Below are 72,089 nucleotides of genomic sequence, written 5' to 3'. Positions count from 1 at the left end.
GGAATTAAAGAGTAAAAAGTAAAAGTATTATTGGAATTAAAGAGCAAAAAGTAAAAGTATTATTGGCATTAAAGAGTAAAAAGTAAAAGTATTATTGGAATTAATGAGTAAAAAGTAAAAGTATTAATGGACTTAAAGAGCAAAAAGTAAAAGTATTGGACTTAAAGAGTAAAAAGTAAAAGTATTAATGGACTTAAAGAGTAAAAAGTAAAAGTATCAATAGACTTAAAATATAAAATAAAAATATTAATGCACTTAAACAGAAAAAAGTAAAAGTATTAATGGATTTAGAGTAAAAAGTAAAAGAATGATTGGACTTAAAGAGTAAAAAGTAAAAGTATTGGACTTAAAAATAAAAAGTAAAAGTTTCAATGGACTTAGAGTAAAAAAAGTAAAAAAGTATTTCTCTTTAAATGTAGTGATTTTAATAAAGATTTGTGCAGATTTTTTCTAGCTGTTTTTTATTTGTATATTTTTGTTTTGCTCAATTTATGAACGTTAAAAATAAATAAATAAATAAAAATAAACCCTCAGTCTTTTCAGCAACTCCCAAACTATAATGAAAAATACTTTTACTTTTACTTTTCAATCCAGTTCAAAAAATGTAGTACTAATGTAATACTACTAATAATACTACTCTCAGATGTAGTGAATAAAAGTAATAAAATAAAAGTGTTCTTAAATGATCGAAACAAAACAAACAACAACAAAAAATAATAATAATAAAAGAAGACAATATTTAGTTTTACGTTGTTAATCTCTACGGCGACGGCCCTTGTGATTCTGAAATGTGGTGGTGGTGGTGTGTTTTGGCTCCATAAAAAGCCCTGAGTGACGGCATGTTAGCAGAGAGCACCCATGGGAGACGCGGTGAAGGTCAGAGGAGCCGGGTGCCCGCGGGTGAGCCTGATTTGTTTTCGGTGAAAGGTGAGGCCACTTAGCCGCGGCGCAGATCCGAACCGGCATCGCTTTACCCAACTCACCCCCCTCCCCCTGCAAACGAGAGAGGAGAGGAGGAGGAGAGGAGGAGGAGGAGGAGGGGGCGCAAGGGCATGACCTGGAGAGAGAGAGAGGGAGGGGTGAAGAGAGACAGAGGAGAGAGGAAAAGAGACGGAGAGAGATGGAGCTGTCAGAGAGGGAAAGAAAGGAGAGAGAGAGGGGGAGAGAGAGGAGTGAGGAGGGAGGGAGGAGAGAGGAGGGGGGAGAAGAGAGATGGAGCTGTCAGAGAGAGAAAGAAAGGAGAGAGAGAGAGGAGTGAGGGAGGAGAGAGGAGGGGGAAAAGAGAGAGAGAGATTGAGCTGTCAGAGAGGGAGGGAGAGAGGGGTGAAGAGAGACAGAGGAGAGAGGAGAAGAGAGGGAGAGAGATGGAGCTATCAGAGAGGGAAAGAAAGGAGAGAGAGGAGATGAGAGGAAGAGATGGAGCTGCCAGAGAGGGAAAGAAAGGAGAGAGAGGAGAAGAGAGGGAGAGAGAGAGAAAGGAGAGGGGAGCGGAGTCGCAAGGGACCTGGAGAGAGGGATGGAGGGAGGGGTGAAGAGAACAAAGGATGAGAGAGGGAGGAGAGAAGATAAGAGGGGGGAAGAGAGGGAGGGAGATGAAGCTGTCAGAGAGGGAAAGGAAGGAGAGAGAGAGAGAGAGGGAAGAGAGGAGAAGAGAGGGAGAGAGATGACGCTATCAAAGAGATAGAAAGGAGAAAGATAGAGAGATAGAGGAGAGAGGAAGAGAACGAGACATGGAGCTCTCGAAGAGGGAAAGAAAGGAGAGAGAGAGGAGAAAAGAGAGAGGAGGGGGAGAAGAGAGGGAGAGAGATAGCGCTATCAAAGAGGGAAAGAAAGAAGAAGAGAGAGAGGGGAGAGGAGGGAGGAGAAAAGAGGGAAAGAGATGGAGCTATTGAAGAGGGAAAGAAGAGAGAGAGAGTGAGGGGAGAAGAGAGGAGAGAAGGGAGAGGAGGAAAGGAGGTAGAGAGGAAGGGGTGAGGGGAGGACGAGGGTATAAGAGGGAGAGAGATGGAGCTATCGAAGAGGAAAAGAAGGAAGAAGGAATGAGGGAGAGAGAGAGAGAGAGGGAGGGGACAAAGAAATGAGAGAGGGGGGAGAGGAAAGGAGAGGATGAAAGGGGAAAGGGGGAAAAAGAGGAGAAGAGCATGACCTGGAGACAGGGAGGGAGGGGTGAAGAAAGCAAAGGAGGAGAGAGAGAGGAGAGAGGAAGGGGGAGAAGAGAGGGAGAGAGATGGAGCTATCAGTGAGGGAAGGAGGGACAAGAGAGAGAGAGAAATGGAGGGGAGAGGACAAAAGGGGGAAAAGGGCAAGGCAGGAGAGAGAAAGAGGAGAAAGAGGAGAGATGAAGAGAGGGAAGACAGGAGAAGAGCATAGCCTGATAATGGCTAGGTTATAAGAGGGAGAGGAAGAGAGAGAGAGAGAAAAGAAGGAGAGACAAATAGACAAAGAGAGAGGTAGGGAAGAGAGAAGAAGAAGAGTAGGGCATAACCTGGAGCGAGAGAAAGAGGTATGGAGGGATGTTGTGGGTTAGAGAGAGAAAGGAGAGGAGTGAGGAGAGGGAGGGAGGAGAAAAGAGCAAAGAGAGCGATGAGAGGAGAGCGGGAGAGAAGGGCATGACCTGGAGATAGAGGGAGAGGAGAGAGATGGAGAGAGAGAGGTAAAGAAAGACGAGAGAAGAGAGAGCGAGGGAGGAAAAAGGAGAAAAGGACAATTACATAGAGGGAGAAGTGCTTTCCCATTGACCAGAGGGTTACCGGTTTGAACAGTCCAGCAACACGCAATTAATAAAGAAGTTGGAGAGTCATGTTGCTCATTTAAAGTTGGCAGAGTCTATAATTAGCTTGATTAATTAAGATGGCTCGACTTCACATAATTATGACTTTTTTTCCTCCTGTCACTCATCATCTTTGTCACCTACGATCAATATTCACCCGAAATGACTTTGATTCCAAATATATAAAATTATTTCATATCCGGCAAACAAAAAACACACAGAATATATGTGTTTTAAGTCATACAACACCATTTTTTAAACATATTTTTATAATTTGAGGTCAAATTTCATATAAGCAATATAAACATTTCTGTACATTTTAGTTGCTGATATCTTCCATTTCTACTTGTTTTTAAAGCATTTTAGGTTGGCAAAAGTGGCTCTTGTGATTTGTTAAAGTGCAGATGTGAACTGCCAAACACATAAAGCAGTGGAATAGTGCCCCCTAGTGGTGTCTGGCAGAATTTGAGCTTGATTAAAAATGTCACAACAGGACAAAATACCATGTTTTACAATATATACTTTAATTTCTTATAGCTCATAAATTGGTAAATATTGGCAGTGATGTAACAGCTGGTTATAAAGCGGCACTTTTAAAATGTCTAGACACCGACAGTATTTATTTTTGTATCTTATGTACAATGAAAGTTTTTCTGGTTTGTTTGATATTGCACAAGTGAAATATATAAAATTGTGATGTACAAATGTATGTGTTATTGTCCAAAAGATTAATTTTAATGCGTTCGGAGACTTCTGCTAAAACACTGGTCCTGTCTTTCAAAGGTAGTAACAAAGTGCCTGACGTGGACGATTGTAATATTTTAATCCCTGCACAAACTTACAAATTAAGAACAGAAACTACTAAGGAGGCAGTGGCAATAACTGTAAACATATCTTCTATTTAACTGCTACTTTATTTTCTATCGCAATCAAGTGTGTATCATGTAGCTCCTATTGTTTTAATGGCACACTATGTAACTTTTCTATTGGAAGGTCTGCCACTTGCTTGTCTCCATGGAGATGTTCTTTCTGTGCTGAGAATTTTTCACAGTATGGCATGAAATGAGCATGTAGCGATGTGCAAGGCTAAGTAAGAAAAATGCATAGAAATATTAGCATATAGCATAAAAAACAAACACCTGTAGTTGAATAAATGCAAGTTGAATGCCATACTGAGAAACATTCTAAGCAATGCAGTAACATCTCCATGGAGAGCAGATAGTGGACCTCCATCAGAAAAGTTACGTAGTCTACTTTTTCATTTCGCGAATGTATTTCAAGGATATTTGCAAGTTAATGCTAGATCTACTGTAGCAATTTAACATTTTCTAAACACAATGGCAAATTATGAAGCGTTTGAATTTGGCTGTGTATAATGTTAAAAGGTAACAGCAGGTTAAAATGGAGTTTAACTTACATTATAAACATTATTATACAAAATACATCTCATATTAGACCTCATATTTGAACGGGTAAGTTACAATTTACAATGAGTGCTGTTCAATACTCTGATGAAGTTATACTGAAAATAATGAAAAAAATAAAATCTGCCATCTACTGGTGAAAAAGCACTTACACATGGTAGCTTTAAAGCCCCTCTGTGTAACATTTTTAAACTAAAAAGCATTTATTTGATTCATTGAACAGCTCTGTACCTGATTTTTTGTCTTAAAAACATGAAAAACTGTATAAACAGTTTGCAGTGGTCCAAAGTTATTCCTCTCTTAACCTTATGCAGTTCAAGCATCCTAATTATTCACCATGATGAAGTTAGAAGCAATTTTCACAACTTCTAAAACCATCACTGTAAAGCAAACAACAACTAGCATGCCAGTGCACTTCCTGATTATCACTTAAGAAGATGCAAACAGTACACAGCTGACTTATTTTGACCAAGAGCTGTTTGTACAATATATCTGTACTGGGGCAGGACAGGACACTGTAGACCACATATGTCAAACTCAGGCCAGGGGGCCAAATCTGGCCCGCAGTGTAATTATATTTGGCGTGTGCAAGTAAGTTGGTGCGCAGTTGAGACCAATGCACAGAGTAAATCAGAGTGTAGCAAATTGAGCTTGAATATATATTTCTCTATGCACTTTTTCCACTCCAAGGCATGGACTGTTTAAAATTTTGAAAAAAAGATTTACTTTAAAAATGAACTTCAAAGGCCATAGAGAGATACATAATTTATTTGATTTATTTAAATAAGAAATGAATACTACTGATACTCTTTCATTTCAAATTTCATTTCTCATGTTTTTAACATCAAACTTGAGTTGTGTTTAAGCAAAACTAGTTAAGTTTTTATTGCTTGCATATGGTAATTACAAATTACCATATGAATAAACCAAATGAAATAGCTTAAATGTGGTAATTACTAGTTTAATTTTTTTAGAGTGACTATTTGTCAATCTTTAAAATAACACAAAACAGCTTTAAAGTGCATCACAAATACACTATGGCTCTTAGTGGTAAGTGATCAGGGCACAATGACCAATCACCAACAGCCAGTGTGGGACGTCACCGGCCAAACAAGGTCTGCGTCACATTTTTTAACACTGGGTTACATGTTACCATAGTGATTAACAGTTTAAAACAAAATATTAAACTTTTGAATGAGGAAAAAGTTTTTCAGTAAAAACAAAGACATCAACAACAAATGCAAATTAGAGTTTAGATTTATTCAATTGTTTAAATTTGGTTGTATTTTCAGGTCCACCCCTCTCATTCAGATTTTAGTTTATTTTATCTCCATAATGAAACAACTCTAGTTCAAACTCAATGCATTGTGGGATATGTACTCACACGGCATTGAACAACTAAAGGCATTTCTTAGAAGATAAATGAATAATCCAAATGCGAGGGGTTTTAAATGAAAATTATTCAACTAGCTCGTTGCTATTAGCGACAGGTAAATTTACCGGTCACTAATAGCGCTGGACGGGGGGCTTAATCATCGTGTATGCCAGACATACAAAAGCAGTGGCACAGAAGTCTGTAAAATCTATATGACACAGAGCGTTTCATGTTTATGTTAATCTGAATGTGATTTTTCAACAATTCCATAACCAAGGCATCGAAGCTACTGTCTTTATCCTTCGCGTTTAGTAGCATAGCGTCAGGTGAGCCAAACATCCTTGTTAGTTCCCTCATTACATTTCTGACAATTTTGTGCAGGCTCTTTTCTGTCATCTTAATTTGGCCGTCCGGTATGTCAATTTCCTCCTGTGCCTTTTGGGTTAAACGATTAAGGATGGCATTGAAAGTCTCGTCTCGCGGGCCTTTGAACATTTCAAACATCAAACTAGAGACCAGTATTTGAGAAATGCACTGGCCCAGAGACAAATCGTTTTCCAGTGAGGAATCTTTTTTCACGGGCTTTGGTGGAGTTTTCAAGACAATAGCTGGTACGTCTTTGGAGACAAACGAAGGTACAAGTGCAGCAGGATGAACCATGGATCTCTCAAACAGGTTGTACTTTTGGCCACTGAAAGATGGCACTGATTTTTGAGGTGTCTCTGATTCATGAGAAGATACGGACACGTGGGGAGATGGAGAGGTTTGGGTAGTGCTTGAGACTTGTGTCTGCACTTGTACTGGTGCAGGCACATCTATAAACACTGGTTCCCTTTCCACACACATCTCAAACAAGTCCATATTGAAAATGTCTTCTTCCATATCCTGTTGCATGAAGCTTACCAACTTTTTAAGGTATGTAGCAACCTCTTCTTCAACTATAATATACAAAAGTTGCAGATTGTGGTCTATCGCAGCTCTTTGTCTGTCTGGGATTGGAGACATGTACTCTACTGCACTGTCCATCAAGTTAAAGTGACAGTACATAATATCTGTTAGCCTTTGCGAAAATGCAGCCATATCATCCTTTTTGAGAACCCTCAAGAGCCTACGCTGACTGTCAGCCAATCCATCTGGTTTAGCCAAGTTGAGCTCATGAAATAATGCGTCAACGTCGCGTCTAATGGTCTCGTAATCAATCTCTGGCGTACGGGGGCTGGTCAAAATTCTGCTTTTTGGGGAAGTTCCTGGGGTACTTTCTGAGCTAGTTGACTTGTTGGTAAATATTGAGGAGCTCCTTCCCGGGGTAGTAGACCCTGTTCTGATTGGAGTTGCAGATTTAGGCTCCAGTATTCTCCTATCTAAAGTTTCCTGCAGTTTCCTGAAGTTCTTCCTAGCAAACAGCGAGAAGCAGCAGTGACATGGGCCCGAGCGCTCTGATGCTGCCCGTCTGGAAGCTTCTTCGGTGTCCCCTACTGGACTCGTGGTGTAACTGCGAATAGATGCGCAGGAGCACGTTAGCACATTTAAGCATGCTTTTAAACAGGCTTTGGCTTTGTCGATCATGCTGCGAGCCACGTCTGGACTGGTTAAGGAGGAGTTTACTCTGACACTTCCTTCCTGTTGAAACTCGGACGCGTCAGAGAGGGCGCTATTCACCTTCTGGGTTACTTCATTTTCAATCATTGCAGTCAGCTCCTGAGAGTCATTGCTAAGGTCAACCGTAGATGGGACTTTGGGGATATTTAGAGCCCGTGCAAAAACCAAACCAACTGATTCTTGGAGAACAGTGGTCATGGTTTGAAATGCACGAGTCGACTCCTCTTGGTTCAAACACCTTACCCTGACTTCATTCATCGGGATGACCAATCTCAACACATTTGCTGATAGAGTTTGGACGAGCTGGATGAACATACCCAAAAGAATTTGTTTTGTGTCATTATCACACATGCCATTGGATAACATAGTCCACTGTACAGGGCTTATCCTATTAAAGTGGCCTCTTATTATCGGAAGAAGGTCGTCTGAAGGGACAGGGATCATAATCTTGCTCAAATCGACTGGTCTTGTTCCTTCCATTGTAGTTTAGTGAAAAGTTGTTGGAAAATCAAAAAAAAGCTTTTATAAAGTTTGTGGAAATCCATCCAAATGCTAAGTGTGCTTGTCACAGCTGTCTTCATGATGTCACAAAGTTAAACTGTTGCCATGGCGACAAGACAGTGAGAGAGAAGAGTTCAGAATTTGAGTTCCCGTGACAACACAACATTCTAGAAGGCCTATAGTTTAACATTGAGCTGGATTCTATGGTGTTAAACTAAAGGACTTGACCTTGACCTGGTTTATGGTTAAAATCTTTGGAATTCCTGGTCCTATCCACATGAAACAAAAACTGGCACAAAGTTTAATGCTTCTCTGTCAGAACAAATAAACTAAAGTCAAATTATTTGGCAAGTTTGTTTCAATCCCAAACAACAAATATCGAAAAGATTCAACGTTTGTGGATCATAATAATTTTGTATATTTCTTTCAAAAGCATTAAAATACACATTTCATTATGATTACATTATAAGACAAACAGTTCATCAGTAAAACAGTAAAATATAATAAATGTCCCAATACAGTATGTTTCCCACAGTCCAAACCAATATAAAACATCAATTAAGTGCAGGTTTTTACAGTGAAAACAGAACATTACAGCTTAACCAGACTGATGTGGACACGTTTGTTTATCTAAAATGTTACTTTTCAAATTTCTAGTAACATTATTCAAATGTACAGACAGTTTCAGACTGTCTGGAGCTGATCCCACTGTCTGATGGTTTGAAAAGAAAAGACGACTGAGCAAAGGCCGAGGATCTGGTTTGTTTGGAAGAAAGTTTAAAAAAATTTTCAGTGTAGGAGAAGTTGCATTATTAATAATTTTGAATACATTTCTTAGATTTGAAAACAAAATTAAATTTCTGTAACTGAATATTTTATATTTACAGTATATTACAGTGGTGATAATGAGGTGGGTTTTTTTATCGAGTGCCTGATTGTAGATGGATCTGAGAGGTTTGAGCTGCTTTCATTGGCCTGAAACCAGTAGGACACACAGTAGGTCATGTAAGGGATCATCATGGCATTGAAATATGTGAAAGTGGCCTCCACTGTCAAACTGTTCCTCATGTGTCTTAGGGAAGAGATGTTCAATCAGATTGAGTTGCGTACTTTTTGATATGCTTTTTGAAAGACAAAGTCTGGTCCAAATGAACCTCAAGGTACTTTGTCTCTGTTACAATATTTATTTTTACTTCATTAACAAAGATGCTGGGCATATCTTTAATTCTGTAAGTTTTGGTAAAGAACATACCAACTGTTTTATTAATGTTTAGTGTCAGACATGAAAGTTGGAGCCAATTACCAATTTTGATCCATAGCTGAAGATAATGTGGTGGCCACTTGCTGTGCAATCTTTTTTTTTTTTTTTAAACAAATAATATACTAATTATAGATTATAGATAGCACTTTTGTCTTTTGGACTTTAAAGGAGCTTTATGTAGAAATAAGGAAACTTAATTCAATGTTACAGTTTTGTTTCTTTTTTTGAGCTTCTAACAGAAATATAAAGATTTTGAACAGCTGAAGGTGTTATATATGATGAAAGATTTATTTTTGAAGACTTATTTGAATGATAATGAGGTTTTGTTGTGAAAAGTGTGTTACAAGACTTGTATTAGTTGAATAAATGTGAGAGCGAGAGAGAGAGAGAGAGAGAATTGAAGTTTCTAAAAACAATGAAAAAGTCATTTAAATAGCTGTAAATTAAAAAGGCCTTGTAGATGATATTCAGACATTTAATTTAATTTACATTTTGCTACATTTTGTAGCACTTACGGTGCTTTCTTTTTTTAGTGTTTGGATATGGCAATGACCTTTACTGTTTACCAGAGAGAAAGGGAGAATAGGCCAGATCAGACAGACTCTAGATACGAAGGAACCTGAGAGAATAACAACAGAGGACAATGACAACACTTTGAGTTAAAGTGAAAAATTATTTGTATTAGAAGTAGTATTATGAGTGGATTCAAGTATTGTTTTAGAATGAACAAAAATGCAGTGCACACTCATACCCAAAACAAATAAAATATACCAGGGTATAGTATAGTCTGTTACTGTCTGTTCAATGTTCTTTCAGTGTTCACTGTGTTTGTAACCAGTTGGGTTACAAGCTAGCGGCTCATTCATCTCTCTGGGCTAGGGCGCACCATCCAGTCCTGGAAAGTCATCTTTTCTCCTCTTCACGTCTGCAGTTCTCAATTCCAATCCAACAAAAATTTGACTTAGAGACAAGGCTAGATTAAAGTATCTTAAAATAATGCAATATATTGCTATAGTACTCTTTTCCCACTGTTTACATCCATTTCAAAACAATAAATGTGTTGTACGACAATAAAGTTTGAAATATTCATAATTACAAAATAACCATATGATTAAACCCAATGAAATAGCTTAAATGTGGTAATTATTAGTTTAATTTTTGAGAGTGCATAGTCAATACATCCTTAAAATAACACAAAACAGCTTTAAAGTGCATTGCAAATACACTATGGCTCTTAGTGGTAAGTGATCAGGGCATAACGAACAATCACCAACAGCCAGTGTGGGTCTTTAGGCAAGACCCTTCGTACTCCTACCTACCTCATAGAATGATGATGAGTGCGAACGTGAGATGCCGACTCAGACGTTGCCCGGCCAAACAAGGTCTGTGTCAGGTGTGGGGAATCAGAGCCCCTTGATGAGAAATGGGCTACTGGAATAAGATGGAAAGGGGCAAGATGCGAGAACAAGGCTCTGTTGGAATGCAACTACTCCAGTGACCCGAGTCAGAGGGGTTACATCACATGTGTCAAACTCAAGGCCCGCGGGCCGAATGTGGCCCTGGACAGTGTAAATTACAAAGGTATGATGGTCTTAAAATGTCATTGTATCAGGAGATGCACAATTACATAGTCATATTTTTACATCTAGGAAAATGCACATACAACATTTGTATCTTCAATGAGTAATAAACACAGAAATAGTTAATTAACAAGTTTAAAAAGTAGTTAGATTTATTTTACACCTGGCCCTTTGAGAGCAGCCATTTTGCTGATGTGGCCCTCGGTGAAAGTGTGTTTGACACCCCTGGGTTACATGAACAAGATGTGGGACAAATGGTTACTTCGAAACCCACAGTTCAAGCTTACGGCTAAGCAACTAGTAGCTCAGTGTTCCAACATCTGCAAACAGCAACTGCTATCACAACTTGAGATTGACGAGGTACAACACAAATGCTACGGCATTTGGCTACTTTGGAGCAACCGTGGGGGCGTAGAGAGCCAACTGTCATAACAGCGATGAGCTGAACAGAACAGAATCCAGTCACCATCACAGTGGTCATGATCCACACCTACGGGGAAGTTCATGTCAGGCATCATCACGGCTAAGATAAGCGAGCACATAGATCAATACATGAGCACAGCGCAGAAGGGCATTAGTAAAGATCCCAGGGGAGCCAAACACCAGCTCCTGGTAGACCGAACAGTCTACCACACACATGGATCACTTTTCACAACTCCCAGAGGCCAAAGCAAAACAACAATCAGGACATGCTAACTGCACATGTCCTGATTCTCGAACAATAAAACACTTGATTATTAGATTGGGACAAGACACATTTTGCTCAAATACAGAAAATCAATGATTACCGGCCCTTTAACTTCTCACAATACTGCTCGTCATTAAAATCGGCCTTGCTTTCATGCACACTACTGTACTTAAGCCTATAGTATTTCTAACTCTATAAACCCCACTGAACAAACTACATGTAAATATATTGCTATTTTGTCCCTACATGTACCCTCAGCATATGTCAACCAGTCTAAGTAATGAAGGAGTGAATGGTCGGTCGCTAAATTCTCCTCTCCTGGCAACTCCTCCCAGCCTTCTCCTTTTTTTGTATTCCTTTTTCTCTCCTATCCTTTCATCCTATTCCATCCTCTCACATCTCTCCATTTTTTTGTTTTTCTTCTGCTCGGCCGTCTACTTCCTGTCTAGCTTTCGGATTAGCCTAGCGACAATAACGTCCAAAATGTTAGCAATACTTTTTAGCATTTTAGGAGCCTGCCTTCCTCGAGACCCCAAAAAGTTCAATAGTGGTCGTATACACTATTTGAAAGCCCTATTTGCTTAGCTTTGTCCGGCTCCTAGCTTACATGCGTCACTAAGGCTATTCTTTCTCCATTGACCCTCTATGCAAACATATTAACAGCTAGCTTATCACCGCTTGTACAGGCGAAAAAGGACTCCAAAAGACAGCAAACAGACAAAGACGCTAGCCAAACTCGCCAAATGTCACCCAAGCGTTCCAACTGCGCGATTGGTTGAAGCGTTTCGGCGATCACGATTGGTCTAAACATAATTTTAGTGCAATATAAACCTACAATAAACTGGGTTGAACTTAGAAATCACTTGACAAGCCTTCTACAAGAGGCGCATCCATGAACGAAAATGCGAAACAACAAAATTTGAACTCGGAAATTTGGGGATTTCGAACGAATGCCAAGTTTGGTTAAAGACGACACGGGAGTTTTAAGAGATGTTTTTTTAGATTTTTCTTTTATTGCACTATAATTTTGCGATTTATTTCTAGGCAAAATGCTAACCACAGTGTTTTTTGGTAAAATTGTGAAAGCTGTTGTCATGGTAATAATGGTCTTTGGCGATTTAGTGAAGACAGCGCCAACGGAGAGAGGTAAGAATGAATGGGATTCAACAGATTTCACTTGTAATTTCCATGGTAGATTTGAACTTCAATGTAAAATGCCATTATTTTTGTATATGGGCAACAATAGGAATAGAACAAATGATTAATATCTCATTATTATTAGTACAATTTGTAGCTGAAGCATTAACAAAAGAAAGTTTAAGAGTTTGATGGACGTCTGAGGTGAGATTAAGACTATATTGCTATGGGAATCAGACTTGTGTGATCTTGTTTATACATATTTCGTTGTAGGATTGTGCAGTTAATCACATTTTAATTATGATTTATAATTGTCAGTGATCAGCTTGGGTCTTTTTAATGGACAGGTCTACAGCCAAGTATTGCTGTGACAAAACTGAAACTGCAAACGACTTCGATGCTAAGGATACTCAATACCGATTCTGATACCACAATGATAATAAAAACACTTTATTTAGACAATAGAATGTGATTTTCAACATTGAATCATAGTACTTTCTTGTATATTAGCTTGTGGTCTTATATCTGTGTAATCCCTCAGTCTTTCAGGTAGGTTTTTGATACTTTTGACAACCCTACTTTGAAGGAAGGAAGGAAGTTGGACTAGTTTTTGTCTTCTTAAATATAACGTTTATGTTGGGAAATTAATATTGAAAGCCATATTTATTTGTTGATAATAAGATGAAATGAATAAATACTCTTATTTTAACATCGATACAGCATCAGTTCTGGTTCATCACTCTCAAATCCTGATGTTCTTTGCAGGTATTCTGAGACCAGCTGATCCTCTGTCCTCAGATGGACCCCTAAAGTCCGATCAGTTCCTCAGACTCTGGTTCCAGACCCAGATCAAAGACCAGACCAGAACTCGGACTTCCACGCCTGGACTTAGACCGGACCATAGACTGGGATCAGACCATCTTAGAGACCACCACAGACCCAGTCTACACCATAGACCCAGTTCAGGACCAGTTCTGGACCAAAGACCAGTTCTGAGCAGACGGGAGCAGATCTTGGAGATGATCTCAGCTTTGGAGGAGGTGCACAGAACTATCAACAGCACTCTGAGCTCAAGACTCACGTTTATGACAAAAGGTGAGGGCCAAATACTTTTTTTTTTTTTTTTTACAATTTCAACGTCATATGGTGCCATTTTGAGGACTTTTTCCATTCAAAAATTGAGAATTTAGTTTTAAAGTGTTCATCGCTCTGGCAGCAGTTCTAAGTTTTCATCATTCTGGAACAGATGTGTGTGTACATTTGACAAAACTTTACAAAGACGAGTAGGTCTAGAGCCATACCTGTCTCCACAGTTTTAGTTGGGCATGATTGACAGGCGGATTAACCAATCAGAGAGACGCATGCTCCATTCATGATTAAACAAACATGGCGGCTTACGTACACACACAAAAAGGGGAAAAACATCACAGAGGATTGAGAAGCAGCAGGTTTTTACAGAATCAACCATCGAAGCACCAAACGTTTATTTATAACAGGTAAAAGAAGTCAGATATTTTGTTCTGAATCAAACTAGAAATTGTGAGAGGAGACGAATTTGAGAGACACGTGATTAGACACATTAGCATCTATGATTGGATTGTCCCATGTTAGGACGGAGGTTTGTCACACTCTATGGTCCAATTCCACACTCTTTTGCATTTGAATGGAATGTAGAAGACCTAGCTGGTCAGGCAAATTTAAAGACACAGTATGTAACTTTCTGGAAGCAGCACATGACCTGCATTATTCCCTGGAAACAGAACATTAAAACCATAACTTGGAACATGCCATGTGGAAAAATATAGCCAAAGGAACAGTATTTCAATGGAGCCAACTAGGAGGAGGCCCCTTTCCAGGCCATATACGAGTCAGGTTTGTGGAAATGCAAGCCTGCTCACAGTAAGGATGCAGGTTTTTGTACCAGTATGAACTATTTTTGGCTAAAATGTTAAATACTGTGTCTTTAACAGAACATATTTTTCCAATATACAAACGAACAACAAGTATACACATTACATGCCTGAGTTCTTCTTTTCTCTTTTCTTTTTGTTTTTCAGCAAGTGGCAGACACCCGGGAAAGAAAAACAGATTGGTGAGCACTATTATAATCATATTGTTAAGATACACATTTGAGATAGTCATGTTTTAATGTATTTATTTGAATATTGTTAGCATCCAGTGTCAGACAAAGCAGCCGCAGGACCGAAGGCAACCACAGCGCCCCATGCAGTCTCCAACAGCACAGTGACCCGCCTCGACACTGTGGTCCCGGGACGAAACTTCAAGAAGTCTTTGCCTCCACAGCACAAGAAGCCCAACAAGAGAGGTGCGTTAGGGCATCTGGTGTACACTGTTCGTGCTGTTGTATCTGTATCATGTGTCTGATGTATTTTTGTTTTCCGTTGCAGTGTGTTTCTGGAAATACTGCTCTCAAAATTAAAGACTAAAGGAGTGGCACCGATTTAAAATTCAACCCTTTTTCGCTTTGGCCCTAAAAGTATATATATTTATTTCAATCTAAAAGTCCATATATTTTAATTTTTGAATATTTATTTGGAAATTTGGTAATTTAAAATGTTTATTTGTCACTATTTAAAAAGAAAAAAACAACAAAAAACAAAAATGGATCTTCAAATGGTCAAATATTATCTGCAAAATCCTGGAAAAAAACTTGAATAGTTTGATCCTGATGAGTTGTTCCATATTTATTTATTCAAACCCAAGTTCACATCCCTCCTTCGCTCCCCCCCTCCTGCTCCTCGTGACCCCACGGTGACCCCTGGTTGCTACGGGACGCTGTTGAAGAAGGAACTTGCTAAATTCCAGGCATTTTGTCCGTGTGGGGAAATGGTTCGATTGTCCAAGTAGTAAAAGTTTGGGCTGTTAGCTCGAACTAAGGTTTAATGCAGAGAGAGGAGCAAAAATAATACTTAAGTACAATTATGAAACAGAACTAGTTCATTTTAAACTTTTTCCAGTGGTCCAAAGTTATTCCTTAGTTATCTTATGCATTCAGAGCATCCTAATTATTCACCATGATGAGTTTGCAAGTGCTTTTCAGTGCACATCCTGATTATCCAACAATAAAATGCTTTATAATTAGATTCAGTCAGTACACAGCAGACTTATTTTGACCTCAAGCAATATATCTGTACTGGGACAAGACAAAAAAGGCCCTGTACCGATTTTTTCCCATGTATTTGAGCAGATAAAGTAAAAAAGTAATAGTATAACAAACATCGGATTAAAACTGGAACTAAACGTGGAACTAAACCAGGACTAGACCAGGACTAGACCAGAACGAAACCAAGTATGAGCTCAAACCAGACCAAACAAGTACAACAAACACCTTAATCAGAACCAGGTCAATAAATATGTCTTGGGTCAGAGTAACTTTAAAGCTGCACTATGCAACTTTGCTGATGGGGAGGGTTCACCACCTGCTTGTCTCCATGGAGATGTTATTGCGTTTCCTGAATGCTCTACAGTATTTATTATAAAGATACCTTGAAAAACTTGTCCCCATGCTGATAGATGTGTTAAGAGCGATACTGTGGAACATTCCTGGCAAAGAAATAACATCTCAAGGGGAAAAGTTACGTAGTGGACCTTTAAAGTTTAACTCAATAGTCTTCTGCAGGTCTGAAATTAAGGCAAAAATACATATATTCAAACAAAACAAAACAAAAATTTTGTTCAGAAACGTAAACGTATGAATTGCCTGGAATTTAGCGAGTTCACAGTTCACACCCTCTGAGCGAAATACCAAGGATTAGAGAGTCTCCGTTGCCATGGGAGATGCCAGGATTCCTGCTTAAAATCCGCCCAGCGCCAGACAGGACTTGGGACCTTTTCATTCGCTCGTTAATTAACCCGAACTGACCAATCACAGGCGACGAAGTGTGGACCTACCGCACTGAAGGACTGCTGCTGCTAATACGACGGGCACACGGACATTTGTGTGTGTGACAACTGCTTTATAAATAATGAAAATAAAGTTCTGCTCTAGCATGGTCATGTGACAATAAAGGATGATTTTATTTTTGTACTTTTATTTTTTTATTACTCAAAATTTATGGACAAATTAATTCAATTCGTAACTTGGTTTAATTATGAACATTTTGAATTTTAACTTGTGTATTGTGTAATGTATTAAAGGTGTAAACAGGTGGCTGACCCTACACCAGAAAAGTTACATAGTGTATCTTTAAATTTTGTATTCTAGACTCAATATAACCAATACAGAGCAAATTTATCACATATTTTTTAGATTGTTTGATATTTATTATTGCTACTTCAGCCTCATTATGGGTAAAGGGTTCAAACCAGGACTAAACCAGGTCTAAACCAGAACTAAACCAGGATTTAAACAAGTCTAAATTGATCAGGCCTGAACCAGGTCTGAACCAGGACTACAGATGGAAATTAGCATTTTGCTAAATCTGGTGCAGCCATCTTTTTAATGCATCTGCACACTGTCCTTCAAATAAATAAATAAAATAAATAAAAATAAATAAATAAATAGGTCTGGGACCAGGTTTAAATCAGGTCTGAACCAGGTCTGGGATCAGGTTTAAACCAGGTCTGAACCAGGTCTAAACCAGGATTTAAACAAATCTAAACTGAATAGGCCTGAACCAGGTCTGAACCAGGTTTAAACCCGGTCTAAACCAGAACTAAACCAGAATTTAAACAAGTCTAAATTGAACAGGCCTGAACCAGGTATGAACCAGGTCTGAACCAGGTCTAAACCAGGACTAAACCAGGTCTGAACCAGGTCTAAACCAGGATTTAAACAAGTCTAAATTGAAAAGGTCTGAACCAGGTCTGAACCAGGACTAAACCAGGTCTAAAACAGGTCTGAACTAGATCTGAAGCAGGACTAAACCAGGTCTGAACCAGGACTAAACTAGGACTAAACCAGGTCTGAACCAGGACTAAACTAGGACTAAACCAGGTCCAGACCAGGTCCGAACCAGGTTTGAACCAGGTCTGAACCAGATCTAAAACAGGACTTAAACAAGTCTAAATTAAAAAGGTCTGAACCAGGTCTGAACCAGGTCTGAACCAGGTCTGAACCAGGTTTGAACCAGGTCTAAACCAGGTCTAAACCAGGTCTAAACCAGGTCTAAACCAGATCTAAACCAGGTCTAAACCAGGTCTGAACCAGGACTAAACTAGGACTAAACCAGGTCCAAACCAGGTCCGAACCAGGTTTGAACCAGGTCTGAACCAGATCTAAACCAGGACTTAAACAAGTCTAAATTAAAAAGGTCTGAACCAGGTCTGAACCAGGTCTGAACCAGGTCTGAACCAGGTCTGAACCAGGTTTGAACCAGGTCTAAACCAGGTCTAAACCAGGTCTAAACCAGGTCTAAACCAGGTCTAAACCAGATCTAAACCAGGTCTAAACCAGGTCTGAACCAAACCTGGGGATTCAAACCTCAGTTTCCATGGAGCCTGAATGTCTACATCTACTCCTATATTACTATGTGTCAGATGCCCTCCCATCCTCTTATATCTCTACATGCTTATGAACTTTAATTGCATCTATGAACACCAACATAGCAGTGCATGTGAAAAAAAGACAATAACAAACGACTTCTGGGAAAATCTGCTCAAGGATTTGGGATTTAGAGACAGGAATTTCAAGAATGAGCCGTATTGTTGAGCGACTAAACAGACCCGTGGTATTTCACAGGTATAAATACTCACAAGAACGTTAGACGCAACTCAATCTGGAAATAAACTGAAAATTAAATGGGTAAAATCATTTGTTATTAGTTTATTATAAGGCCAGAAAGTGACACAATTCATTTCATCAATATATAAAACATACACAGGACTTTTAAAGATGCACTATGTAACTTTTCTGGTGGAGGATATGCCACATGTTTTGGCTTTCAGTAGGACACTAAACAGATCCGGCTGTGATTATCTCCATGGAAACAACAAGCACACCATTGAGCCAAGCTAGAGATCAGATCTATGGAGAGGCGAATGCAAGCTATTTTAAATTTAACTAAAAAAATTAAAGATAAGTACAATGTGGCACTGTGACACAATCCAGGCAAGGCGATAATAGCATCTCCATGGAAATAAGCAGTCAGGAAAGTTACATAGTGTACCTTCAACCATAAGACAACAAATATTTATATATAAAAAAAAGAAGAAGAAGAAGCTGGTTTGATTTGTACTTTTACCTGACTTGTGAGATCTTAAGTTTGCTGTTAACACATTTTAAAATTTGAGTTATTAGAAAGGGTTTGGCTGCTACAAAAATTCTTCCTCAAAAATTTGAATTAGTTTTAATTAACCAAGCTGAAAACAACAATGCTAATGCTAATGCTAATGCTAATCTAAATGGGTCCAGCCATTCAAATGATAGTTATTCAGCGATTAGTAAAATGGTACAAAACAGTATAGTGCGTCTTAACCAGCAAGTACACAGACTAGATACGATTTGTTCATGATGAAAACGTTTATTTTTTGTTTTTATTTTTATTTGATCCTCTTGGCCACATCGAGATACGCCCATTGGATTTCGCGTTCGTTGGGGCAGGTTTTGGTGAATTCGTCTCTCTGATAAGCGCTGGTCAGGTAACGCCACACTCCGATCATCTCCGTGGGGATCTCAAAGTTACGGTACTTCTTGGCTACTACCTAAACAAAAACAATTTAACAGTGTGAAATTTAAAATATTGAAAGGTATATGGACTAGCTAAATAATATAGGACTAAACTAAACCTACCAGGGTTTAACGAGGTCTAAGCAATGACTTTACCACTTTTAAAACTGGATTATAGGTGAACTAATCCAGGACTAAACTTGACCTGTAATCCAGGACAAACACGGGTCTATTCTTCATGACAAAATAAAGTCTAAACAACAACTATATCAGGTCTAAACCAGGACTAAACCAGGTCTAAACCAGGTCTAAACCAGGACTAAACCAGATCTAAACCAGGACTAAACCAGGTCAAAACCAGGTCTAAACCAGGTCTAAACCAGGTCTAAACCAGGACTAAACCAGGTCTAAACCAGGTCTAAACCAGGACTAAGCCAGGTCTAAACCAGGTCTAAACCAGGACTAAACCAGGTCTAAACCAGGTCTAAACCAGGTCTAAACCAGGACTAAACCAGGTCTAAACCAGGTCTAAACCAGGACTAAACCAGGACTAAACCAGGTCTAAGCCAGGTCTAAATCAGGTCTAAACCAGGTCTAAACCAGGTCTAAACCAGGTCTAAACCAGGACTAAACCAGGACTAAACCAGGTCTAAACCAGGACTAAACCAGGTCTAAACCAGGTCTAAACCAGGACTACACCAGGTCTAAACCAGGACTAAGCCAGGTCTAAACCAGGTCTAAACCAGGACTAAACCAGGTCTAAACCAGGACTAAACAAGGTCTAAGCCAGAACTAAACTAAGTCTAAACCAGGACTAAACCAGGTCTAAACCAGGTCTAAACCAGGACTAAACAAGATCTAAACCAGGACTAAACCAGGTATAAACCAGGACTAAATTAAATCTAAACCAGGACTAAATCAGGACTAAACCAGTTCTAAACCAGGACTAAACTAAGTCTAAATCAGGACTAAACCAGGTATAAACCAGGACTAAACTAAGTCTAAACCAGGACTAAACTAAGTCTAAACCAGGACTAAACCAAGACTAAACCGGGACTAAACTAAGTCTAAACCAGGTGTAAACCAGGACTAAAACAGGACTAACTCAGAAGTAAATCAAGACTAAACCAGGACTAAACCAGGTCTAAACCAGGACTTAAATGACAAAATCAGGTCTACCCTGTACCAGCCGAGGTTTATATAATATCAGTTCTAAACCGGGAATAAATCAAGACTAGACCAGGACTAAACTAGGTCTCAGTCAGGTCCGACCATAGACTGTATAAAGAAGTGGACTAAGGGAGTGTGTTGTGACCCATAGTGTTCAGCTCCAGTCACGTACAGTGGGTCAATACAAACATTTTAAGACCAAAATGAAAAGCTTGACAACAGCAGTTATGGAGAAAGCGATGATGTTTTTTATTTATTTTTTTATTTGTGTATAGTGAACTGGAGCGAGTTGATGCTCACTTCCTAGGCTAGCAGGTTAGCTATGTCCATTTATATATACAGTCTATACTCACACTGGTCATGATGGAGACTAGGACTATGTGAGGCCTAAAGCAGGACTAAACCAGAACAATGAGCCTACACTACTGGCAAATCCGGAATAACCCAGGACTAGGTCAAGGAATAAACCAGGATTATAATTTTGGTTTAGAGTTAGAGAGTTATATATGACTTTATAGTAATGCAGAACACAACAAGAACCATAGAGCAGTAAAAGATAACATAGAAAATCCCATTGTACCTTGAGTATGTGCAGTTTGGGCAGCAGGTTGCAGTCGGCCAGAGTGAGGTCGTTTCCGTCTAAAAAGCTCCTGGTGGATTCTGGGACGTCACCGGATTCGTCGGCGTTAATCTCATCGGGTAAAGGGCTCCTGAGGTACTCATCCAAACGACGTAAGGATTTTAACAAGGCTTTCTCCAAGGCTGGGACACAAAACAGCAAGAAACACATGATAATTATAGTTTTGTGCAAGTTAAAGTGCATATGACAGGTTTTCATAGTTTTCTAATTCTGACTTGGTTTGGTGGGATTGTACCTGTGCGAAAGACTTATCATAGTTTTACATCATCGGTTTGTGGGAGAAAGTTGACAATTACAGGATATAGAACTATAGAGTTATAAAACCAAATAAAATGATGTCTTTTGTCTTGTGTTATTATGGAAACTTCAATATAGTAAAAGCAACAAGAAATCATCCAGAACTAAATCAAGTCTGAACAAGAGCTGAGCCAGGACTGAGCCAAGATGTAAACTGGGTCTGAAGGGTCAGTCAGGTCTAAAGCAGGTCTGAACCAGGTCTGAACCAGTTCTCAGCCAGATCTTAGTCAGGTCTTAGCCAGGTCTAAACAAGGTCTAAACAAGGTCTAAACCAGGTCTAAACCAGGTCTAAACCAGGTCTAAACCAGGTCTAAACCAGGTCTAAACCAGGTCTAAAACAGGTCTAAAACAGGTCTAAAACAGGTCTAAAACAGGTCTCAGCCAAGTCTTAGCCAGGTCTAAACAAGGTTTAAACCAGGTCTAAACCAGGCCTAAACCAGGTCTAAACCAGGTCTAAACCAGGTCTCAGCCAAGTCTTAGCAAGGTCTAAACAAGGTCTAAATAAGGTCTAAACCAGGTCTAAACCAGGTCTAAAACAGGTCTCAGCCAAGTCGTAGCCAGGTCTAAACCAGGTCTAAACCAGGTCTAAACCAGGTCTCAGCCAAGTCTTAGCCAGGTCTAAACAAGGTCTAAACCAGGTCTAAACCAGGTCTAAAACAGGTCTCAGCCAAGTCTTAGCCAAGTCTAAACGAGGTCTAAACTAGGATTAAACTGAGTCTGACCCAGGTCTAAACCAGGTCTCAGTCAGATCTCAGTCAGATTTCAGTCAGGTCTAAACAAGGTCTAAACCAGGCCTAAACTGGGTCTAAATCAGATTGGGTCACACCTCATTTTGTTAATTTTCCTAGTTTAGTCCTGGTTTACTCCTGGTTTAGTCCTGGTTTAGTCCAGTTTTAGTCCAGTTTTAGTCCAGGTTTAGTCCTGGTTTAGTTCTGAGTTAGCCCTCATTTAGTCCTCATTTAGTCCTGGTTTGGTTTATACCTCTGCAAGAAACAGGATAAGCTTTATAGTTGAAGACTGATTATTTCTGGCTGGTGTTTTGTAAATAAATACAGCTCCTCACCTTCATTGGTGTCTTTTCTTGGGTTTTTGATATAAGCAGAGAATCTGGCAAAGACGTCAATCCCTGCTGTGTTGGACTCTGGATGTTTGGCTGCCAGTTTGGGAAAACTGACAGAAACTGTATTAAATATTGGTTGTAAATGTAACTTTTATTTATATTTTTGTTATTTTACCTTGGTGGGCTGAGTTTTTCTTCCAAAAACTCCTCGATCTTGTTGACGTCGACCTTGACCTCTCCGTTGAAGGTCATGAAGGGAGGGTTGGTGCCTGGAGCCAAGTCCTGCAGATCAGCGGGCTTCCTGAAAACAGCAAAATGTAAGAAACATATTCTATTATCTGTTTGGATGTTGTTGGATGAATTTTAAGACACGTGTATCACAAAATGTTATTATCTCCTAAGTATTTTTTGATGCAGTGGACCCTATTTTTAACATTGTACGTTATAAAAAATGGGATGCCAGTGGAGATATATTTAATGCCATACCGTGGAATATTCCAGGCAAAGCATTAACATCGCCATTGAGACAAGATGGCGACCCTCCAATAATACTAAATACTCAGACTTAAAATTCTAATATTCAAACTTATATATTTTTCACCAGAGTACTTTAAGCACACATTATTAAGAAGTTTAAAGAGAGAGTGTGTGTGTGTGTGTGTGTGCGCGCGCATGCGCGCGCATGTGTACGTGTATGTGTGTGGGCAGATGGACATCCTCGCAGTAAGAATGCATGCTTTTCAAGGTATTTGTGAGCTGTAATAAAAACCTGTAATTGTATAAAGGCATTGTGGAACATTCTGGGTAAAGTCAAAATATCACCATGGAAACAAGCAGGCGTTGTACTCTACACCCAAATGCATATGCAACGTAGAGTTAAATCAAATGTAATCCAGGGTATATGGAGATGACTAAAGAGGAACTAAGTTAGAACTAAACCAGGACTAACAAGGAACTAAATTAGAACTAAACCAGGACTAAAGAGGAACTAAATTAGAAACTAATCCAGGACTAAATTGGGACTAAGATAGAACTAAACCGGGACTAAAGAAGGACTAAGTCAGTACTAAGCCAGGAGACTAAAGAGAGACTAAGTTAGAACTAAACCAGGACTTAATCGGGACTAAGTTTGAACTAAACCAGGACTAAATCGAGACTAAGTTAGAACTAAACCAGGACTTAATCGGGACTAACTTAGAAACTAATCCAGAACTAAATTGGGACTAAGCTAGAACTAAACCAGGACTATAGAAGGACTAAGTTAGAACTAAACCAGGACTAAAGAGGGACTAAGTTAGAACTAAACCAGGACTTAATCGGGACTAAGTTTGAACTAAACCAGGACTAACTCAAGACTAAGTTAGAAACTAATCCAGGACTAAATTGGGACTAAGATAGAACTAAACCAGGACTAAAGAGGAACTAAATTAGAACTAAACCAGGACTAAAGAGGGACAAAGTTAGAACTAAACCAAGAGTGTGGGGTCAATGAATAATGCAGGAAATTGTTAAGCAAAACGTTCTTCTTTTTCTATAAATAGAAGTACCGTTTAAGATCGACTGTAGTGACGTTGAAGATGACTCCCTTTAGCCACAGGATCATGAAGAGTCTCTGAGAAAAAGGGCAGTTCCCGATGGTCTCTCCATCACTGCCAGCCTAAAAACACACAACACACAAAAATATTATTAAATCAGTCTTATTTGACACTGGGTGGAGTAAAAAACAGATATCTAGAATGATTAGTCACATAGAACTGTTTATATAACATGAATTAGTAATCTGATAACCCCAGAAATTAGATTATGATCAGATTTCTGCTGTGTGTGTGTGTGTGTGTGTGTGGGGGGGGTGGGGGGGGGGGGGGGGGGGGGGGTGTGTGTAAACATATTGCCTTGCCACTTACAATGAAGCAACAAAATGCAAAGCTGCCCCAAATTTAAGAGCTTAAACAACATATAGAGCCAGATATGGATTTTCTTACCTTAATAAACAACTCTATTTTTGGTAAATCCAGTTTTTGAACAGCTGATTCGTACCAAGACATAGTTACCGCATATGCCGTGATCCTTTTCAGTAAATAACTTTGTCTTAAATGTCTTAAATATGCAGAAAAATGGTCCTAAAATGTGTATCAAAGCAGATTCCTCGCTGTGTGCTAAGCCTGTCCTCTTGGGTTGGAGTTGGTATGTTCGCTGTCGACTCCAGACAATGGGGTTTTTGTCATAAGTTTGAATTTGAAATGCAGTGGAAAAATGGTTTTATAATCAACAAGGACAGACTGAGAGAAAGATGGAAATCTGAATGAGATAAGACAACTTTGACGTAAACATAGTGTAAACCGATTAATCTGATCTGAAGTGTGTTACAATAAAGGATTTTTCTCCCTAAAACTAACCAGGACTAAAGCAAGTCTAAATTAGAATTGATTCAGGACTAAGTCTGGAGGGCTAAGCCAGGACTAAACCATTACTAAACCAGGACTGAACCAGGACTAGACGAGGGCTAAACTGGGAGAGAACTAGGACTAAACCAGGACTAAACTAGCACTGGACCAGTACTAAACCAATACTAAATCAGGATTCAACCAACAATGAGTCAGAACTAAACCTGGACTAAACCAGGACTGAACCAGCTAGGACTAAACTAGGTCTAAATCTGGACTAAACCAGGATTCAACCACAACTAAACCTGGATCTAACCATGACTGACCAGAACTGAACCAGGACTAAACAAAGATGTCAAGACTTAACCAAAACTGTTAATAAACCAGCAGACAGGACTGAACTAAACCGGGACTGAATGAGAATTAAACCAGGAGTAAACCAGGATTAAACCAGGACTAAACCAGGACTGAACCCGGACTAAAAGCACAGACAGTGAGTTCTCTTTGTCTCCTGTGAGTGGGCGTGTGTGGCATTTCTAAGATTCATATCAGTGTGAATGTGAATACAGATATTTGATTACATCACGCCCAATAGTCCCACATGACACTTCTACAGACCACATCTCAACCACAGTCTACTCTATGTCTGCAAACTGGGGGAATTTAAAGGTCTACTGTGTCGCTTTTTGAGTAGAGTGTCCGCCACATACTTGTCTCCATGGAGATGTTTTTGCTTTGCCTGGAATGACCCACAGTAATGCATTAAACATATCTATATCTGCGTACACAAGAAGGTGACACCATCGGGTCAAGGTACAAGGAGCAGACAGAGAACCCTCCTCACAGTGAGGTATGTGTGAGCTGTAATAAAAACCTGCAACTGAATAAAGGCATTGTGGAACATTCTGGGTGAAGTCAAAATATCACTATGGAAACAAGAAGGTGCCGTACTTTTGATCAAAACAGATGCAACATAGAGTTAAACCAAATGTAATCCAGGGCATATGAAGATAACTAAAGCAGGACTAAAGAGGAACTAAGTTAGAACTAAACCAGGTCTAAAGACAGACTAAATTAGAACTAAACCAGGACTAAAGAGGAACTAAGTTAGAACTAAACCAGGACTGAAGAGGAACTAAGTTAGAACTAAACCAGGTCTAAAGACAGACTAAGCTAGAACTAAACCAGGACTAAAGAGGAACTAAGTTAGAACTAAACCAGGACTGAAGAGGAACTAAGTTAGAACTAAACCAGGTCTAAAGACAGACTAAGTTAGAACTAAACCAGGACTAAAGAGGAACTAAGTTAGAACTAAACCAGGACTAAAGAGGAACTAAGTTAGAACTAAACCAGGACTAAAGAGGAACTGAGTTAGAACTAAACCAGGTCTAAAGACAGACTAAGTTAGAACTAAACCAGGACTAAAGAGGAACTAAGTTAGAACTAAACCAGGTCTAAAGAGGAACTAAGTTAGAACTAAACCAGGACTAAAGAGGAACTAAGTTAGAACTAAACCAGGACTAAAGAGGAACTAAGTTAGAACTAAACCAGGTCTAAAGACGGACTAAGTTAGAACTAAACCAGGTCTAAAGAGGGACTAAATTAGAACTAAACCAGCTCTAAAGACAGACTAAGTTAGAACTAAACCAGGACTAAAGAGGAACTAAGTTAGAACTAAACCAGGTCTAAAGACGGACTAAGTTAGAACTAAACCAGGACTAAAGAGGAACTAAGTTAGAACTAAACCAGGACTAAAGAGGAACTAAGTTAGAACTAAACCAGGTCTAAAGACGGACTAAGTTAGAACTAAACCAGGACTAAAGAGGAACTAAGTTAGAACTAAACCAGGACTAAAGAGGAACTAAGTTAGAACTAAACCAGGACTAAAGAGGAACTGAGTTAGAACTAAACCAGGTCTAAAGACAGACTAAGTTAGAACTAAACCAGGACTAAAGAGGAACTAAGTTAGAACTAAACCAGGTCTAAAGAGGAACTAAGTTAGAACTAAACCAGGACTAAAGAGGAACTAAGTTAGAACTAAACCAGGACTAAAGAGGAACTAAGTTAGAACTAAACCAGGTCTAAAGACGGACTAAGTTAGAACTAAACCAGGTCTAAAGAGGGACTAAATTAGAACTAAACCAGCTCTAAAGACAGACTAAGTTAGAACTAAACCAGGACTAAAGAGGAACTAAGTTAGAACTAAACCAGGTCTAAAGATGGACTAAGTTAGAACTAAACAAGGTCTAAAGACGGACTAAGTTAGAACTAAACCAGGACTAAAGAGGAACTAAGTTAGAACTAAACCAAGACTAAAGAGGAACTAAGTTAGAACTAAACCAGGTCTAAAGACGGACAAAGTTAGAACTAAACCAGGACTAAAGAGGGACTAAGTTAGAACTAAACCAGGTCTAAAGACGGACTAAGTTAGAACTAAACCAGGACTAAAGAGGAACTAAGTTAGAACTAAACCAGGACTAAAGAGGAACTAAGTTAGAACTAAACCAGGACTAAAGAGGAACTGAGTTAGAACTAAACCAGGTCTAAAGACAGACTAAGTTAGAACTAAACCAGGACTAAAGAGGAACTAAGTTAGAACTAAACCAGGACTAAAGAGGAACTAAGTTAGAACTAAACCAGGTCTAAAGACGGACTAAGTTAGAACTAAACCAGGACTAAAGAGGAACTAAGTTAGAACTAAACCAGGTCTAAAGAGGAACTAAGTTAGAACTAAACCAGGACTAAAGAGGAACTAAGTTAGAACTAAACCAGGACTAAAGAGGAACTAAGTTAGAACTAAACCAGGTCTAAAGACGGACTAAGTTACAACTAAACCAGGTCTAAAGAGGGACTAAATTAGAACTAAACCAGGTCTAAAGACAGACTAAGTTAGAACTAAACCAGGACTAAAGAGGAACTAAGTTAGAACTAAACCAGGTCTAAAGACGGACTAAGTTAGAACTAAACCAGGTCTAAAGACGGACTAAGTTAGAACTAAACCGGGACTAAAGAGGAACTAAGTTAGAACTAAACCAAGACTAAAGAGGAACTAAGTTAGAACTAAACCAGGTCTAAAGACGGACAAAGTTAGAACTAAACCAGGACTAAAGAGGGACTAAGTTAGAACTAAACCAGGTCTAAAGACGGACTAAGTTAGAACTAAACCAGGACTAAAGAGGAACTAAGTTAGAACTAAACCAGGACTAAAGAGGAACTAAGTTAGAACTAAACCAGGACTAAAGAGGAACTAAGCTAGAACTAAACCAGGTCTAAAGACAGACTAAGTTAGAACTAAACCAGGACTAAAGAGGAACTAAGTTAGAACTAAACCAGGACTAAAGAGGAACTAAGTTAGAACTAAACCAGGTCTAAAGACGGACTAAGTTAGAACTAAACCAGGACTAAAGAGGAACTAAGTTAGAACTAAACCAGGTCTAAAGAGGAACTAAGTTAGAACTAAACCAGGACTAAAGAGGAACTAAGTTAGAACTAAACCAGGACTAAAGAGGAACTAAGTTAGAACTAAACCAGGTCTAAAGACGGACTAAGTTAGAACTATACCAGGTCTAAAGAGGGACTAAGTTAGAACTAAACCAGGTCTAAAGACGGACTAAGTTAGAACTAAACCAGGACTAAAGAGGAACTAAGTTAGAACTAAACCAGGTCTAAAGACGGACAAAGTTAGAACTAAACCAGGTCTAAAAACGGACTAAGTTAGAGCTAAACCAGGTCTAAAGACGGACTAAGTTAGAGCTAAACCAGGTCTAAAGACGGACTAAGTTAGAGCTAAACCAGGACTAAATAGAAACTAAATTAGAACTAAACCAGGACTAAAGAGGGACTAAGTTAGACCTAAACCAGGACTAAAGAGGGACTAAATTAGGACTAAATTAAAGTGACCTATATAAAGTGTAGTGACATAATGCATTTGAATGAGGTTTCTCCATAGAGATTATAAACAGTGTTAATCAGATTAGGGGTTAATTCAGTCAGATTAACCGCACTATGCTTTCACTCTGTTTACTGGCCTGTGAGATCGCTTTGTCAGAGGAAGTTACAATTCAAATGTCAGGGTTTACTATCTGTATCACGCCACAGCTGCCCTGGGACAGACTGATTAAAATGTGGCAGTCAAACTTTGCCAATGGCCTCTGTAAATACCAATCATGCACGAGAGAAGTCTACACTGACCTTTTATTCTTTAAGGTAGTTAATTAATTCAAATATGTGTTATTTCATGTTTTATTTCTGTATTTAGCAAATGCATAACATAAGTAAACTGTTTAAAATAAAAGAGTTCTGTTTTTCATGTTTTTAAGACAGTAAAAATCAGGAACACAACGTTTTAACCCTTAAACACAGTGAGAAATGTTTTGTTTATGTAACTTTTCCGTGCCCTCCTCAGTCTAATCTCTTAATAAAGATTTCATTGTGCACTACTGCTACACATTATTAGCACATTTTTGTTCCAGTTAAACTCCTTTTGTCGACTTGATCCCTTTTGTTAAAGAATTATCTCGACGTTAACCACATATTCCGGTATTAAAGTTAGCCATACCTGCTGAGAAGTTATAATAATGCAGTGAGTGGCCAATTTGTGCCATCACTAATCACTCAAACACCTCATTTGTAGGTAAGGTGGGGGAAGTGTCTTGCTTAAAAACACAACAGCAGTTTGTACTAATGGGAGCTGGAATTAAACTTTTAACCTTCCTTTTTTAGCCCAATACAATCAAAGCCACTGCTGTGTCTGAAATATTCCATAGTATACTGTTAAATGTGTCCATCTCCATAGAAATAACCAGGTAACGGCAACAAATTATAAGTCATGACCTGAAGAACGCCTGTGTTCAAGTATTAATGGAAAAAATACAAAATAGATTTAAAGTTTTATGTCATTCTCAGCAAAGCGATAATATCTCCATGGAGACAGCCCATCAGGAACGTTACAAAGTGAACCTTTAAGTGCGTAATTTCCAATGTATAATAACACAGGGTTATATGGATAGTACAGTTTGGGCAGTTCATTGACTCCTGTATTTTCCAGACAACCAGCTCAGATAAGAATCCCTTAATGGAAACAGGAGGATGTGCAGGTCTGAAACAGGACTAAACCAGGACTAAACCAGGACTAAACCAGGACTAAACCAGGACTAAACCAGGACTAAACCAGGACTAAACCAGGACTAAACCAAAACTAAACCAGGACTAAACCAGGACTGAACTAGGGCTAAACCAGGGCTAAACCAGGACTAAACCAGGACTAAACCAGGACTGAACAAGGGCTAAACCAGGACTAAACCAGGACTAAACCAAAACTAAACCAGGACTAAACCAGGACTGAACCAGGACTGAACTAGGGCTAAACCAGGACTAAACCAGGACTAAACTAGGACTAAACCAGGACTGAACAAGGGCTAAACCAGGACTAAACCAGGACTAAACCAGGACTAAACCAGGACTGAACTAGGGCTAAACCAGGGCTAAACCAGGACTAAACCAGGACTAAACCAGGACTAAACCAGGACTGAACTAGGGCTAAACCAGGACTAAACCAGGACTAAACCAGGACTAAACCAGGACTGAACTAGGGCTAAACCAGGGCTAAACCAGGACTAAACCAGGACTAAACCAGGACTGAACTAGGGCTAAACCAGGACTAAACCAGGACTAAACCAGGACTAAACCAGGACTGAACTAGGGCTAAACCAGGGCTAAACCAGAACTAAACCAGGACTGAACCAGGACTGAACCAGGACTAAACCAGGACTGAACTAGGACTAAACCAAGGCTAAACCAGGACAAAACCAGAACTAAACCAGGACTGAACCAGGACTAAACCAGGACTGAACCAGGACTGAACCAGGACTAAACCAGGACTGAACTAGGACTAAACCAAGGCTAAACCAGGACAAAACCAGAACTAAACCAGGACTGAACCAGGACTAAACCAGGACTGAACCAGGACTGAACCAGGACTGAACCAGGACTACACCAGGACTAAACCAGGGCTAAACCAGGACTAAACCGGGACTGAACCAGGACTAAACCAGGGCTAAACCAGGACTAAACTAGGACTAAACCAGGACTACACCAGGACTACACCAAGACTAAACCAGGATTGAACCAGGACTGAACCAGGATTGAACCAGGACTAAACCAGGACTGAACCAGGACTGAACCAGGACTGAAACTGAACTGAACCACTACTACCTGCTACAGATTAGAATCCCTCAGTGTAAACAGGAGGACATGCAGGTCTTAAACAGGACTACACCAGGACTAAACCAGGACTATACCAGGACTAAACCAGGACTGAACCGAGACTACATGAGGACTGAACCAGGACACACCAGGATTCAACTCTGACTGAAACAGAACTGAACCAGGACTACCAGCTCCAGATTAGAAGTCCTCAGTGTAATTGGATTAAGGTGCACTCTCTACACACAGGTCATGAGCACACAACACACAACAACATTTCCGCAGTCGCTACTATGGAAAGTTTAGTTACCCTGGCAACCATCTATCTATAAAATTCCAAAGTGGCAAGTGGGATTGAATGTGTTATTAATAGTTATTAGAGTTTGGCCTGGTATTTGGGTGAGTGATCGCTGGGAATATCAGGTGCCAGTGACAAAAACTGTTGTAACTATTTCAACTGAGCCATGTTACAAGTCAAATCTGTGGAGAGGCGAGCCCACTCACAGTAAGAATGCATTTTTTTCAAGGTATTTTTTTAAGCAATAGAATCACTTGTAAATGAATAAACACAAGACAGATGCGTTAAGCTATACTATGGAACATTCCAGGCAAAACAACAACATCTCCATGGAAATACTGGAGGGGGACCCTGCACCAGAAATGTTACATAGTGCAGCTTTGTCATATTGGCCTACCTTGACATATAGAGAGATGGTATAGTCTTGGTCGTTAGATACTGAACCATCAGTTTTCATCGGTAACAACGGAGTGTCCACTTTTCTGGTGTGAGAGATGAGTTTGATTTCCTCTTTCCTGTCATCCCCAAACCATTCTTTCTGCGGCAGGTACGATCGGCCATCTTCAAACAAAACCACTCTCTTCTTCTTAACGTTTGGGTCACGTTTTCTCTGCAAGGATTCGTCCTTTATCACAGATTTCAACTCTTGGATCCAGGCGTCTTGTCTTGGTGGACATTTTTCCTCTGTTTTGTCCCATAGCTCCTTCTTAACAGGTTTTAACTCTTTTTTCCAATCTTTTGTTTCAATACTTTCCTCTTCACTTGATGGAACGACTTTAATCCATTCATCATCTTTTCTCCTCGCTGACAGCTTCTTTGCCTCTCCTCTTATCAGTTGAGGTTCGGTTGTCAAACCACCATTTTCCATCGCTTGTTTCAATTCTTTGACTTTTCCTTCCAAAATTTCAACTTCTTTCGAGTTTTTAACCTCTTCATCAACTTTATTTTGTCCTCCATTTTGATTTTCTTCCATCTCTTCAAAAACATCATCCAGAACAGTTACGGGTTCACTTTCTATGTCTTGTGAAGCATTTTGGACCGAGGTTGCGTCCATTGGGTCATCTAGTTGCTCTTTTTCAGGTATTTCAACAACTGATTTAGCATATTCGCTCGCAGTTTGTTCAGTTTCTTCACCAGTTTCTTGCTTGCAAACTTCGTCAATCTTTTTGCATGCATTCAAGCCTTCATTTTCTTGTGTCATATCGTCTTCCATTGTTTTTTCTTCCTCTAAACTTGCTTGTTCATTTGAATTACATGTTCGCTCTTGACCTTCTTCCCCCATTAACTTAATATCCCCACCTGTTTCATCTGTCACTGTTGCTTCTGTCAACTCTGGAGCTTTTCGTTCATCCTTGCTTAGATTTAACCCTACCAAGATGGTGTCCTCAACTACCCCTTGACAGGTGGACAAGTCAATTTCTTCATCTTTCCTGGTAACTTCAGCTTCCTGTATTGTCAAATGATCATCCCCTTCGTGTTTTTTATCTAAATGTTGGTTATCTTGAATGACTTCCTCGATGTTTTCAACAATTTCATCTGGCAAGTCTTGCAAGCAAGGTTGACCCATATTTTTTACCCCTACCAAGATGGCGTCCTTAACTACCCCTTGAAGACTTTCCACATTTGAGTCTAACAAGTCAATTTCTTCATCTTTTTTTACAACTTCCTGTATTGTCACATCACCATCTTCTTGATATTTTGCATCTAAGTCTTTGTTATCTTGAATGTCCTCCTCAGCGTTTTCAACACCTTCTACTGGTAACAGGTCTTGGCAAGGTTGACGCAAATCATCTCGCTCAGTTTCACAAATTTCACCAGTTTTTTCTTCGTTCACGTCTTCAGTCTCATCAAAATTTTCCAATTCCTTGATTTTGCTGTCATTTGCTTCACTGTTTGCGGTAGTTTCATCTGTGATACTTTCCAATGGCAAATTGTCTTGGCGAATTTCACAAAAATTTTCTTGCTTCTCAACTATTTCTTCAACAAAATCTAACTTTGAATTATCAGTTTCTTCAATTTGACCAGTCTCCAAATCAATTTCTTCAGTTTGACCCCTCTCCGAATCATCAATTTCTTCAGTTTGACCACTCTCTGATTGTAAACTTTCTTGACAAATTTCAGTTTTGTTTTGTGTTGCTACTACTTCTTCTACAGTCTCTATATCTTCACTCTCATTGGACGCCATATTGTCCTCTTTCTCGACAATATCACTTTCAGACAATGGCATGCTTGCATTTGGTTCCAATACAGGATTTTCTGAAATTTGCAACTCATCATCGTTTGTCGAAATAACTGGTTCCTCCTCTGACACCTTCTGCTCATCAAAAACTTCTGGTACAACCTCCAAATCTTGACTAATTTGCTCAGTCTCTGCTTCGTTTTTGCTAGTGTCTTCTATCACCTTGGATGGCGAGTTTTCATTGCAAGTAAAACCCACAATTTCTTGGTCTCCCTTTGCAACTTCTTCAACCGATTGCTCCTTAACAGTTTCCATAGCAACACTACCATCATTTTGTACGATATCTTGCCCAATTTTTTCCATTGTTTCCTCGCAAAACACTTCTGCAATTTCATTTTGAATTTCACACTTTTCTTCAAATTCTGGTTCATAACTTTCAATATTTTTTTCTATTGGGTCTACAGTAGCCATTTTGTTTTCAACCACTGCTTCTACTGTTAGCGTAGCATCGTTAGCTTCTCCATGGCTCTCTTGAAAGTCCTTAGTTTCGTTTGCCAAATTATCATAATGTTCGGACGTAAAATCTATTTCTGATTTGGCATTTTCTGGTTCAGTTTCTTCAACGACTACATTTCCAACTATAGCTTCCCCATCTTTATTTAGTAACTTGTCAACTGATTCTACTATTAGCGTAGCATCGTTAACATCCCCGTTGCCTCGTTGAGAATCGTTAACTTCTTTTGCGAAGTTATCATTATCTTGAAGTCCCACAATCTCCTCTTCAGACTTAAAATCTATTTCTGATTCGATATATTCCTGTTTCATTTCTTCCACGACTACATTCGGAACCATCGCGTCCCTTTCTCCATTTGCGAACTTGTCAAAAACTTTAAATTCTTGCATTTCAATGCCATTTTGTTCATCGGCGAGTCCTGTTCCTGGTTCGTTTGACATGAAAACATCTTCTTCGACTTCCTCGCCCAGTTCAACGTCCAAATCGTCTTCGCCTTCTTGTTGTATTTGTTGTTTTGTCTCCAACTCAGTACAAAAACTCACGGTAGGATCTTTGGAAATAGTTGGGACTAGTTCGGCCATTTTGAAAAGAAGCTATTTTGAAGAGTTTTCCAGTTTATGTCGAAGACTTGATTGGAAGTAGTTTAACAGGTAACTGTAGTAAATTTTGAAGATTCCTTGTTGATCTTTAGACGCAGTTAAGTTGGGAATTAAATCCAAAATTAGAATCCAAAAGTTGAAAGTTCAGAAGTTGTCCAGTCCAGTTTTTGGATGGTCAAAAAACGAAAATGTATCCAAGAAAAATATACTTTCTGTCTAAACAAAATGCTTTAAAAATCCCAAAGAAGCCACTGGTTTCAATTTTGTTTTCAGATTTAAATCAATATAACGTAGTTTACAATTGGAGAAGTTGTAGGTAAAAGTTTCTCCTTCGCTGCCACTTGCACTGCGCTACTTGTTGAATAACCTACAAGCCCAGTCAGACATCAGTAACCTGAAGTTCACTCTCCCTCTCTCTCTTTCTCCTTCTCCCTATCTCTCCACCTATTCCTCGCTTTCTCAATCTAACGCTCTCTTTCTTTCTCTATCCCTGCATCTCTCTCCTCCCTTATCCCTTGCGTCCCTCCCCCTGCTTTTCCTTTACCTCTCTCTTCTCAGTCCTCTCCTCTCTCTCTCCTCCTCTTCTCTCTCACCCAATACCTCCCTCCCTCTTCGGTCTCCTTTCTATTCCATCCCTGCATTTTCCTTCTTTCTTTTTTCTTCCCCTCTCTTCCTCTTTCCCCTTTCCTTTCTCTTTCCATTTTCATTCTCTTTCCCCCCTCTCTCCCCTCTTCCTCCTCGCTTGTTTCTCTCACCTCCTGGCCTCCACTCCTTCTCTCTCTGTCTCTCTCCCTCCCTCCCTCTCTCTCTATCTCTCTCTCTCCTTCCCTCCTTCTCCCTCTCTCTCTCTCTCTCTCTCTCTCTTTCTCAGGATTAAAAACAGGCTGATTAGCACATGACCAGTTTAAGCCTCTGCCACCCCGGGACTGGCACCAAAGAACTCCAATAATCTAAAGACTAAAACTGTTCACGCTTTAGTCAGAAAATCTAAAATAAATCAAGAATCGAAAGTTGTTTACAATGTTACAAAATAATATGGAAGAGTATATTTATAATAATAATAGAATAGACTAGAAATATTTAAAAAAGAAACATATTTGAACAACTCAGCAGCGTACATTTTCGCCCCAAAATGACTACGCAGCACCACCAAATCCTGTGTGTATCACTGATTAAGAAAATAAAATTGGAGAATGAAGTAAGTACGTCACAGTGGGCGTGTGCTGGTGGAGGTGAAAACGGAGATTGATCTGTAAAATGGTGGTTTGAAAATAAGCGATTAAAGATTGCTCAAACATGCACAAATCACTCCTTATACAAATTCAGGTGAGTAAATAGTGAGGGGAAACTACTATAACATGTCAGAGCTCTGAAAAGTTGACTTTGCAGAACGGGTCTGCTTTAATAATCATCGGCAAATGACAATAAGAATAAATTAATGTATATGATGGATAGCGTATCGTGATTTCATACAGTGTTGATGGCAGTAGGATTGACAGTAGTGAAAACAGGGGTCAAAAAGTCTATTAAAAGACATGAACCGACGCCTCTTAAGTCAATTATAGCCAGACATGCAAACAGCAGGAGTGTGGTTAGGGCAGTGTAAAGAAGCAACATATTCTGTTATAAATGTTCTATCATTCAGCACAGAATAAAAAAGTACGAATGTTTTGTGTATAGGTTTTAGTTTTCTATTTTTTTTAGGCTGTAGTCATTGGAATTACTAGTATATTTACACATTATTCAGGTTATTCTGTGTTTTGTTTGTTAAGTCAGGTTATCTTAATCCTAAAAAATAGCTATTATGGTCACCTAAAACGATTATTTTAGCCTTTTTAGAAAATACATTTTGTAAACAATCACATTTCTACCACAAGATGGCGACAAACCCATGTTACTGAACCTGCGAGTCTTTGGTGTTTGTGGGCGATGGGTTTTTATAATCTTTGAAATGACTCAGAGCTCAACGAGTATGCGGACTGCGACCTAAAACAACGTCACTCAGCTGTAGAACACTTTAACTAAGCACAAATGTGTCTATTTATAAGTGTTAAACTATGCAGACTAACGTACCTGGGGTTTGGTGGTACGAATGAGCCTAGGCCATAAACAGTGTGATACCAGCATCAGATTACTGAAGTGTTAATCTATGTTTGTTGTATCTGTCCATATTCAAATAAACAATAAAATAAAGTAGAAATTCGTATTGCTCTCTCTACAACTGGATTCTAGCCCCTCTTTGCTTTTTTATTTTTATTTTTATTTTTAATTTAGTCGTAAATAATTCTCAGTTTAAATTATAATGACCATATTTTCACCACATGATGGCAACAAACCCATGTTACGTTAGGCTACATGACTTCTATAATATTTGCATAAACTAACATTTATTTAATTATATTTTGACATTATTTTGGGCAAGATATGTTGATTACTACACATAAATCAGATATCATTTTCTCCTTTTTCCTTAGTATCGACAACACTTTTGTTTATATTATTCATTATTAAATCTGAAATAATTTTCATTTAAAACTGTAATAACCAACTTTGACCTCACGATGGCGACAGAGCAGAGTGACTTCACGCGGAGCCAATGAAGAAGCAGCGTGCCATTGACGTCACCTCCTCCTTTATCCTTTACGACAAATCTTCCTAAGATTTAGGACAAAAAATAACACAATTTAACACCTTTTCTCCTTGTAATCATGCATCGTTTTTTAGTATAGACTTTAATCTATACACTGGTGTTAAAACGTCAACCGTTCATTCTTTTGTCGGCTTTATTCAACGGCTTTTGTGTTAGCATTCAGTTTAAAGCAACGGGTAAGCTAATATATAAAGGACAGCTGGCTTCTACAGATTGGCAGAAGAGACGAGCATTTTACATTTTATTTGAACAAAACAGCATGAAATAACGCCTCAGATCGCCAAGGTAAGCACCTGAAATGATAATAAAGATGTTATTATTTGTTTATTACGGTTTGTCCGAAATGTCAAGGTGTTTTTATGTGTTATGAGATGTTTTTTTGTCATATATTGGCCATATGCCTGGTCTTGATGATTTTAAACAAGCCATTTAATCCTTGCTTTGGTTTTTATCATGATTTCCTCTTTATATGATTATTTGTTTTAACAATAATATGTCTTTGATTTATTTTTACACTCACATTTAATTAAATGTAATCCTATGTTTAATATTTTGCAAGATAACAATCCAACTAATCCAACTCTTGCAGTCCATTCATTTAATTAGTGACTGCTTACTATTACCCAGTGGTGGAAGAAGGGCTCAGTTTTGGTACTTAAGTAAAAGTAGAGATACTGGAGAGAAAAAACAACAACAACTATACAAATCTGTTTTATATGTCTATATTTGTTTAGTAAAATTGAAAATCTCAAACAATAATAAAAAATATTTCTACTTCTGTTCAAAAATGTAGTAGAGTAGAAAGTACAGATGCCTGCTCTCAAATGTAGTGAAGTAGTAGTAAAGTAGTAGTAAAGTAAAAAGTAACCACTTAAAAATGTACTCAAATAAAGTATAGATATATAAAATTTGTATACAGCGCTTTACTACTTTTACTTTATTACATTTCACCACGGCTATTACCAATTAGTCCATATCTGTTTTAGGGAGGGAGTGACTTGAACAAAAGTGAAACTTGTTATTATGTTGTCTTTGACGAATATAGCATTTTCAAAACAGGAAAAGGTTACATGGTGATCTAAATATGTTATGTGTTAGCAGTTAATACCCCATAGAAGTAAAATATTGCCTCTTTCATAACCGTATCTTCCCATCAAACTCTCTGTGAAACCATAGAAAAAAATTGGCACCAATATGGCACCAGACCAGGACTAAACCACTAAATCTGTCTCTCTTTTGTTTCAGACAAGTTTTATTTCTACATTTATTCACCATGATGCAACAGGAGAACGGCACAGATGAGGAGGCTACAGTCGATGTTCAGTTCACAGAGTTACCCAACGCTCTCATCGCCTGTAAAGTCCCAGAAGGTCTTTATGAAGAAGGAACTCTGAGGGTAAGAGCCGTTTTTATAACAGTTCATTTTAGTGTCATTTATTCACTTTTAACCAATATGCTAATCTGCTAATATTAACAAAATCTCTTTAGGAGCAGTATTCATGTACAAATAGTGTAACATTGTACTAATAAGGAGTAATAAGAAGTTTATTAATATGAATGTGTTGGTAAATTTCTAATTAGCAGCAAATAACCACTTACATGTTTGTAAATTAGCAGCTAGTAAATAAGTGCACCCTAAATTTTAAACTATTATCTTAATTTCAATGTGGTGTAACAAAACAAAACAAATGGTGTATGGGCGATTCTATAATTAGGGCTACATTTCACTTCAATAAAAAGTGAAAGTGAAGTGTTTTTTTAAAGTAAAGTAATTGCATATTTTCAAATTATTCATGTTTTTAAAGTGTTTAAATAACTATTTTGTCAACTGGGTAACGGACAATTGACTCTTCATTTTGATATGTTCTCAAAGCACCACACTTATGATACTGCATTTGTTTGAACGGTTTTGGTTGTAGTGTTTTTGGTGAAAGATTTAAAACCGGGAATTCTGAACAGTTTATTGATCCATAAGGTGGATTACTCACCATGACTGATACTTATATTCATGCATAACTTTAAAAATAAGACATTGTTGGTTATATTAGGGTGAAGGGTCTAATTTGAGTGATGCGCTCTGTCGTTTTTTATGCAGTACAACCAAATATTTAAGGAATTATCTCCCAAAAAAGAACCAGAATATTGGAGAACATATCGACATGCCACTGTCTATTATAATGATTATTATTCAGATGTTTGTTGATATCTATAGTCTAGTGTTAACACTTTGGATAAAGCAAGAAAATTTTATATATCTCTCTACAAAAACCTAAAAACAATCACAAATAAATCTCACCAATGTCAAGTGGGTAATGCTGATGTTATAATGGAGTCTATGGAAATCGTTAACCAGTTGACATTTTGTAACATTTTAGGATGTTTTGCTTATTATAAAGCTCAGAGTATCCCCGCGTTACCTTGAACTGTTGTTGCCTTTAAGCTCATTCCATTCCTGTTAACAAATCTAAAATCTGATGCAATTCTACACAAATATGTGCGTTGTCCAGTTGACGTCTGCAAAGTTTTGAGGGTGGGTACGCAATAAAGCAGAATGATTCCTGAGCAGTGGTTTTTCATAGATCGCTCCAGAGGCTGAGGTTTCATTATGGTGTTGAGTTTGTGACTTTAGAGTGAATCACTGCAGTTTTATGAAGGATTATCTGCTGCTCTGAATCGTCACTACGTAAAAACCAGCCCCTGCAGCCTATCATTAATCAATGCAGGTACCGCCTCTTCCACTGCAGTATACTGTCTATAATGAGAAAAAACTTGTATGTGTCCTCTGTCTACAGGTTAGATAGGACTGGTAACCTAGGATCAGTTGTGATTGTACCTTTTTTTATTTTTTTATGTAGGAACGCAGACTAGGCAACCTTTAAAAACACTGTAAGCCATCATTGTTGTGACATCTTTCCCCCACCAGAGGTCCCTCCTGTGCTGCTGTTTGCTGCTTACTCACTCTGCGCTGATTCCTCCTTAGTCACTCTTATTGAAGGAGCTAAAAATAGCACTGGATTTGTTTAAGTTTGGACGTCACACATCGCGATGCATCACAAGAATGTCCAATAATATCCAATGAGCAGTTTATCTCCCACTCCTACTTCAGAAAAGCTCCAACATCATGTCACTATTTAAAGAATGCTGCACTGATTAAACTTGATGTATTTAAATTATATTGTCATAAAAGTCTATCTGAAATCTTTGACCGATACGTTGCATTCACATGACATTATGACTTACAAAAGTGCCTATTCATGCTTTGCAGATGATGTCTTCAATATTCTCTGGGGGTGTGAAGCTCAGCTCAGTGGCCCCAAACACCTCATAGTATTGAACTTGTATTGTTTCAAAGCTGTTCTGTAGTTTCTTTAAACTATAAACGCAGTTACAAAACGCATCAAATCTGTTTGTGTTTAAAGGAAATGAGTTATATTTTTCAGGCGGGTATCGGCAGACACTTAAAGCCAAAAATATCGACATCGGTATCAGAACAAAAAAAAAAAAAAGCTGGATCTGTGCATCCCTTCGTCAGTTCATATTTCAGTATCATCTCAAAAGTTAATGCTCCTGGAATTGTCTACAAGGTGCACAGAATACTACTGTAGTTTGGAATGTTTTGGATTTTCTCCCAATTTTTTGAAGCACGATATATCACTACAGAGAAATATAACGATAAACGATAATATTGAAACTGCTTTATGCCACTGACACAATAACAAATAATAATAAAGCAGGATAATCCCTGGAACGATGTTTAAAATATGCAGTATAATTTTAAAGGCCTGAGCTGCAATAAATAAATCGTAAAATGAAGCAATACTTAGCCATAGAAGATACTTATTCAACCCTCTACTACTCAACTTTTATCGTATTACAACTAAAATAAAAAGAATGTCCATATTATTGCGAAGAATGAGTACACAATAGACTGTATAAAGAAGTGGACTAAGTGAGTGCCACGTCACCCTTAGCGTTCGGCTTCAGTCAAATGAAACTCATCGAGGCTTTTATTTATATATACAGTCTATGGTGTACACACGCTAAAATACTGATCTAAAAATATATCGTTCCAGTTACCATATATTGAACGATATTATTTAGAAGCGTCAGGTCATCCGGTCCTAACTCGCGCACCACACTCATATTTTTTTTAATAAAACACAAGTACATAATATCACATGTATTTTTCACTTTCTCTTAATGGTCCCTGTGCAGTGTTTAGTTTGGGAAATGGAAAAACAGCGGTGACTCATTCAAAGTGACAGAGTGATACTGAGAAACGAGAGTGTATTTATTCTCTAAACTGTGTCCGTTCTTAGTCACCACAACCCCAAAAATGACAGGAAATATCTACTTCCTACCAATGAATTTGACCCAGACCATAATAAAGATATTTAAGATGATAAGCGATCCAATCATCACAGGGCTGAGCGATTTGGGAAAAAAAATATAACATTTTTCAGACAGATTAGATTTGCGATTTGTGTTTTAATAATAGGATTCTGTTCAAAGTTCACATTTGAAACACATCCAGAAGAAAAAGATTGAAATATGAACTGACAAACTTATACAAGAATCACATTTCAGAACATGATTGTACAGATCTGAACTACAGGGTCAGCAGGTTTGTGCAGAATAAGACGAGATACTTTGTTTTTGTGGAGGAAATTATAGCACTTCAAAAACTGCTGTCTTCGTCATTAGCGTTTCGATTGCGATGAATCACATACTCGATGTAACTTACTTCCTTTGTCATTTGGTTTCGTAATCTGGTTTTCCATATATTAGATTTCTGAACCGGATTCTGTCTGTGTCCAATAACTAAACCTGCTTATTAATGGTGCATTATGTAACATTTCTAGTGGTTTGCTACCTGCTTGTCTCTATGGAGATGCTATTACTTTGCTTTGAATATTCCACAGTATCTTACATTTATTCAGTTACAGGTTATTTTAGTGTTCATAAATACATTAAAAACATGCATTCTTACTATGAGTGTGGTCGCCTCTCCATAGATCAGACGTGTAACTTTGCCTGGTGACGTCATCTGCTTGCGATAGACTATAAAGTTTAATGCCATACTGTGGAACATTCTAGCCAGGTCACCTCTCCACAGATCTCTTCTCTGACTTGACCTAGTGGCATTACCTGCTTGTCCCCAAGGAGTTTAATGTCAGACTGTGGAACATACCAGGCAAGCTATCACATCTCCATGACAACAAGCAGCTGCAAGTATGAAGTTTATTTTGACTTATGTTGTGTTGTCGATATCAACAATTGTTAAAGTTGCATTATGTAAGATTTCTGGGAGCGCGTCTGGACGTCTCCATGGAGATGTTGTTGCTTGCCTGGAATGTTCCACAGTCTGACATTAAACTCCTTGGGGACAAGCAGGTAATGCCACTAGGTCAAGTGAGAGATGAGATCTACGGAGAGGTGACCGTGCTCACAGTTGTAATACATATTTTCAGTGTATTTTTGAGCAACAAAGAAAATGTAATTGAATGAATGTAAGATAGATAGTTTAATGCCATACTGTGGAACATTCCAAAGCAATAACATCTTCAAGGAAAGTAGCAGGTGTTACATAGTGCACCTTTAAAAGACACTTATCTGCATGATTAAACCTTATTATATTTTCCATGCATTCCTCTATGTAATTGTTGTTTACCGGTTTTGCAATAGCTTCAGTTGAGTCACTACTTTTTGCCTTGTAGTTAAATGTATTCAAATCGCTGACTCGTAGTACTTGTGGTGTTGCAGTAGTGGTTGCAGTAGTGGTAGTAATAGTTGGGTGTGGTTCTGGTTTCTGGGCTGGTGATGGAAAAAACTCCCTCAGTGGAAAAAGGCCATGTAATGTTTGACTACAGTATGGAAAGTATTTGTTTGTGCAGGACTGCAGGTCAAGTGTACTTTGAGACGGGAGTATGTAGACAGGGAATCTGATACAGTAGGACTGTCGTAGTAGTAGTAGTAGTAGTAGTGGTGGTGGTATGCATAATGCTGGACAGGAGGACTGCAGATGGAAAGTAGCAGTAGATAGTCTGGTACAAATCATTTTTTCTTTTGTTAGATTAATGAATTTGTACATGGTCCTTGACAAATAAAGAAGAAAGAACGAGTGTAGAAAGAGAATCAAAAGTAGCAGTAGTAGTAGGAGCAGGTCTAAATCTGGTGCACTATTGCATTATTTCCAAATCCACACTGGGTACATTTATGGCTAGATCAGATAACCAGAATATTCAAATAATAATTCGATCTGAGAAATGTGAGCTTCAAAAACACCTGGTGACATGTGTCAGTTAATCCAGGGATTTTTAAAGGAACTGTTAGTACTTTGTCCATATATTACTTTTTCAATCTTGAATATTTTCTTGCATTTTTATCTTTACCACATTAGTTTGACCTTTTTGCATATTTTTTTTCTTGTCCAAAGTTTCCCAGGTGTGAACAATCAGACACAAATCAGATTACTCACAGCATGACATTTCAGTAATCTGATAACTCCAGAAATCAGATTATGATCACATTTCTGCCGTGAGGTAAACATGGCCGGTGACGTTATTATTTTTTCCAAACACTGCACCATCGGAATCTTTTGAACAGAACTGAACTTTGTCCTCTTTATAAATGCAAAAACAACAACAACTACTACAATTACTGCTGCTACTACAACTTGACATTTAGGCCTTTTACTTTACACAAAACAAAATTAATGTCTTTTGTCTATTTGGTAAATGAAGTACTATTGAATAACATGTATTTTTAACGTGGTCAGTAATATTTGGTGACGTCCTTTCGTGTTTACAGTGTCTACAAAAAGTCTAGATTATTATTATATAAGTCTATTTTGCAACAAATCAAATATCACATTTTCAATTCAAATGTCGGATAAAGTTTTATTATGAGATTAACAACATTACCCGAGGTCATTTCCACTGTTCTTATGGGTACTGTCCATACTAGTGTTGTCATAATAATAAAATTGCAAATTCGATTTTGATTCCAAGAAATTGACTTGATTTTGATCCTACAAAAAACACTCTTTATTTAGACAATAGAGTGTGTCCATGAGTGTATACTAGAGTATGTGGTGTTATAGCTCAAAATCATTCTAAAGATATTCAGGAAAGGTTCATTTCTGTCCTGTGAATGTGGCTTTTGTAGTATTGATACATTTTAACATGTTTTAGGCCAAAATTATATGTGTTTAATTTCATATTGTTTTAAAATTTGAAAAAAATAAATGTAGTGTATATAGTGTACGGTAGTTTTCCTAGCATCAAATAGCAGGGTTTCAAATGTCATCACAAGTTTATATTCTATACTATATTCCTATAGTATTTAAAGCAGCACTGTGTAACTTTCTGGAGGTTATGCGTCACTTGCCTTGATTAAACCATACTTCGAAACATTCTCCATAGAGATAGATATATTTTATGTTAGAGAGACAAGTAGGCATGGGACGATACTGAAATTTTGCGTGACAATTATCAAGGCCAAAATAATTGCGATTAACGATTATATCTCGGTAATGATTAAAGTTGTTATGGATATGAATAATTTAACAGAGATTATGGGTTCTGGGCCCCCTAAAACCCTGGGGCTCCACACAACAGACCCCTTTGTCCCCCCTGTTGACTCCCCTCTGGATAAGTCTTTTTTTTCTGGTGATAAAAGACGATTATCTTTGTTAGCGATTATCATGATTATAAAAAATGTCCCACGAACAATTATTGTCAACCCTTTTTATCACGATAAATGATATTATTGTTTATTGTCCAATCTCTAGAGACGAGCAGAGGGCGGGGAGTAAGAGTCAGGTTTGTGGAGATGCAAGCCCGCTCAAGTGTAACATTGCGTGATTTTCGGTGTTTTTTCAATGCAATAAAACATGCTATTATTTCATTATGTTTTTGGTTAAAAGGTTACACGGTGGAGCTTTAACAGAGAGGCGGAATGCATATAGTTAATTGGCAGGTGTTGCAGTGCCGTTGGTAAATTATAGCGAGTTCAAGGGCCTGTTATCAAGTGTAACATTTCAGTTTACGTAGTTCGGTGCTTTCTATGGTCTAAAAGGTCACGCCCCGTTTTCGCACCATTGTTCGGCTGTCTTCCAGTTCCCTTATTTTTGTTCTCATAAACTTCCCCAAAACATTGTCACATGAGAGGCTGCTGTTTGAACAAAGCAGGGAGCGCTGCTGCTGACGTCGACGGAAAACTCAAAACAACAGAAGAAGAGAAGGTCAAAGGGCGCGTGGTACAGATAGTGCAGTGTTGTTCTTTCCACCACTCGAGGCAAACTCATAAGAGGTTATTAAGTTTGTGTGAACGGAGGTAACTTCAGGGAATATATGGGATGAGTTACACATTTTTGGGTTAATGTAGGACAATTTCAGCCATGCATTTAATCAAATCAAATCGAGCTCTGGTAGTTTACAATAGACAGTGAGCACAGAGACATCTACATCCAATCCTTTTTTTAGTAAAAGCATGTGGTTTGGAGCAGACGGAAGAGTTTGGAGGAATAGTACTTTTGAATATTTGTTTGTGTTAAATGACAGTGATTGAATGAAAAGTCTGACTTGTTTATGTTAATTAATTGACTACTACTACTACTGCTACTACTGCTACTACTACTACTACTACTACTACTGCTACTACTACTACATTCATTAGGCTACTAGTACTACTAGTCCCTAATATTGGGCTTTCAGAATCAGCAGAGCTTATATTGCCATTGTGATAAAAGAATATTCTACTACTATCGGCTGCTACTACTACTACTACACTACTACTACCACCACCACCACTAGTTAGTAGTAATGGCCTAGTATATCCATCTAGTTGTATATTATTGCTGCTGCTACTTCACAATAAACTAAATATTTCACAGAAAGGAGCAGCCATTTTCCATTAAAAAAATAGTTGTTGGAATTGTTTTTCTAGGATAAAGATGGAAAAATGGATGATCCCACACAATGCTGTCAGCTTTTCCAGATGAGTCGCTCAAACAGGTTCAAACCCAATGGAAAAAATGAATCGGCTTTGATCATCGCTGAGTCAGGACGGACAACAATACTCTCCCAAATATGTAGACCGTTTTAGACATGAGAACCAGGTCGAATGTTTTGGAAAGTAGTAGATAGTAGGTAGTAAGTAGTAGTAGTACTGGAATGTTGTTGTCTAGTTGTAGTAGTTGTTGTAGTAGGTGTTGTTGTTGTAGTAGTGCCGGAATGTAGCAGCAGTAGCAGTAGTTGTAATAGTACTGGAATTTAGTAGTTGTAGTATTTGTTTTACCTTGAATGTTCCACAGTATATCATTAAAGTTACCTAACTGGATTGCATTAGATTGCAGGTGTTTGCATTGCTCATAAATACCTTGGAAAAACACGGACTCTGACTCTAAGTGGGGTCTCCTATCCACAGATCTGACCTGCAACTTGGCTTAGCGGTGTCACCTGTTTGTCACCATGGAGACATCTAAGTTTAATGCCATACAGTGGAACATTCTAGACAAAGAATTAATATCATCTCCAGTTATTTAGCATGTATTTAATCACAGGTGTTTATATTGCATAAGAAGGACCTTGAAAAATAGCGGGGTTGCCTCTCCGCTGATCTGACCGGTAACTTGGTAACTTGGCCTCTTGACCCCACGTCCTCGTCTCCATAGAGATATGCAAGTTTAAAGTCATAATGCAGAACATTATAACCAAACCGATAACATATTTAAGGAGACACACAAGACAAGCCGGTGATTGATCCCACCTCAGAAAAGTTACATGGTGTATCTTTATGTAAGAGATTATCAAATTTTTTTTAAAGTTTTTGTACAAAGAGTAAATAGTAGTAAATGCTAAACCTGCAGAATGAAACCCATAGTGACATAGTATCTGTCTGGGCTTAAAGTGAAAGTGATACGACTTTAAACAGAGAAGACAACACTATACCTCACCTGAGCCTTACCTGTGCCTCACCTGTGCCTCACCTGTGGGTATATGAGCTAATGGAAAAACAAGCTAACAGCATCACGCTAACCTGTCTAAGCTATAGGCTGTGTGGTGCATGCGGTCTGCTTATAATTAGCACATTTAGCGCGCTACGTTAGCTAAAACAAACAGCTTAGCACTAATATTTTCCACTCAGAGCGCTTCATTTTTTCCATTGCACTTGACTATCTTGACATGAGGAGACTATAATTATCACAACTAATGTTAAAACAACAAAAATGGGTTTTGTCAAGTTACAGGTTAGATTTGTGGAGAGGTGAGCCCGCACACAATAGTTATTCATGTTTTTTGGGCTATTTTTGAGCAATAACACCAGTAATGAAATAAATCAAAGATAGATGAGTTTAATGTCATACTGTGGAACATTCCAGGCAAAGAAATAACATCTCCATGGAGACAGGTAATTTAGACCCTCCACAGGAAAAGTTACATCGCACACCTTTAAGTTCTGTTATGACTAAAACTAAATGCCAGCAAAACGAATGTGTCATTTTATCTAACGATGTTAATTAAATATTGGGGCAGATATATTTTAAAATCTAAAATGAAATGAATTGTGTTCTACGTGGACTCTTCAAATACATTTTTTAAAATTAATTAATTATTTTATTTTTATGTATTTATTTACACTTTTTTTAACATGTAAATTCAAATTACAAGGGCTACTACATTGTTTTATCATTACTGCTACTACTGCTACTAGGCTACTGATATTCCCAAAATTAGTACTTCTACTCCTATTGCTACTTCTAATACTGCTACTGCTGTGACTACTGCAAATTGTACTACTATAACTATTCTGCTACTACCACCACTTCTACTGACTGGTCAAACTATTAATAAAATCCTACAAATGACTTATAGATCTCAGAATGTGGTTTTTCCATTGTTAAATTAGTACAACGTTATTTTTACTACATGAAACTGTGACAAGCGCTTGAAGTAAAGGTCAATGTTACCACGGCGATGTAACTTCCCTGTTTAAGAGCAGGACAATAAAACTCCTTTGTCCAGTGGAAAGAATGTGACCATAAACATACCAAAGACACAACATGCAGTCTTATCATTTTACATGGAAGACACAGGGAGACTAAAACAGGTCTAGACCAGGACTAAACCAGGACTAAAGCAGGATTAAACGAGGACTAAACTAGGACTAAACCAGGACTAAACCAGGACTCTGGGACTAAAGCAGGTCTAAACTATGTCAGGATTATACCAGGGACTGAACCTGGACTGAACCTGGACTGAACCTGGACTGAACCTGGACTGAACCTGGACTGAACCTGGACTGAACCTGGACTCTGACACTAAAGAAGGTCTACACTATAAACCAGGATTACACAAGGGACTAAATCCAGGACTAAACCAGGTCTGAACCAGGATTAATTTAAACTATAAAACAGCTTCAAGTTATAGATTGGGTCTAAACATGGACTAACTAAAGCATGTCCAAATCATGTAACTGAGCCAGGACTAAACAAGGTCTCATTAGGGCCTGGTTTCAGGACAAATCCAAGGTCTAAACCAGGACTTGACCATTTGTCCAATGGAAACTATTCAACTGTCCTGACCCCACATACCAACGACAGAACATATTTATAATTTTTACATTTAAAACATGGAAAAAATGTCCCAGAATGTGCTTTATGGATAATATGTAGCGATGGTGCGTTTGTGTGCGCTAGGAAAACTGAACTCTGTGGAAAGTATGCGGTTTGATAACAGCCTTTTATGAGGTATTAATAGCAGAGAGCTCAGAGCGGTGGAAAAACAAGCACCTGTGCAATATGCTCCAGGCTGGGGACAAGAGATGAGGGTAAACCAGGACTAGACTGGGACTAGATCAGGTCTAAACCAGGACTGACCCAGGACTAGATCAGAACTGAACCAGGACTAGACCGGGAACTCAACCAGGACTAGATTAGGGACTGAACTAGGACTGATACAGGGCTAGACCAGGAGTGAACCAGGACTTAATGAGGACTAGACCAGGACTGAACCAGGACTAGACCAGAGACAGCAGGACTACAACTGAACTGGGACTAGATCAGGTAGGTCTAAACCAGGACTAAACCAGGGCTGAACCTGGGCTGAACAAGGATAGAATCAGGACTTCAGGACTAAACCAGGTACTAAACGAGGGGTTAAACCAGGACTATACCAGGATTATTCCAGGACTATACCAGGACTGAAACCAGGACTAAAGCTGGATCAGGTGCTAAACCAGGACTAAACCTGAAATAAATTAGCGACTAAACTAAAGTAGGTCTGAATAGTCCTGGCAGTTAGCAGTTTGAGAACTGAAACTAGACCATATCTGGACTAAACTAGACTTTTGTGGGTTGGGGGAGAAGAAGTGACATAGCAGAAACAACACACAACAGGGCCAGATAGAAGTGTGACAAAACCAGGACAAATCAGGACGAATCTGGGACAACACCAGGACTTCATAACTAATTAAATGCATAAATAGTTTGAGTCATTTTAATTGTCATCCTGATTGTCTTGTGCTTGTCAAATGTTCTTGTGAATTGAGATGTTTAATACATTTTGGGGTTTAGCAGTCCATTACCAACTGAACTCCCTAATAGGGCCTGGTTTAGTTCAGAATTTAGCCATAACAATTCAACAATTTTTCCAGGTTTGATGTAGTTAAGTTTTGGTTTTTGTTTTGTAAAATGTAAAAAAGCATCATTACATATTCAGTCAATCAGTTTGCAGCTTTGAATGTACTCTGCAAATCACAATATCTGCAGTTATTCAGATAAATATTTTGTGATTAACGACATGTCCCTGAATCGTTAGTTTAGACCTCTGCAAACATGTTCTGAAATGCCTGGGATTCTTGGATTAGTTCAGCGGTTCAGATTTCAGTCTTTTCCCTCTACCTTTGGCTGGTTTAAAATGTACCCTGTGAACTGTCAAACGCAATCACAAAATGTGTCAAGAAATCCAGCGAGTTTGACATCGTTTCATATTTGTTCAGTGTTTCCAGAGCCAGTTTTTGTCTTTCATGAACCTATATTTTGTCCATTGGAGCATATTCACATCTTTACTAATTTTAGACCACGTTTTCCACATCTCCTCAAGTCTTCACACTACAGCAATGCACCATTCCTCTCTCTCTCCTTATCTCTCCCTCCTTATCTCTCCCCCCGTTTCCCCTCCCCCTCTATCTCATTCTTTATTTCTCTCACCCTTTGTCTCTCCCTTTCTCTCCTCTCTCCCTTGCGCTCCTCTTTCCCTCTCTCCTTTCTCCCCCTTCTCTCCTTTCCTCTTCCTCCCTCCTTCCCTCTCTCGCTGTCTCCTTGGCTTTCCTCTTCCCCCTTCTCCCTCCCATTTCTCCCCTTCTCCCTCTTTCTCTCAATTGCTCTCCCCCATTATCCCCTCCTTTTCTGCCATCTCTTTTTCTCTCTCCTCTCGCCTTTGCTCTAATTTCTTCTTTTATCCCCCTCTGTCTATCCCCCCTCTCTCTATTTCGATCGCTCCCTTGTTCTCCTTTCTCCTCTCTCCTCATCCCTCTCTCTTTCTCTCTCTCTCCCTTTCTCTCACCCATGCTTTATCTTTCTCCTCTTGCCTTTGTCTCTCCCTCTTTGTCAAACCTCCCTCCTCTCTCTCTCTCTTGCTCTCCTCTTCTCTCTTCCCCTCACTCTCTCTTCCTTCTCTTTGTCTCACCCTTGCTCCCCCCCTCGTTTGCTCTCCTTTCACCTCCTCTCTTTCTCTCTCTCCCTCCCTCATTCCTTCTCTCCTTCCCCTCCCCCCTTCTCGCTCTCTATCTCTTGCTCTCCTCTTCTTTTTCTCTCTCTCTTCCTTGCTCTCCTCTTTTCTCTCTCCCTCCTCTTTCCCTTGCTCTCCTCTTCCTTCTCTCTCTCTTTCCCCCTCTCCCTCCTATCTCTCTCCCCCTTGCTCTCCTTTATGTCTCTCTCTCTCCCTCCTCTATCCCTTTCCCTTGCTTTCCTCTTCCCCTCTGGCTCTTTCTGTTTCTCTCCCTCTCTCCTTCCTCGCGCTTCCTTCCTCATTCCTCCCCCCCCTTCTCTGTGTCCCTTGCTCTCCTCTTCTCCCTCCTCATTCCCTCTCCCTCGCTCTTCTCTTCCCCTCTCTCTTCTCTCCTCTCCCTCCCTCCTTTCCCCCTCTCTCTTCTCTCCTCTCCCTCCCTCCTCCCCCCCCTCTCTCCTCTCCTCTCCCTCGCTCTTCCCTTCCCCTCTCTCACTCCTCTCCTCTCCCTCGCTCCTTCCCCTCCCTCCCTGCTCCTGATTGGTTGCTCCTGTATGAATGGAGAGAACAGCAGACAGGATACAGACAGGGGCAGGTCTTGTGCGTCATTGCTGCCTCTCGCACATTTAAAACCACACTGCGCCGCAAAGAAGAAGGAGAGAAAGAAGGAGAGAAAGAAGGAGCGAGGGAGACATCCGAAGACGCATTTTCTTGTCTTGTTCCAGAAAATTCCTCTGGATTTCTCCAATATTTTACCTTACAAGAACAATAAAGCATTTTGGATTGATTAACCTGAAAAACGGACCAAGTCTCACCTTCAAATCTGGGTCAGCAAGAATCAAGTTTGTTTTTTCAAGAAATTCTGGAAAATTCATTCATATTTTTGACTGCTGCAAACTACATTTTGTACAAGATTTGAAGAAGCTACTGCAAAAAACTTGGACTACATTGCCATAGTTGAAATTCATTTTAACCTTGGATTTTAGGTTGGTAATATTACTGATTGTGGCTTTATTTCTTCACAATATCATTTTGCAAACACTGTATGCTGTTTGTCCTTTGATTAACGTTCTCTATGCAAATCAGGTATCTACGCTAATTAGCCAAAATTTTTTTATCGCAGTTTAGAGTTTTTGTGCAATAATTTTGACAAACTACCTTTTGTTAACTTCATTATCGTCCTGGAAACCTTGAAATCTGCTGAGAAATTGCATGTTTTTGAATTGCTATAGAAACTGCATTTATTTTTGAATCACTTAAGGCAAAAAAAATTCTGGAAAATCTTGAAGAAAACTACTTGAATCTTAAAAAGGACTAAATACTTCAAGAAATGCACAATTTATGAACCAGTATTTTGAATTTTGAATAGCGTTTTTTTTGACCCACTTTCTATTCATCCTGGGGAAGACTACGCTGTTCCACTCTCCCCGCCTCCCCCCTTCCTCAAATCCACCATCGTCTTCATCGCTTTCTTCCTCATTGAAACCCAATTCTTCATCCCTCTCTCTGAAGTGGAGGAGGTTTAGGCTGCCCGCACCGCTAGCCATGCACATCAAGAGCTCCAAGTGTAACCGGTTCTGCCTGGTCGCCTCGGTAACCAACCAGGAAGTGTTCAACCACCCGGACTCACAGGTGAGGGCTAGACAGGTGGACAGATGAATCATTATTACAAGATCATATTGGATTGAAATAGCTGTTCAGGAAAATAAAGCTGAAAAATACAACATTGATATTAAAGCTTCATTGCGTAACTTTTTTGATTGAGGGTCTGCCATTTGCGTGTTTTTGTTTCTTTTGTCTTGAATGTTCCAAAATATAACATGTTGCATTTATTCAGTTACGTGTGTTTTAATTGGTCAACCATACCTTAAAAACATCCATTCTTTCTCCGATTGGGGCCACCTCTCCGCAGATCTGACCTGCAACTTGGCCCTGGTCTCCGTGGAGATAGCTACGTTTAATTCCATACTAAGAAGCATTTCAGTCAAAGCAATGCAAATACAAATCATAGCACTACTTTTGACTAACATCGTAAACATTATTATAAAAGTATAGGCAAACTTACTTTAATTTTTTGGCGACATCTAGTGGCCAAACTGGGGATTGCAATAAACCAGCTGCTCATCCCCTCATGAACAGCTGGTTTATGTTTGAATCTATACTTTTTTGCCTATTTATTCAATGACAGTACACTTGTTTTATAAGGTACAGTATTTTTGGGCCGATATTTCAGCAGTATTTATATATTCAGCTTTTAGTAAAGATTAGTAAATCCCACAAATGTATGGTAAGTTATATTAAAATGATAAGAAAACGTACTGAGGTGGTAAATTTTCAATATTTGACCGTCCATAAACTGCATTGTTGTCATTTGACGCTATTGTCTTGTAGTGTCACAGTAAACTTTCGTGTATATTTGAGCAAAATCTGTCTTGCTCCATCACAGATCTATTGTGTGAGCTTATAAACTCACTGCGGTGAATAATTAGGATGGTCTGAATGCATAAGGTGAGTGAGGGATAACTAAAAATCAGATACAGCGCCTTTACGTCTTTGCGACATAACTGATATTTTCATGTCCCTGATTGGCCTCGTTCTTTTGTATCAGGAAATTGCAGTTTGGTGTCTCTATAATAACTCCACTACACAGTCATTGCCCCCATTGTGAGTCCAGGGCTCGCTGATTTTGTTGCGCTAAACGTTTACTCAAATAACGACCCTCACAAAGAACAGAGGAGTCACTGGCACCAAGTCCGATTGCTTGTTGTATAGAGCTAGAATACGCCTGGGAATTCACTGGGCAACAATAGACTTTGTTAGTGCTGTCACCATGCTAAAATGTCAAACTCAATACTTTTGATACTAAGGAATAGACTCGATACTTGATACTCAGTACCTTTTATATTGTGTAATCCTCAGGGTCCATGTAAGTTCATAGTGGTCCATGGGCGTATACTAGTCTATGTGTCTTATACTTGTTCTCATGCAGCTCAAGATCATTCTAAAACTATTCAGGAAAGACTCATTTCTATCCCGTAAATGTGGCTTTTTTTAGTATCAATACCTGCTCAAATAAGTATCTAGTTTCGATACTAGTTTAAGTATCGAATAGTGTCTAAGATGAAAAGGTATGGAATAAAATCATTATTACTATAAATGTCATGTTTCGGGTACAAGTTAAAAATTGTAAGTGGAAAGTTGAACTGAAGTATTTGGGGATAGAAGTACTGGTTTTAACATTGTAGGAGTAGTAGTGGTACTGCTACCATTACTATTACAATATAAACTGCCATTTCTGCTACTACTACTACTACTATTACTGCTACTACTACTGCTACTACTTCTGCTACTGCTACTACTCCTACTACAGCCACAAATATTATAAATACTACACACTGTAGGTTTGGTGGCGACATCTAATGGCCAGAGGGGATACTGATACTACTACTACTACTACTACTACTACTACTACTACTACTACTACTACTACTACTACTACTACTACTACTACTACTACTACTACTACTACTATTGCTACTGCTTTCTTTCTACTACTGCCACCTACACTGCAAACTACTACTACTTCTACAACTCTACTATTACTGCTACCATAGGGTCTAATACTACTACTACTTCTATTCTGTTCGTAGTTTAGTTTTGGTTAAAAAAGTTGCTATCCTACTATCATGTTCTTTCTGCTACTACCACTTATACTGCATATACACCATATATATATACTACTACCACTACTTCTAGATTGTGGTTTAGCCTTGGTCCATCAGTCGCTACCCAGAACTGCAATAGTGGGATACTAATACGACCACTACCACTACTACTACTACTACTACTACCACTATTACAAGTACTTATATTACTTCATATTTTTCAATAATATAAAAACTACCTACCACTAACCCATTTTAATTTACATCGTCTTATCTCGTCACACGTTTAAATTGACTTGTATAGAGTCCGTTGCCGTGTACTTCCTGCTCCGGCTGTAATTAGCTTCATAAAGAAATTGTGCGTTAAAATGGAGGTCGTGCTGTGTGATGTCAGTAGTGGGACAGATATAGCATCATTTAATTCAAGCTATTTATACCAGTTTTCCTCCTCTGCCGCCTCTGCCTCTCCGCCATCAGTATTTTTAGACAAAAGCCAGATTAAATGAACAAGAGAAGAGGAAATTGCGATTTTGTATGCAGGGTACAATACCATCTATGTAAGAGTAATTGTTTATTCAAATGAGTGTTTTGGCCCCGGTCCCCGAGAGCTGCTCAGGTCTAAACTGTCTGATTTCGGGCGGATAGACCAGAATGTGGGTTTGTAGGTCATAGTTTTTGTCAGTACCGCGGGGAAAGTACTTCAGCTTTGGTTGAGTCCTGTATCAGTGGTGCTGGTGCTGTTACAGGCGAAATAAACTTAAAATTAATGTTATATGTGTCGAGCCAGGAGCCTGATCGTGACTGTAGTATCTGATTTATGTGTATAATTACTTGGTTATAAAGTTGTTTGAGTTGGAACATTGACTTTGGAAAAACTAGCATTGATGTTGCCAGTTCTGTTGTAACAAACACTCAGGCAGATGACGGAATGATTGATACTTTTACGTAGTTACAGAGCAATAAAATAGAATCTACTGCTACTGAGCAACAAACTCCATTGTGCATAAAGCTGACGACTGTACGCTGTAACACACTTTTTTCATACATCCTGTGCAGCTCATTCACACCTCGGGCTCCTTCAAAGAACCACTCTACTGTCGCTGCTAATTATTGTCTTGCTGCCAACCCCTAAAATTTAAAATGTGAACTCTGAACAGAATCCTGTCATTAAAACATCATAATAAAAATGGTTTATCTGATGACTTTTATTACTCTTCTAAGTATATTCTGTCTCCTTGTGTGCTGCAGGCCAGTTTCGAGTCGTTGTTCCGATCGTTCGACCCGGAGGTGCAGTTCCAGTATTTCAAATCCTTTCGCAGAGTTCGGATCAGTTTCAGCGACGCCCTGGCTGCAGCAGAGGCTCGGCTCAGGCTTCACAAGAGCGACTTCAACGGCAAAGAGATGAGGCTCTACTTCGCACAGGTACAAACACAAACGATGCAATTAATATTATCATTTTAGTTATTGGCATGTCAAATGATGATAGATATATATACTTAATTAGAGAGGTAGCATAGTATTTTTTAAGGCTGTTCATTTATCAACTTGTTTTGTTATTGAAATAGAAAAATAAGAGACCTACTTTAAAGGTGCACACTGAAACTTTTCTGATGGTATGTTCCACAGTATGGCATCAAACTTTTTTTTTTATTCCTTGGAAACACTCTCCCATTCACACACACACTCATACACCAGTGTACACAGACACAAGGGGCGAGGTGGGTTGAGTGTCTTGCCCAAGGACACAACAACAGCATTCATCTGTGGAAACTGGAATTGCACCACCAACCGCCATATTGAGAGCGGGATTCCAACTGCCAACCTTCAAGTGACCACACCAGGCCATATCTGAGAAAAGGCTCAAAGGCTTGAAGAAAGAATGCGTGTTTTTTTTTTTTTTGAGCAATAAAAACACAAGGAATTAAATAAATCCAAGATACATAGTTTAATGCCATACAGGGGGACATTTCATAAACGGAAATCTCCATGAGGTCAAATAGGCAAACCAGAGTGAAGCGTTTGTTATTTGTGGTTTAAACATTGTCCCATCTTTTTCGTCTCTTCAGTCGGTCCACATTGGGAGTCCGCGCCTGGAGCCTCCTAAACCAGACAAGCAGTTCCTGATCTCTCCCCCGGCCTCTCCTCCTGTCGGCTGGGAACAGTCTCACGACGCTACACCTGTCATCAACTACGACCTGCTTTGTGCCATCTCCAAACTAGGACCAGGTAAAACCAATACTATGCTACCTTTTTAGGGCTGGAAGATTCAATAGCACATTACGAGGGTGACTTTTCTGGTGATACACTGTGGCAAAAATATTGGGTTTTATTCTGTGTAAAAGCTGCTAACTAGATAATATGCTAGTTCACATTTCAGCCTTATGTGTTGAAAATAATTAATTGCCTTGCTCAATGGCACAACAGTATTTTCTTTGCTTGTAGTGGGGCTTGAACTGACAACATATTAATAAATTATTTAATATTGAAAATTACACACTATTCTCTAAGTAAAGAGTGTTTTTTATTATCAACGTAGCATCGGATCATTGTCGAGTATCGAGTCTATTCCTTAGTATCAAAAACGAGTTTGAAATTTCAGTATCACGACAAAGTTTGAGAGCTGGTTTAACCCCCTTCGCCTCCGTTTTGTTTTTCAGGTGAGAAATACGAGCTGCACACGGCCACGCCCACCACCCCGAGCGTCGTCGTGCACGTGTGTGACGACGGCCATGACGACAGCTCCGCCCCCGATGACTCTGACCATGACGACAGGCCACACCCACCTCCACGCCCCAAAATCGTCCAAACGCGACGCCCCGATTTCACCAACCAGTGACCGAAAAGTCTGTTCTCATCAAAATTCAAAATGATGAGATTTAGTCAGCTTCATCCTGATTGTTGGAGAATTGTAAAGCTTGGATTTGATTGGTCGAGAGCGGCACATGCTCCGAAAGAATACAGGAAGTGGTGAAGGGGGGACTTTAAAATGGCCGCTCAAAAAACAGGTGAAGCTTAAGTGCATCCCGAAAGTTTGTTAGTTTGATGAAAGAAAAATACGTAGTGTCCAATTCTGCTTTTTATGGACATTTCAAAAACATGATTTGTCATAAAATGTTAATTTGCAGTTTTGGAAAAAGAGAGATTTGCATTTCTTCTGTGTAAAAGTTGGGATATTTAAAGTTATTGAGAGGTATAGGTAAAAACAATAGTGGAGTATCAGGAAATAGGTCACGCTTTTCCAAATATTGCTCCTCTTTTGTTAAAAATACTTTGATTATAGCTTGATTTTTGCGTTTATTTATGATTTTCTTTATAATAATACTTAATGTACATTGCCATTGCATTGTCAATTTACAATGTATTTCTTTGAGTGCTGTTTCTTGTACTGTTTTAACATATTAATTTAATGCATAACTCACTCCTTTTTACTTATAAATCTGAGTTTTGTAACTTGTATTTTTTATTTCAGTAAACTTGGTATTCAACTTTGGAAAAATAAAAAAATATATATGATTAAATAATTACAAGTAACATTACTTTTTCTTTATTTAAAAAAAACTAATTTCTGTGATAATTGTGGCTGAAATTTAATCTAAAAAAGTTAATTACCTAATACAGTGCAAATATATGATACAGTTCATCAGATTTTAATTTCATAATTTTGATTTTTGGTATTTAACAGTTTCTATATTTTTGTTCACAATTATAACTGTGTATTTAGGGCAATCAGCTGTTTTATTTTCAAACTAGAAAATTGCACAAATATTGCACATTACATTGTTATAACCATCTTGTCCAGGTCTAACTGTAATTCATAACTTTTAAAATCACAAAAATGAAAAAGTTGTGGTAAAAAAAAAAATATTGTACAGAAAAAATGCCATTTAGGAATTTCAATTTTGTTTGTACTGGACAAAAACTGTTATCCCATGTGTTTAGAGTGCAATGGAACGTTACGGTATGTTTTAGAGAGATTTTAAGATGGCAGATTTGTCAATAATTGTCCTTTTTTTTCATACAATCACATGTAAAATTGTGAATTATCTTGTTGTGACCGCCAATGCTGTATTTCCAAGGACTGTTTGATATCTGGTTACATTAAAATGCATTTAATAGGTTTATTTCATGCTTTTTATAATGGCAGTAGTTGTTTTTGAATGTAGACAAATGATACTGTGGATTATGCTAAAAATAATACAAACGTTGGTTGTTTGGTTGAACTAAAATACTTGAAGTGTTGTTTCACAAAATGGCTGTTACAAAATGTACTGGGAATGGTTTAACATGCTCACACAAATATTAAAATGTATTCATAGATTTTTGGTTCTCTTGTTTCATTTATTTGTCTTTAATAAACAAATTGCGTTGTTCTACAAACTGAAACAAACTAAACCATTTGGGATTTTTAACTTTCTGTTGTTAGTATCAGATTCACATTATACTTTTTCTTGTTTCTTGTTTATTATTATGATTTGAACATCTGTTTGTTGCACTGCTTCTGATATGATTTCGTTTTTAATTTTTGTGGTGTATGATCTTTAAAAATACCAGATTTTGTGTATTAGTTAATGTTTTGTCCTTCCAATTACATTAACATCAAATTATACGTCAGATTACGTCCTTACGTTTGCTCCTACTGGTACAAATACTTTTAAACTCTTAATTGTAAAATTTTTATATATATATATAATTTTACTTTTACTCCTACTTTCCCTGTATAATGACTAGTCCCCATAGTACAAAAAAAATGAATATATAAAAAAATAAATAAATAAAAAATAAATAAAAAAATTGAAGGAAGGAAGGCGAAGAAAACGTCTTTACGTCACAGAAATTCTAGATTTTGATTGGTCACTGTCTTTTAAGTCCCGCCCACAGCGTGTTAGCAATATAAAAGTCGGTTCCCGTAGCGGCTATCAGAAATCTACCACAAAACCAACAAAATGATCAACTGGAAGGTAAGATTAATATAGTTATGCATTTGTTACGTTATAATCTACGTATTTAAATCGTATTATGATCTTGACAACTTTATTGAAGCGCTATGAAATTTGTTTTTAAAGCTTTTTAGCATTGGAATGGCTAACTGGCTAACTAGCTCATGTTGTGGTGCAGTGACTTCAGAAATGAAATAACTTCTCTATAAAAGACCACTATATCTGTAATCTGATTATATAATTTGAAAGGCAAATGTTATAGGCAATCCTAGTTTTTTTTGTTTTTTTTTTATAAATCTACCAATGTAAGTAGTATTTTATTTTATTCGAAACAACTATATTAGTATGTATTAAGTATTCAGCTATTTAAAATCTTCATGCAAAATGATTAATACATAAATTTAAAATAGGCTGAACGAAGACAACACTAACACTAACTAAAGGACTAAATCAGGTCTTAACCAGGCATAAAGCATGATGATGAACCAGTATTAAATCAATGTAATCTGTGTCCGAACTAAATCAAACTAGGGTCTAATTCTGCAGCTAAAACAAATACCGAAACTGCACTAAACCAGGCCTTAATCCAGGAATAAAACATATTATAAGAAGTCTGAAAAACGGGTCTAAAACAGGTCTAAAAAACAGGTCTAAACCAGGTCTAAATTGGAGAATTCCATATCTTGCATGCATCAAACTAGGGTCTAATTCTGACCCTTTAACCAGCAATAAAACATTTAATAACAGGTCTAAAAACAGGTCTAAATCATATTTCTCACACGTAACCCTTTGGTCTCTGGTAGTTTCTAGAAAGTACCGAAATGGACGCTGCAGCTGTCTGTCCTGTCGCCTCCAGATGAGACTAAATTAGAACTGGAAAAAAAACAAACAGCTGAAGTAACTGTGCCACTGAGGAGACAGAGCACGAGGGAGGGAGCGACGGAGGGAGAGAGGGAAAGGGAGAGAAGCAGCAGTATGCTTCTTTTATTTATTGTGGATGTGTTTATTGCACTAACAAACTTAGAAAAACATTTGTCCTTACTGTGAGCAGACTTGCATCTACACAAAACTATTTGACCTCTTACTTTTTGCTATGGTTCTTTGTTCCTTTACTCCACAATATGTCATTCTGCATAAAACTTGTCTATCTCAATGGAGAATTTTCCAAAGTACTTAAACTTAATTTCCATGTAATCCCGCAGGTGACACCAGAAAGCTACATATTGTACCTTTTTTAAGCAACCAATTAATCAGTTGCCATAAAGGAATTTAACAGAATCTGTATCTCTTGTCCTGTTAATGCTTATTACATGTTTATTATTTATTAACAAATGGGAAGCAAAATATTTTCTTTGATGCTACTCTTCTGTGTATTATTGTACCTTTTCCTTAACTCCGCTGTCTCTCTCTTCTTTCCTACGTCTCTCTGCTCAGGCCTTGGATAACTTGCCAATGCTCTTGTACATTTTGGCGTTGAAGACTTTACTTTTGTGTTTGGCGTTCGCCGGCGCCAAAATCTACCAGAGTAAAAAGGCTGAAGCGATTCTAAAGAAACAACAAGAGGAGAGGCGCAGACTGGCCCAGAGGGCACAGGAACTCATAGACAACAAGAAGGACGACTAGTGTGAGTACTGTTACTTTTATTACTGTTACTACTACAGCTTATAAACAACAGGAAGGACAAGTGTGAGTATTGTTTCTACTAATACTAATACGATTACTACTAAAACTTATTAACAGCAAGAATGTGAGCACCACTTTTACTGCTTCTGCTACTACAGCTCATACGCAATGAGAAGGCCAACTAGTGTAAGTGTATTACTAATACTTCTGTTAACTACTACCTCTTGAGCTCATTAACTAGGACAGCTAGCTCCAAGTGCACTACTAGTACACCTCTACTACAAATACTGCTGTTGCTAAAATTATTAAAGCCCATGGACAGCAAGAACAACTAATAAGTAACTAGTACCAATAATGTTATGACCAATAATTGCTTATGTAACGACTACTACTCATAGACCGTAAGATGGATGACTGACTGAGTATATAAGTGTACAGTAAATACAACTAGTACAACAGTAGCCATGCACTCACTGGCGCATACTGTTGCTGTGTTCTTGGGCAAGACACTTCACCCTCCAAGACTATCTAAAAGCAGGTGATCAGATTGGCAGCCATACTTTTGTCAGTCTTTGTTCGTACTTGAACGCAACCAGATTTTTGCTGTGAAAAACATTTAGTAATATTCGCCTTGTCATTACAGGAACCACAGATACAGTTGAAAAGACTGGGGAGTTCTGACGCCAGTTTTGGACCTGGGACTTTTTTAAAATCAGAGACATTTTGCTGCTTTGAAGAACTATGGACTTGAACCACTGAACAAACATGTATTTATAAAAAAGTCTTCTGTAAATGTTGAACCACATTTTGCCTTTTGTAAACTATTTAATGTAATAAAATCATGTCTACACTTTAGCTTTAAGTCATTACTAGCTCGTACAGTAATAGTAGACAAGTAGATTTCTAAACTACAGGATTAGGAGCGTTTCACAGAATAAGACTCCATAGAGACGCAGACATTTATTACCCATAATTCCTTAATAATTCACAATATTAGTGATTTAAAATGGTTTATTCTTTAGGTGAAGTTGGACAGAAGGCACAAGTACAGCATCAGAGGGTCAAAGCTGTAGCAAAAATAGAACTCCGTACAGAATTATACATCTATGAAGCAAAATAATTATATCAAAAGCTTTTTAACTAAGAAATTAGACATTTTAGAGCGAAACATTGGCCAAAAATATTAACTTCTGTCAAAAAACGAGTATAGGAAACAGGCATTTTTGAAAATTTACAAGTTTAAAAGTCCCTTATGATAGAAATACTTGAACAATATGGTTTTAAAATTTTTGGTCAAGAGTTGGAACACAAAAAAAACTTCTAAACACGTCACATGAAAATTTAGGCAAAACAAATTTAAATGGAAATTTGAGTGTAAAAAATTTTAAATACAACAAAGTACTTGAAAGATTTCTGACAATTTACCATTTTTGACTTGAACAAATAATGAAAGTAAGAGCTATGAAAACTGAGACAATTCACTTAAATATTACAATATAAACATTTGAGTCATCTGTAAATTTGGAAACCATTTTGGGAAATTAAAAAATGCATTTGACCTTCATAAATTAAAATGAACAAAAATTTGGTATTTCATAGTAATTTCAGTTAATAATTAAATTGCATGTATTGTCAAGCAGCTAACTGCACTCAAATTTGTACAAAGGAGTTACAAACCAAAAAGTTAAATTTTGTATTTAGACCTCAGTAATTTCCTTGTATAAAATGCTACTTTTAAACATTATCTGAGATTGTATTTTGCATCAGAACTATTTAAAAATACTGTTTTGTACTGGCAAGAAAAGGCAATTTAACCCAAAATGTGTTCACGACTGAATCCAGCAAAAATGTACATAAAAATTAGGGAAAATATTTTTGCAGTTGTGTAAATTTAGAACAACTTGTTAACATGTGAATAATAATAAAAAAGGGGTTTAGTTAAAAGAGTCTGTTATGCTCTGGTATGGAAAGGACTCCGGGTAAGGAAGTTCCATGATGCATTGCTCCGTGACGTCGGGAAGGTAGGGTCCCTCTTCCTCAAAAGGGGGCAGCACCAAGCCCTCCTCGTCGGGAACAGGAAGCGGTGCGTCCGGATCCGGTTTGATCTGGTTCTGACGCGGGTTTTCTGGGAATGCCATTGAGAAGAGGGCATCCGGGTTACACACAAACTTATACACGTACCGCTCTCCAGCCACCTGTAAGAATAAACAGCATTCAGAAGAAAATTCAATACCAGATCCTAAACAGACAGGACTGGTTTGACTGAAGAAGTGTCTTGGACGAGACAAAAAAATGCCTTAAAACTTTTTTAAGCATTCACCTTTTGCATGATTCCTTTCTCGTAGTAGTACCGCAGAGATCGGCTCAGTTTGTCGTAGTTCATGGCCGGACGATTCTTCTGAACTCCCCACAAACGAGCCACCTAAAACCATGAAAATATTTAAAGATTTAAAGATGCCTTTGTTTGCTCTATCGTTACAATCTAAACCTGTGGATCATTATGTTATAAATTGCACATTTTAAATTGCAATATTCATCTAAAACAACTTAAAAGAAACAAGCCCGCTGACTTCTGCGTTAGAAAACTGCGGTGCCCAGTGGGAGCTGACGTTTACAGCAACGGCATCACAACAAAGAGCCGTGGAGCTGTCAGCCCCTGCTCTGGAGAGCTGCAGATCATGTTAGTGAGCAGCAGATTTTTCTTCATTTGTACCAAAATGACTACGCCACACAATATATTCAGATAAAATATTACAATTGGAATTGTTTTTGACATTTGGATGTAATTGTGATTGGTTTGTCAGTTAGATTTTTGGCTTCAGTATATATTTTGTGTGTAAATCTAAGAGAAAACTGCAGAAATACTTTTGATGGAGCAATAACAGATCATTCTGGTGGAGGTCTTTGTGCTGCAGACTTTGAAAATATCTAAGTTATTTTCTGGTCCATTACCTCTTCTGGGTCGATGAGTTTAAACTCCATGTTGCGCCCGGTCCACACGATGAGGTGGGAGTTGTTTGGGTTTTCCAGCAGAGTCAGGAGGAACTGCCAAAGCTGCAGAGAGCCGCGGCGCTGATACGGCAAACCCTCAGACTTCAGCTTACCTGGAAAGAGGGAGACATTTTGGTTTTTAAATGACAGTAACCTATAGCAGAACATTCAAGACGAGCAAAACTGTTACATTAAAATGCTGCGTTATGTAACTTTTTTGATCTGCTTGGAGATGTTGCTTTGCTTAGAACGTTTTACAGTATGACAATTAACTTATCCATCTTGCAAGTTTTTTTCTATCCATGCTTTTCAGAATGATGAAAAATTTGGACAGTTGCCATAGCGATTAAAAATTATATAGCTTTTAAATTGCCTGTAACTTGTCCTTGGTAGTCACTTGCTTCTCTCAATGGCGATAGACTTGTTTAATGCCACACTGACTAATATTCCTGCCAAAGTAATAACATCTCCATGGACACAAGCAGGTGGCGGACACGACAAGAAAAGTTACATAGTGCACCTTTACTCATATCAAAGCCTTACATAAGTTTTATAGAAACATTGATATAATCGTTCACTCACCGTCAAGTCTGTCGGGAACAACGCACGTGTCGTCGTAGTACATCTGTGGCTCTCTGTGTGGGAATCCTGTTTAGATGCATTAAATGAAAATAAAAGTATGTTTATACATCAAAATCAAAAATAACTAAACTAAATATACATTAAAAAACAAAAAAAAAACTTACCGTGCTGGTTATTCCGGTACAAATGAGTTGGTTTATCAAATGAAGATTGGCAGCTTTGGACATCTGGAAGACAGCGATAAACCAGGTCAAGAGAGTAATTTGTATTTGAATTATATTTGAATTAAAAAAAGGGGTTGAATATTTTTAATTACTGGGCCTATCCACATGAAACTGTCTTCTCTGTTAGAAAACAATGCATCAGTTCAATTGTTTTCCATCAAAAAGTCTGTTAAGCCAAACCCGGAAAGAACAACCCAACTGTGTAGACTTTATTGTTCCACTAGAAAAATGTGTCCTGTGCATTTGACCCATTCTTCAGTGGCATTGGGTTAAACCTTCAGGAGCAGTGGACCCATCTCCAGATTTTGAGTTTGAGTCTTGGTCAGGACTAATTTAGCAGGGAGATTTCACCCATTGTGTGCGTTTTGAGTTGATGGAGGAAACCGGAGAGACCAGACGAAACCCACTATAGTAATAATGAAGTTAAAGACTCTGGGATTTCGTCTGGACACTTCCTTAAAAAATAATAACGTGTCTAGTTCAGAGTTGGTTGAAAGCAATAAAAACTAGCACGTGAACACACTTTTGACCTGTTTTCTGACCTGTATCGAAGCCGTGGTCTCTGGGCTCCTGTTTGATGGAGACGAGGGGGTATGATCCCTGCTGAGGTGGGGCGGGGCCGGGTACAGGTACAGGAGTGGGATACATGGGGTCCACCAGCTCCTGTTTAAACAGAGGGGCCCCGGGCTGAACCAGGGGCTCCGAGTGGTGCCTCTGATACAGTGGCCGAGAGGAGCCAGAGGAGCCAGAAGAGCCAGAGGGAAGGAACTGTAGGCTGGGGTCTGACATCTGCCTCTGGAACCTACAGAAACAAATATATAAGTACACAAATACTGAAAATGTGTTGTTTAAATCCAAACATAAAAACAAGAAGCTGGTAAAAACCTCTACCAACTACAAAATAAATAATACATTAAAAAAGATCTTGTTAAAGTTGAATAAATAACAGAAACAGTCTTATTCTCAACTTGACTGACCGTTGCTGTGCGCTGTAGGCTCCACTGGGGGGCGCTGGTCCGTGGGGCAGTACAAAAGGCTGGTTCTGGCTCTGTGGGAGGCTGTGGTGAGGAGGAGGTGGAGGAGGAGGGGGGAGTGTCTGAGGGCAGTGGCGGACAGGCTGGGCGGCCAATGGGTGAGCCTGTCTCTGCAGAGGGGGCGGGGCTTTGAGTCCGGCTGGTTTGGCATCACAAGAGGCACTGCAATGATATTAAAGTTTAGTGAATTATAAACGATATAAGCACTGCTGGCAAAATTGTAATTGAGTAGGAGTAAAAACTACACATGAGAAATACAACTCCGAGTACTAGTTACTTTTAAGAAGTCTTTCAGGTCACACTTTTAAACAAAACTTGATTAAAAAGTGAAAAAGAGTAAAACTACATTCAGTCGTTTTACACCACAATTTGCTTATTCTCTCTGCTCTGAGCAATCAGTTATAATGCAGCACTGTATCACCTGCTCTAACTTTTTTGTTGAAGGGTCTGCAACCTGCTCATCTCTATGGAAACGCTATTGCTTTGCCTGGAATGTTCCACAGTATGGTATTAAACCTCTCTCTGTCCAGCCATCTCATTTAATTAGGTGTTTTTTATTGCTATAGAAAAATAAAAACATTGTAGGTAAAGTTATAATAATCTCCATGGAGACAAGCAGGTGGCAGGGTGGACTCCTCACCAGAAAAAGTTACACGGTGCACCTTTAATATAGATAACAGTGACACATAATTTAAATGACAGATTAAAACAGCTTTAATGTGTTTGTGTAAAAAATCCATCAACATTTGAATAAAAGTTGGCCTGTCCTCAACTCAGAAATGATAGGATCTGTTCTATTTACACCAAATATATTAAATTACACACTTAAATTAACAAATAACACAATTTAATTAGGGTAAAATACAGAAGTGTGAGCTCAGCGTTTGAATAAAAATAAGCCTGTGCGTTACTCAGAACTGATTGGATCTGAATTTAAGCGATTTTAAAGCCGAAAAGTAGAAAGCGTCCGAATGTTTCCATAATTATCTTGCACAGTCGTTTCCTTCTGCTTTAAGATGTGCAGATTGGTGGTTGTGCAGAGTAAACAGGCCGTTGCACAAGTGGAGACACGTCGAATGAGTCATCGCTTCATAAAAACAAAAACTGCAGCGAAGGAGAAGGAGGAGCGACAGGCCAAACCACAAAGCCATTTAAGATAAAATCACGAGCGCTAAAGACACACTACTGTCAAATTAAACTCATAAATCTATCACTGTGGAGGATATGGTCTTTGTAATGGGAAGTATAAACAGCCAAGAGTTCATTTTACAGTGAGCCAAGTCTGCAATGGTGGAAAATGGTGAAAGATACAAGTCTGTCGTGTCACTTATAAACACAAATAAAAGTGTTCTGTATTATGCAAACAGACAAAATCATTCTTAGATTTGCAAGTATGGATGCTTAAAATGAGTCTTGTCCTTAAAATCTGCATAATTATTCAGAAATGAGTCCCTTTCTAAAGATGGCAGACTTTTTTTTAGACTAATCTTCTGTTATTCTTGCCAGTAAAGCTACACCGTGTAACTTTATAAATGGGAAATGGTCATATTTTTGTATACATCTCCACCTTCGAGCACTCGCCCGCTCACACATTCACACACCAGCGTACACACACACTGGGGGCGAGGGGGGGGTAAGTGTCTTGCCCGAGGACACAATGACAGCATTCATCTGTGGGAGCTGGAATCAAACCACCGCACCGACCTTCAGATCAGAGGATAAGACAAACACCACCAACTGAGCTACCGTCGTCCCTTAGAGCTATTATTTCCATGGAAACAAGCAGGTACATGCCCTCCTCCAGGCTAAATAAGAATCAGGTTTGCGGAGATGCGAGCTCATAGTAACAACTTGGAAACCTGTTTTTGAAGTTTGTCCGAGCAATAAAATGTCTCTATTTTTGGCTAAACGTTATACTGTGGAGCTTTAACGTTGTGAGTACAGTTGTATGATTAAAATGACAAGTTTGAATAATTGGTTCTTAAACAGTGAATCTCCAATAGAGTTATATAAGCCCCCGCCCTCCATCTGAACTTACATCATCACCATAATTTTAGCCCAGGACACGACATGTACCAACCGATACCACAACCCAAGTGCCCCGTCAAAAGATATTTTAGCCTTAAAACTAACACATTTCACCACCTCTGCTCATTAAACACTTGTATAGAGCCAGTGTGGTACCTGTAGGGGTAAAGGCACATATCACGATGGGGCGTCCTGCAGGGAGACTGTGAGCTCGGGCTGGGCTCTTTCTTCACCCTCTGCACCACAGGACCGGACACTGACACTGAAGGAAAACAAAAACAGGATGGAATTCAAATACAACAACAGATATTAAAGTGTAAAGGCAATAACGCTTATCATTTCACTTCCTGGTTGGACGCAGACAGCAGATGTGACATATGTAGAGGTAGTTCCACAACTGTTACCTAGCAACCGTAATGTTAACAAAGGCCAATAATAATTAGTGACAGTATCTTTATCTTGTTAAATGGTGGTTTAATCTGTCAGAAATGCTCTCCTATGTCACCAACACTGAATTTGTGTTGTAAAATAGAATCCCTCTACCGATTTTTTATTTTTTAGACCAGTTTTCGTGTTTGTTGTGTTCTTGGGCAAGACACTTCGCACACTTCCAACGTATAAATGTTGTGTGTGAATGGGTAATAGTGAATGGAAGGGCTGACGGTACAGATTGGCTGGCTACTTTTATTGCTGTCATTTTTTTTTTTTCCATTTTTAGGAGTTCTCAAAAATCGAACACAGCTAAGAAAACATATTCAAACTTCAAAGATGTAACTTTTTGTGGTTTCCTTACATCTACCCAACCACAGAGAGATAAAATGCTCTTCTTTTTAGTTCAAGCTGCAATATTCATCAGTTTTAATGCTATGGTTTTGCAATGACACATCTTTGTATGTTATGAAACCTATTAAAATGCCACTGAGCAAAATTAAACAAACTCATAATGTCCCTATCCTCTCTGCAAAGCACTCACTGCTTTTACGTCATTGCATCTCTAAAATTTCCATGTAGCGCACATTGTTCAAACATTAAGCCAACGCCAGTGTCCATAAGAGCCATAAATGTCCCGTTTTACTGAGTGTCCCTGAACACAACACGATGACAATGTTTTAAATCCACAAAAGTCTGCAGTGGGTTTATGGTCGTTGCTTCCTGTAATAACAGCTGGCATGTTTCCAGTGATGGTTCAATTTAGATCATAGTTTTATAATTTTATAATAAGGCCGTACGTATTGTGCAGTGTCGTCAGTCTTCATCCACTCCAGACTCAGTGATGTAAGACACTTCTGCACGTACAGTCAGGGGAACCATGTGGCTTTTTTTAATTGTCCTGCACAGCCATTTAAAGCCCCAGTACGCAACTTTTTAACCAAAATGACTAAAACAGAAGGATGTTTTTGTTTGTTTTCAATGCACCTGACTTATTTGGCCTGAAGGAGGACCTACGCCTGCTCGTTTCCATAGATATGTTGTTTCTTTGGATCTAATATTCCACAGTATGGCAAAATAACATATCTACCTTCAAAGAGTATGTTCCATAGTACACACAATACTTCTATAGTACAGTAGAAGTACTATTTTAACTTCCTCTTTCCATGGAATCATGCAGGTGACGTGCCATCTTCAGAAAGTCACATAGTGTAGCTTTAAATTTTGACTAGTAGTGTAAATTCTTCATGTTTGTCCCACCGCATGTATAACCCTTTACTATAATTTGAGGTGATCACACTCACACACCACATTCATACTTAAACAAGGCAGGTGAAGTGTCTTGCCCAAGGACATGACCACAGTATGAGCTTCAGTCGTAAAATGTGCTCACCATTATTTGGCTGAAAATCAGGGACAAACTGCTCATCGTCCGGGGACTGGGCTGCAGAGAAAAAGGACCAGAAAACAACGTGATTGGATAGAACCTAATATAAAAAACATTAGAATAAAACCTCTTAATTTCTCAAAACCTCACCTTCAGCAATCCAGATCTCCTGAAGCTGGAAGAGATCTTGGAAAAGGTCTGAAACACAATATTTACACAGTTACATAAATACTGACTGCATTTTACCTTCATTTTGAACCATTAGTCCAAAATATTACACAACATTGAGCAAGCTCTTAAGTAATTACCTTCTGTGTCTTGAGCCAGTTCTGTCTCCATAAATTTCCTTTTTCGGCTGTTCAAACGTCCATCTTCTTCAGCGGGACATCTCTGCAGCAACAAGTCTTACATTAATAATCTATCACTTTAACAGCGCTCTTGTGGTGCGTGCCTGTACACTTTTTCCCTCTAAATAAATATACGGATAATATATTAGATACAATACTGAAAATTTTGATGGTTTGGTTATCGGCTTCCAAGATTGTTCAGTCGATATCCCATTTTGGTTTCTAAATTGGTGTACTAAGACAATTTACTAGCCAATATTTGCCCAAAAAGCTGTTCTGTAGTTACACATTTGGACCATTTTTACCTTATACTGTTCGGTATCGCATCAGAAAAACCCAGATCGGTGCATCTCTAGTTCAGAACACATTACTACTGGGCCACATTTTACAGTAGGTGTTCAGTTTTCTGTAACTAAATGTATTTTCAAAGTATTCTACCCATCACTGGAAACGCTGCAAAGATTAGTTTTGACTAAATCAAACTCACCCTCTCAGGAACCCCATATGGAACCTGCTGGTCATAAAAGCCATCCATGTTTAAGAAATCTCCACTCTGAAATACAGGAAATACTTAATTAAACACAACATTAAGTAAAAAAATGTGTATTAATTTTGAAGACATACATTGACATTTGTTTGAAAAGAACAGCTATTAAAACCTCCTGTAATGAGCAAATAGTATAGTGTTAAAATATAGCTGTGCTTCCATGCCGTAATGGGCAAAAAACCCACACACATCAACCACAAAAACAATTACACAACTTTGTTTCAACTTAAGAGTATTTTAATATACAAGTTAAACGGTCAGATTTACTATACCCAATTCATCTCACATATTTTTATTTTTATTCAAATGGTGTTTTATTTTATGTTGGAAAAATGGAATTTCAGTAGTTCCAGTAGTTTGTCAAATTTCCTATGTCAAATATTATCCTTCCATTTACTCCATGACTGAATTAATAATTAACAGAATGTACTGTTCTGGTCTGTCTCTACATTCCCCTGAAACATAGGCTACGTCGCCGTGTGTTCTGTAGTTACGTCCCTGCGCGCGCCTCTCTGGCAGATTTGTGAATGGAGCTCGCGGTGACGCACGCACCCGCGAGCCCTCCTTGTTTTTCCTCAATGGACTGAAATCCGATCCTCTCCAAAGGGGTTCAAAAGCGCAGAGAGGAGGGGGGCCGCCATGCCACGGCTCAAAACCTTCTGTTAATAGTTTAGTTCTTACAAAACGCAACTAGTAACGTTAAAGCGCTGTAAAAATGCTAAAGGTTGTGGGAAAATTGTCTCGTTGCTTCCAAAATTCACACAGAAAATGGCGTGAGCGCTGCATGCCCCCTCCAGAGCTTTCCATACCTGGTGCTATCCAAAATCGTCGCGCTTGACCATTTAAACTTGCATTTTTCTAGCCCTTAACAGACGTTTAAGACAATTCCTACCTCGAGTGAAGTTTGTAAAGCGCAAATGTTGTAATCCGATCGTATTTGTCCCGACTACATCGCCTGCATCTCCGCGTACAAAACTCCACTCTCTGTTTTTCTCAATGAAGCGTCTCCCGAGGTGCTAAATCCAAACCGACCTCTGTTCTCGGCTCTGATTGGTTGAACCGCCTGTCTTTTTAAAACATCAGCCAATCACGTTGCAGAACACAGAGCCGCCCCTCCTCCGTGTTCTTTATGAATGGCTGCGTTTCATTCATGAATTCACAGCTCTCTTAAAGCGCCATGCAACCTTTTCCACGTTTGTACTTTTTTTGTACCGATACATAGGGCTACACTAAGGTAGGTCAAAAGTATAAAAAACAGATATTAATCGATATTAAAACTAGTATGGAAACTAGATACTTGAGCAGGTATTGATGTTAAAAAGGCACATTCACAGCACAGAAATGAACCTTTCCAGAATAGTTTTAGAATGATTTTGAGCTGTATCAGAACAAGTATAACACACCTAGACTAGTATACGCCCATGGACCACTATGGAAGCTACCTGGACGACTGAGGGATTACACAGATATAAAACCACATGGGAATATAAAAGAAAGAACTGCCATTTATGCTGAAGATTACATTCCATTGTTTTGTTAGCTTTATCAAGGCTATTCCTTGAGTTTAATATTTTAGCATCGTGATAACATTGTCTTACACACACACA

General features: G+C 38.5%; 4 protein-coding genes across 6 annotated transcripts; 2 read left to right on the top strand and 2 right to left on the bottom strand.

The window, feature by feature from the left end:
* Positions 1-18,685: 18,685 nt before the first annotated feature.
* Positions 18,686-32,074, bottom strand: LOC129456971 (chloride intracellular channel protein 4). Of its 2 annotated transcripts, none has more exons than XM_055228186.1 (6): positions 31,414-32,074; positions 23,678-23,787; positions 22,306-22,431; positions 22,134-22,240; positions 20,714-20,895; positions 18,686-18,998 (listed from the first exon to the last, which is right to left on the bottom strand). In XM_055228186.1, exons 1-6 carry the CDS (start codon positions 32,068-32,070, stop codon positions 18,837-18,839), a joined length of 1,344 nt encoding a protein of 447 aa, XP_055084161.1. In that variant the 5' UTR covers positions 32,071-32,074; the 3' UTR covers positions 18,686-18,836. The 2 variants fall into 2 exon arrangements, with proteins under 2 accessions (XP_055084161.1, XP_055084162.1); XM_055228187.1 differs by lacking the exon at positions 31,414-32,074 and adding an exon at positions 24,113-24,297.
* A 4,829-nt stretch (positions 32,075-36,903) lies between these two features.
* Positions 36,904-58,670, top strand: LOC117380610 (calcipressin-1-like). 2 transcript variants are annotated; one of them, XM_033977446.2, is made up of 5 exons: positions 36,904-37,243; positions 38,204-38,354; positions 55,602-55,775; positions 56,420-56,579; positions 57,011-58,670. In XM_033977446.2, the coding sequence occupies exons 2-5, from the start codon at positions 38,232-38,234 to the stop codon at positions 57,187-57,189; spliced, it is 636 nt and encodes a 211-aa protein (XP_033833337.1). In that variant the 5' UTR covers positions 36,904-37,243; positions 38,204-38,231; the 3' UTR covers positions 57,190-58,670. The 2 variants fall into 2 exon arrangements, with proteins under 2 accessions (XP_033833337.1, XP_033833344.1); XM_033977453.2 differs by lacking the exons at positions 36,904-37,243; positions 38,204-38,354 and adding an exon at positions 51,334-52,320.
* Positions 58,671-59,226: 556 nt separating this feature from the next.
* On the top strand, positions 59,227-61,660 carry LOC117380636 (small integral membrane protein 11-like). Its single transcript, XM_033977474.2, has 3 exons — positions 59,227-59,311; positions 60,725-60,914; positions 61,557-61,660. Exons 1-2 carry the CDS (start codon positions 59,297-59,299, stop codon positions 60,911-60,913), a joined length of 204 nt encoding a protein of 67 aa, XP_033833365.1. The 5' UTR covers positions 59,227-59,296; the 3' UTR covers position 60,914; positions 61,557-61,660.
* A 246-nt stretch (positions 61,661-61,906) lies between these two features.
* Positions 61,907-71,519, bottom strand: LOC117380569 (ETS translocation variant 5-like). The gene is made up of 13 exons (XM_033977399.2): positions 71,375-71,519; positions 70,423-70,488; positions 69,897-69,978; positions 69,739-69,786; positions 69,595-69,645; positions 67,929-68,034; positions 65,688-65,906; positions 65,253-65,512; positions 64,651-64,713; positions 64,487-64,552; positions 63,866-64,017; positions 63,234-63,335; positions 61,907-63,108 (listed from the first exon to the last, which is right to left on the bottom strand). The coding sequence occupies exons 2-13, from the start codon at positions 70,468-70,470 to the stop codon at positions 62,848-62,850; spliced, it is 1,458 nt and encodes a 485-aa protein (XP_033833290.1). The 5' UTR covers positions 70,471-70,488; positions 71,375-71,519; the 3' UTR covers positions 61,907-62,847.
* Between the last annotated feature and the right edge of the window lie 570 nt (positions 71,520-72,089).

Source organism: Periophthalmus magnuspinnatus, chromosome 2 (genome assembly GCF_009829125.3).
Source record: "Periophthalmus magnuspinnatus isolate fPerMag1 chromosome 2, fPerMag1.2.pri, whole genome shotgun sequence".
NCBI lineage: Eukaryota > Metazoa > Chordata > Actinopteri > Gobiiformes > Gobiidae > Periophthalmus > Periophthalmus magnuspinnatus.
Note: the sequence above shows the minus strand (reverse complement) of the source record. Positions and strands in the feature narration are given on the sequence as shown.

Bases quoted from the DNA above. Each gene is read 5' to 3' on its own strand.
- LOC129456971 (XM_055228186.1), bottom strand. From the start codon at position 32,070: ATGGACGCAACCTCGGTCCAAAATGCTTCACAAGACATAGAAAGTGAA. The intron at 22,241-22,305 runs GTAAAATAACAA...AGTTTCTGTCAG, and splicing joins GAAAAACTCAGCCCACCAAG to TTTTCCCAAACTGGCAGCCA. The intron at 20,896-22,133 runs GTGAGGAGCTGT...TTTGTGTCCCAG, and splicing joins AAGAAAAGACACCAATGAAG to CCTTGGAGAAAGCCTTGTTA.
- LOC117380610 (XM_033977446.2), top strand. From the start codon at position 38,232: ATGATGCAACAGGAGAACGGCACAGATGAGGAGGCTACAGTCGATGTT. The intron at 55,776-56,419 runs GTACAAACACAA...TCGTCTCTTCAG, and splicing joins TGAGGCTCTACTTCGCACAG to TCGGTCCACATTGGGAGTCC. The intron at 56,580-57,010 runs GTAAAACCAATA...TTTGTTTTTCAG, and splicing joins CATCTCCAAACTAGGACCAG to GTGAGAAATACGAGCTGCAC.
- LOC117380569 (XM_033977399.2), bottom strand. From the start codon at position 70,470: ATGGATGGCTTTTATGACCAGCAGGTTCCATATGGGGTTCCTGAGAGG. The intron at 65,513-65,687 runs GTCAGTCAAGTT...TTGTTTCTGTAG, and splicing joins GCCTACAGCGCACAGCAACG to GTTCCAGAGGCAGATGTCAG. The intron at 63,336-63,865 runs GTAATGGACCAG...TCATGGTTTTAG, and splicing joins AACTCATCGACCCAGAAGAG to GTGGCTCGTTTGTGGGGAGT.